At 40.9% G+C, this 72,089-nt stretch overlaps 3 protein-coding genes across 3 annotated transcripts; 1 reads left to right on the forward strand and 2 right to left on the reverse strand.

Annotated features, from left to right (window-relative positions):
• Window positions 1–33,858: 33,858 nt before the first annotated feature.
• Window positions 33,859–34,533, reverse strand: LOC138889900 (uncharacterized). Its single transcript, XM_070173244.1, has one exon. The coding sequence runs from the start codon at window positions 34,531–34,533 to the stop codon at window positions 33,859–33,861; it is 675 nt and encodes a 224-aa protein (XP_070029345.1).
• A 3,356-nt stretch (window positions 34,534–37,889) lies between these two features.
• On the forward strand, window positions 37,890–38,264 carry LOC138889901 (secreted RxLR effector protein 161-like). Its single transcript, XM_070173245.1, has one exon. The coding sequence runs from the start codon at window positions 37,890–37,892 to the stop codon at window positions 38,262–38,264; it is 375 nt and encodes a 124-aa protein (XP_070029346.1).
• A 31,662-nt stretch (window positions 38,265–69,926) lies between these two features.
• Window positions 69,927–71,872, reverse strand: LOC104247078 (uncharacterized). The gene is made up of 5 exons (XM_009803023.2): window positions 71,721–71,872; window positions 71,312–71,639; window positions 71,076–71,264; window positions 70,526–70,682; window positions 69,927–70,348 (listed from the first exon to the last, which is right to left on the reverse strand). The coding sequence occupies exons 1-5, from the start codon at window positions 71,870–71,872 to the stop codon at window positions 69,927–69,929; spliced, it is 1,248 nt and encodes a 415-aa protein (XP_009801325.2).
• Between the last annotated feature and the right edge of the window lie 217 nt (window positions 71,873–72,089).

The raw sequence follows: 72,089 nt of genomic DNA on the forward strand, positions 1-72,089 counted from the left end.
CCTAAGTGTAAACATTGTTGTCTTCCAACTTTCCAAAGAAAATGAAAAAAAATCATCATTGCTTTCCCATTCTTTCTTTTGTTCTGATTTTTGTTATTTTTCCTTTTATCTTTCCTTTCAGTTATAATAATGCGGCTTTAAATATGACATTCTTGCGGACTTCACGCCCAGATCACAACGAGCTATTTAACTGCGAATTAATGAACCCAGAACCAGAATATGATGAGGAAGAAGCTTTTAGGGAAATAAACCGAGAGTTGGAACATTTTGAGAATAAACCTAAGCCAAATCTGAATGACACCGAACCGGTTAATTTAGGAACTCCTGAAGAAATCCGGGAGACCAAAATAAGCATTCACACGGACAAGAAAACGCGAGAGGCGATAATTCAACTTCTTTTTGAATTTAAAGACGTGTTTGCTTGGTCATATGATGACATGCCGGGTCTAGGTGTTGATCTAGTGGTTCATAAATTGCCGATTCATCCTGATTGTCCTCCAGTTCAACAAAAGCAACGAAAGTTCAAAACTGAGGTCAGTGACAAGATTAAAGAGGAGATCACCAAACAATTGAAAACGGGAGTGATTCGGGTAGTCCAGTATACAACTTGGTTGGCAAATGTGGTTCCAGTACCGAAAAAGGACGGGAAAACTCGGGTATGTGTAGATTACCGAGATCTGAATAGAGCAAGTCCTAAAGATAATTTCCCGCTGCCCAACATCCACATCCTCGTTGATAATTGCGCCAAACACGAGATACAGTCTTTCGTAGATTGTTATGCTGGGTATCATCAGGTATTGATGGATGAAGAGGACGCCGAGAAAACTGCCTTCACCACGCCTTGGGGCACTTACTGTTACCGGGTCATGCCATTTAGTTTGAAGAATGCTGGGGCTACTTACATGAGGGCCATGACTGCCATTTTTCATGACATGATGCATCAGGAAATAGAGGTGTACGTGGATGACGTGATAGTCAAGTCCAGGACGCAGGATAATCACATCCAAGACTTGAGGAAATTCTTCGAGAGATTAAGGAAGTATGACTTGAAGCTGAACCCAGCCAAATGTGCTTTCGGAGTTCCGTCGGGCAAACTTTTGGGCTTCATCGTAAGCAGGAGAGGTATCGAGCTAGATCCAACTAAGATAAAATCCATCAGAGATCTGCCTCCCCCGAGAACAAAGAAAGACGTGATGAGTCTGTTGGGCAGGTTGAACTACATCAGTCGGTTTATTGCCCAGCTGACAAGCACGTGTGAGCCCATATTCAAGCTGTTAAGGAAAGATGCGGCGATTAAATGGACAACTGAGTGTCAAGAAGCCTTTGATAAAGTCAAAGAATACCTTTCGAATCCCCCAGTCTTGGTCCCTCCAGAACCAGGGAGGCCACTTTTCTTGTATCTAACAGTCTTGGAGAACTCTTTCGGTTGCGTCCTCGGGAAACACGACGTAACCGGAAAGAAGGAGCAAGCAATCTACTACTTGAGCAAGAAATTCACCGGCTACGAGGCCAAATACACTCTGCTGGAAAGGACATGCTGCGCTCTCACGTGGGTTGCTCAAAAGCTGAGACATTATCTCCAAGCCCACACTACGTTCCTCATAAGCAGGTTGGATCCTTTGAAGTATATATTTCAGAAACCAATGCCTACTGGGAGACTGGCTAAATGGCAAATCTTGCTTACGGAATTCGACATAGTCTATGTCACTCGCACGGCAATGAAAGCCCAGGCGCTAGCAGATCATTTGGCCGAAAATCCGGTCGATGAGGAATACCAGCCATTGAGTACCTACTTTCCAGATGAAGAAGTAAACACCGTAGAAGTGGTCTCGGAGGACGCTCATGTCTGGAAGATGTTCTTTGATGGAGCCGTGAACGCCAAGGGTGTAGGGATTGGGGCAATTTTGATCTCGCCTTCTGGTCAGCATTATCCCGCCACAGCTAGACTTCGTTTCTTTTGCACAAATAATACAGCTGAGTATGAAGCCTGCATCATGGGCATGCATATGGCAATCGATCAGGATGTCGAAGACTTACTGATTATGGGAGATTCTGACCTGATTATCCGGCAAGCTCAAGGCGAATGGGAAACTCGGGATGTCAAACTTATCCCTTACCGACAGCATGTGGAGGACCTCAGCAAGCGCTTTACATCAATAGAGTTCAGGTATATCCCGAGGTGTCACAATGAACTGGCAGATGCACTTGCTACTTTGGCTTCAATGCTACCCTACCCGGGCAACGCCCACGTCGATCCTTTGGAAATCCAAATCAAGGAAAGACACGGTTACTGCAATGTAATCGAGGCGGGATCAAATACGCAGCCTTGGTACCATGACATCAAGAGGTTCCTGAAGACACAAGAATACCCCGAGCACGCTACTGGAGATCAAAAGAGGACCATTAGGCGACATGCAAGTGGTTTCTTTCTGAGCGGTGAATTGTTATATAAGAGGACCCCGGACCTCAATCTCCTAAGATGTGTCGATATCGAGGAAGCGAGAAAGATCATGCACGAAGTACACGCAGGTGTGTGCGGACCTCACATGAACGGGTATGTCTTAGCGAAGAAAATCCTTCGAGCAGGTTATTACTGGATGACCATGGAAAAGGATTGCTTTAGCTTCGTTCGGAAGTGTCATCAGTGTCAGGTGCACGGTGATTTGATTCATGCACCTCCCACGGAGCTGCATCCCATGTCTGCACCTTGGCCATTTGTCGCCTGGGGCATGGACGTCATTGGACCAATCGAACCAAAGGCTTCGAATGGACACAGGTTTATACTGGTTGCCATCGATTACTTCACAAAATGGGTAGAGGCTGTCACTCTCAAGTCGGTCACTAAAAAAGCTGTAGTGGATTTTGTACACTCAAATCTTATCTGTCGTTTCGGTATTCCTGCGACTATCATTACAGATAACGCAGCAAACTTGAACAGTCACTTGATGGGAGATGTATGCGAGCAATTCAAGATAACGCATAGGAATTCTACTCCTTATCGGCCGAAAGCCAATGGTGCTGTGGAAGCGGCGAACAAAAACATCAAGAAGATTTTGAGGAAAACGATCCAAAGTTCCCGACAGTGGCATGAGCAGTTACCATTTGCATTGTTGGGGTATCGCACTACGGTACGCACATCAGTAGGAGCGACTCCTTATCTTTTGGTTTATGGGACCGAGGCTGTAATACCGGCAGAGGTAGAAATTCCTTCGCTTCGAACCATTGTCGAAGCAGAAATCGAAGACAGCGAGTGGGTCAAGACTCGGTTAGAGCAATTGACTTTGATTGATGAAAAGCGAATGGCCGCGGTTTGTCACGGACAGTTGTACTAACGAAGAAAGCCCGTGCTTACAACAAGAAAGTCCGACCCAGGAATTTCGAAGTAGGTCAGCTGGTACTAAGGCGTATTCTGCCGCATCATGAGGAAGCAAAAGGGAAGTTTGCTCCAAATTGGAAAGGCCCATACATCATAAGGAAGATATTGCCGAGAGGAGCATTGTATTTAGGTGATATCAAAGGAAATGACCCCGACACAGCAGTAAATGCGGATGCAGTCAAGAGATACTACGTCTGAATTATACTCCAGTAGTCTTGACGCATTTGAAATGATGAAGGTTTTATTCCCCACTACTCCCCAAACACTACCCAATTCTCTCTACAAACCTTTGAGCCGCTTACAAAAAAACAACAAAACAAAAGAAAACAAAACAAAACATTGATTGAGGCCTGAACTACGTTTGACTTGATTCCGAAAGGATACGTAGGCAGCCTCTCCCTGAGGTTCAGTCACACCAACAATAAAATCCCATTCACCCTGAAATTGAAACCGGGGCACGTCGAGCAGTTTAGAAGTTAGTATCATCTACCTCTCTTTACCAAGCACAAGCTTTCAAATCAATTACCAAAGATAGTGGGAAGCCAATAAGCGTCACAAATGGAGACCGGCACACTCTGAATTGAGAGAGATAAAATGAGAGAGTCTCGTCGGTGAAAACCTTCGGGCACCACGAGGCGACGGGAGTAGAGAAACCAAAATGAGAGAGCTTGTTTAGTAAAAACTCACAAAGAGTGCTATCAAGCGATGACAGGAAGAGAAATGAGAGAGGTCAGCCAGCGAAAACCCGCAAAGGGCGCTGTTGGCCGAAAAGAATGACTCCACCCCAAGGAGGTCTCGGCAAAGCTCCACCGGTTTGGAATCACAGATCCGTTCTGGTTCAGGGAAACGCAAGTTCATGGAAGGTCAGGCGTCCAGTCCAAAGAGCATGTCATGTCATTTAAAGCCAGCGTTATCTTCCTCAGATAAGTCTTTCTCGTCCCAAAAGGGACACTCCCTTCCTGAAATTTGTTTTCTCCTTTCTTTGTTTCTCTTCGAATCCCTTTTATGTTTTAACCCCAAGTTCAGGATACACTGGAAAGGGCAGGTGGCAGGTTTGTTTTCATGGAATTCCGTTTCATGAAGGAAAACACCCCGTTTCGTGTACGTCTGTCCAAACTTGATGAATCATGATGTTTGATGGCATTCGAAGTAAAGAGGAAAAAGAGAAATTCCCCACAGCAAGTCCGCCTTTGGACGAATCCCCACAGAGTCTCCCCTTGTACAATCCCCCACAGAGTCTCCCCAATATATATATAAAAAAATAAAAATAAATCCCCGTTGGAATTTCCCCAGCACATCCCCAGCGAGTTCCTTTGAAAAAATTCCCCAACCAGCTTACCCCAACAAATCCTAGAAAGCCCGCTTTGAAACAAATCCCCAGCATGCCCCGTTGTACAAAAATCCACACAAAGAATCCACTTTCTAAATATTCCCCCCACATAGCTTCCTTTTGTACAAATCCCCACATAGTATCCCCGATAAAATCCCCGTTGAGAATCTCCAAGCAAGATGGGACAAAAAAAGAGAAAAGAAAAAAGAGCCTTACGAGGCAAATCATCACAGAATCTGGAAATACAAGCCTGAGCAGTCTAAAGGGTTTCGACATATGAATCAAATCAATGGTGGGACTTCGCAACAGAAATGAAGACGCAACAAAGCAACTGGGAACGATCAAGGTCACCAAACCGACCGTCATTTCCGAACTAACAATTGTTCTTTGTCTGAAAAGTTGAAACAGGTGTAATCCAAGACAACCGTGCAAGAAGCAGGTGTCGCCCAAAGAAGAAGGTACATGGGTACAAGAAATATTTTGGCAATAAGGAATTCACTCGAAAGGTAAGTTTCCACGAAACTCCCTTTTATCTTCTACTAAAACAAGAAAATTCAAAAAAAAAAGGTCAGTTGTTGTTCTCGAATTTTGTCCCCATTCAATCAGCATTAGGGTTTTAAACCCTAAACTGAATTTTTCCTTTAGTCAGCATTAGGGTTTTAAACCCTAAACTGAACTTTTTCCATTCAGCCAGCATTAGGGTTTTAAACCCTAAACTGAGCTCTTTCATGCAGTCAGCATTAGGGTTTTAAACCCTAAACTGAATTTTTCCTTTAGTCAGCATTAGGGTTTTAAACCCTAAACTGAACTTTTTCCATTCAGCCAGCATTAGGGTTTTAAACCCTAAACTGAGCTTTTCCATGCAGTCAGCATTAGGGTTTTAAACCCTAAACTGAACTTTTCCTTTCAGCTAGCATTAGGGTTTTAAACCCTAAACTGAGCTTTTCCATGCAGTCAGCATTAGGGTTTTAAACCCTAAACTAAATATTTCCTTTCAGCCAGCATTAGGGTTTTAAACCCTAAACTGAGCTTTTCCATGCAGTCAGCATTAGGGTTTTAAACCCTAAACTGAATTTTTCCTTTAGTCAGCATTAGGGTTTTAAACCCTAAACTGAACTTTTTCCTTTAGTCAGCATTAGGGTTTTAAACCCTAAACTGAACTTTTTCCATTCAGCCAGCATTAGGGTTTTAAACCCTAAACTGAGCTTTTCCATGCAGTCAACATTAGGGTTTTAAACCCTAAACTGAATTTTTCCTTTAGCCGGCATTAGGGTTTTAAACCCTAAACTGAGCTCTTCCATGCAGTCAGCATTAGGGTTTTAAACCCTAAACTGAATTTTTCCTTTAGTCAGCAGTAGGGTTTTAAACCCTAAACTGAACTTTTTCCATTCAGCTAGCATTAGCGTTTTAAACCCTAAACTGAGTTTTTCCATGCAATCAACATTAGGGTTTTAAAACCCTAAACTGAATTTTTCCTTTGTTCAGCATTAGGGTTTTAAACCCTAAACTAAATTTTTCCATTCAGCCAGCATTAGGGTTCTAAACCCTAAACTGAGCTTTTCCATGCAATCAACATTAGGGTTTTAAACCCTAAGCTGAATTTTTCCTTTGGTCAGCATTAGGGTTTTAAACCCTAAACTGAGTTTTCCTTTAGTCAGCATTAGGGTTTTAAAACCTAAACTGAATTTTTCCTTTGGTCAGCATTAGGGTTTTAAAACCCTAAACTGAACTTTTCCCCAGTTGGTCAGTATTAGAGTTTCAACTCTAAAAACTGAACTTCTCCCCAGCTATTCGGTATTAGGGCTCCAACCCTGAACTGAGCATTTTTATCTCCCTTCCTCAATTTTATGAACTTCCTGGCGAATAATTAACGAAATTTTCCTAGTGAAACTGGGGCAGAAAATTTCGTTCGTTTGTTTGTTTTCTCCCGCAGGTCTAACCTCGAGCCACACGGATCGAAATGACCCACGAGATGAGTCTCAACTCAGAATCAAAAAAAGAAAAGACAAAAAGAAGATGTCCCGAGATACCGGAGAAAATGGAAGGCGGATCGTTCCAAGATTTGATTAAGGTCTAGAACTCTGCCAGTCACGTCTCACTGAGTATCCCAGAGATTAAACAAGCACCTACAACTCGCAAGCATCAAGATTCGGATCGAAGTCTCCAAGCAAAATCAGCTAAGACCCATGATCAAGTCGCAAAAGAATCATAGATAGGGATCTTGTAACTAGCAGTTGACATGCATATAAGTATTTAGTTCAGTTTCAATTTTTCTTTGGTTGTAATAAGGCGGTCAGTAAAGCAGGTGACAACAGCAACAGCAGTAACAGCAAGCATTGCGATCCTATGGTAGTCCCAGCTACCGAAGCTTCCCGAACTACATTGACCTGATTCCTGTTTAGCCCAGGATATGTAGGAAATCTTTGAAGCAAAGATTCGGTCAGATCTTTCAAAACATGCTTCACACGGAGTAGTCCATAGGCAAAAATTGCTCATACCCGCTCACTTTATCTTTGCACGAAAACTCTTCGGGTTTCCGAACAAAGAGGGGCAGCTGTGAGCACGTGATTTTTGTTTCGCGCGACGATCGCTCCAAAAGAAATAAAAAAAATGTGAGAAATGGTCCTGCTGTACAGGTTTTGGATTTTGTGTGGCATATTCGTTAGTTATCTGTAATCCCGTCCGTGTTTATTTTTAAAATAAATAAATAAAAAATGTGCATCTTTCATTTTTATTTCTGTCATTAAGTGATGTTAGTATAATTAATGTCAATTGTATGTAAAATGTTGTTTATGGTTTTATATGGTATTATTTGGTAAATTAATTCAAAAGAAAAAAAATAAATAATAAAAGAGAAGAAAGAATTCTCGGACTTGGGCCAGTCCAATTTTAAATAAATTGGCCCAAACAACTCAGCCCAAAACCCGTGCTTGCCCTGGTCCAGACCAGCCTACTTTAAGAACGTCCAAACGACGCCGTTTTAATCCAGTCTGATCTGGGCCGTTGATCTCAGATTGATCAACGGCCAAGATCACTTCCCCATAACCCACTGATGAACCCGACCCGTTTCCACCCGGACCGACCCAAACCCCTTTAGGATGAAACGACACCGTCCCCCATCAGCCAAGAGATCCTGACCCTTCATCGCACCCCATCCAACGGCTAGGAATCAACCCCTCACTAACTATATAAACCCATAACCTTTACCCTGCCCCCCTATCCGAACCCCCAGCCTTAGGTCACCTTCGTCCTCATCCCCTTTCCCTCCAAACCCTAGCCGCCCCTGTATTCTTCACCATGAAAGCCGGCGGCATGAACGCCGGTGGCCTTCACCTTAACACCATAGGACCATCTCACCCCCCTGAACATGGATCTGTGGACCGTTTAGTTCGAATCATCCTCTAGGTCCTCGAATCTTCATTTGAAGATTCGAGCAAAACTCGATCTACACCGATCTGCCCTAGATTCATACCAGACAATCACCGGACCCCCCTCGTGACCAAACCATGCTTGGTTTGGTCCGAATCTAACCAAGAAAGCCCAAAACCCAAATCTGCCCTCTAGAACCCTAGGTTTCCTCGTGCCTGTTCCGTGCCTGTTCGAACCAAGAGATTAGGGTCTAATGGACCTTAATCGAAGTGTTTCTCATTTGAGAAACATTTCGATTAAAGTCCGTTCAACCTTGAGAAAGGGTCTGTACAACACAAGCTGATTTTTTCTGTTTCTGCTTTCAAAGTTTAAGGTAAGTTTGTTTTCTCTTTGTTATTCAGTACGTGTGTGGTTTAAAGGTCTGTTCGTATTGGCCGAATGTCTTGTGTAATTTGTTGTCTTTGAATTTTTTACCAAATGTATCCTGTCCACCTTTCCTGAACCTATGTGTTTGATTAAAGGCCTTCTTCTATTCACTGATAACATGTATGTATGTATGTGCTGTGCAATTAGCTGAATTTCAAATTTGAACTGATTAACTGATTCCTCGAGTACAATTCTGCTGGGTCAGTATGACTCGAGTCATGTGTTCGATACTATTAAACATCTGATTTTTGGTTACGATTGTACATGTTATGATTAATATAGTCGAGTCGACATGTGTCGTCAATTAGTTTCAGCTGCCTGAACAATAACAAATCGATTTGCTTCTGCTAAGCATTGCCTGAATCAATTAGGAACTGAGTTTAGTACTTATAATTGTTAATTTGAATCAGAAATGTAAAATCAATGTTTTGTTCAGTTACAGTTCTGAAATTGGAGGGCATGTGCACTTGTGCACCACATGTGCATTTGTGCACAGCCTGTGTCCTGCATAAGGGCTTTTTGAATTAAATAGTTTGACAGCATATGCTGTCAGACTACATTCTGCTGCCCATACTCTACTTTAGTTTCAGAAATAATAAACATTACTCAAAAGTGAGTCTGCCAGGGAATATCATGGGGTTTTGTTTATACTTAATTAGCTAAGTGGAATCTGAAATAGGAGAGCACATGGGAGGGGTGTTCTAATTGTCTGAACAGGCTGTTAAAGGTTTTAGGTTTATAAAAGAGGGGACTTCCATCAGTTTGGGGGGACATCAGATAGATCAGATAAGAGGGAGGAGCTGAAGACATACACATATAGACATAGATACACACACACAGACAGGGACAAAGAGAATACATACAGAAAACTTAGTTTGGAGATTGAGAGTTGAAGTTCTGAAAAGCAGAAAACTGGAAAAGAACTCTGTTTGATAACACAGACAGACAAAACTAGAAATTGCATTCTTCTTTGCTGTCTTGATTTCACTGGTCTTGACTTGTTTGTCCGATACTGTTTTCTTCTAAATCCAACTGAGTCTGTTGGTTGTTTGTTTGGTTTACTCTGGGACTTGGTCTAGCTGGGATCTTGATTCTACTCCAATTATTTTGCTTGTTGCTGCTGCTGCTATTCTGTTTCTTGCTGCTGCTGATTTCCCCATCTTCTTCCTCTTCTCCTTTGCATTTTCAGTATTTCCAGGTACACATCTCGAGTCTCACATTGGTGTAGCTGATTGTAATATTGAAAAGCATGAATCGAAAGATCTGAAGAATTTTAATCATCTGTTGCCTTACTTATAGCTTTGCGAATATTGTTAAAGTTGTATAGATCCTTTAACTTGTAGCCTAATAGAGAATACATTAGTAAGCTTGTACTTAATTAATGTTTATGTTGATTTGAAACTGCGGTGTTTGATTCGTTTAGTAGCATACAAGATGTAAATATAACTCATGGAATGTGGAACTATTTAGTGCGATTGTTAAAATTAAATTCACTCTTTCAGCATGCTTTGAATAAGTAGGGGCAAATGGCTGTTAAATCTAGCCAAATATAATACAGTTTTTGAATCACCCAGTTTCGATTTCTTTAGGCAGTTTTTAGGACTAGTTTTGAATATCATCGGTAGTATTCTTTAATAAGGAATCCTATTAACCCTGTTTAAGCAAGTTAATCTAAATTCGACTTAAAGATGTTTGTTTGGGTTAAGTGTTGTATTTTTTTAGAATAAACAGATTTCTTTGTCAAATTAAAGCATTTTTCCATTGAAGTATAATGTCTTCTCAACTTTGTAAATGATTAACCATAAGAATCCGGATTGGGCCAAAGCATATAATTAAATTAGCATGTACCTTCTTTCTTCTAGTTTTAGGAACAAACGCATTAGAAATATAGCCACTTTAGGATATCCTTTCTAAAAATAGAGACGAGCCTCGCCAAATAAAACGCAAAATTGCGGGGCCCTCAATAAATAACCACAATAATTTTTTTATAATTCGGGATATGCCGTTTAGTGAATTTCATGGCCTTCTACAAAAAATAATAACGCGTTAGACTCTTTAGGCGCGGCTTAATAATTTAACCTTCTTAAACACGGGTGCACATTGATGTGACCCAAATCCGAATCTCAACGGAGTCAAAATGTGTCGACGACCACGGGTGCATTGATTGTGACGTGGTTCGAGATGCATTTTCACGACGTTGCAATTCTATAAAAATAAATGATAATAATAAAAGCGGTTTAAACTTAATAAAAGCACATAAGTCACAACATGTATTTAAATCAGATATTTAGCCATTATAACAATTTAAGCGACCGTGCTAGAACCACGGGATTCGAGGGTGCCTAACACCTTCCCTCGGGTCAACAGAATTCCTTACTTAGAATTTCTGGTTCGCAGACTTCATTTGGAAAAGTCGAAAATTTCCTCGATTTGGGATTCAAGATAAACCGGTGACTTGGGACACCAAAAGCCAAACCTTTCCCAAGTGGCGACTCTGAATTAAATAAATAATCCCATTTCGAATATTGTCACTTAAATTGGAAAAACTCCCTCGCGCATTTAACCCTTCGGGGCGGGCGCGCAAAAAGGAGGTGTGACATTTATTACACAGTAAATTTTCTCAAGAAGAGTGCCAAAAACTTTAAGTTTGTACCATATAATATGTTAGTGTCTATCGGTTTTACATGCAAAAATATTTTTTTTAAGTTGGAGATTTGAATCGTGAAAGTCGATAATATGATAGCGAATTCTAAATTTATCAAATTCTCACTACAGAAGGACACGAAAACCCGATTATAAAATAGCATGACGGCTAAATTTACTTACACTATTCTTAACATAAAGCTATACGATATTTTGGTAAACAAAAAAAAATAGATTTCTAAATAAATTCTACTTTCGAATTTAAAGAAATAAACTGATCAAATTTGAATAAATTTAATGCAGTTTAAATTTTAATTCAATTTATTCCCGCTTTCTCTAAATTTAATGAAGTACCTTCTCCTGTTGAATAATAAAATGCTTGCGGGCTATATTATAGAATATTTTGTGTCTTTCTTTTTTCTGTTGATAACGATTTGGATTATATCATTGGACAACTGATTTGGCCGGTGCTTATATCATTGATACAAATTAAATTGTGTGATATTTATGTGTTGCTTTGACTTCTTCCACCATCATATGAAAAATTTTCTGCGTCTATAAGGTAGAATATTTTTCAACATTTATAATTATAATTTTCTGCACCATGAGTGCTCTCGTGTTTTGGTTTAAATTACTTTCAGGTGTACATAGTTACTTGGTATAATTTTTATTAGCACATTTATACACACCCCAAGATTCAAGTAGGATAATAACATATAGATATACGGGAATTCATATTATTTTCTTTTTCTTTAAATATTGAACTATTTTTCTAAACATATTGGATAAAAATTATAATATTTATAACTTTTCAAACATTTAGGAATTTGAATTCAATTAGAATTTTATATTCATGGAAACTACTATCTTTTAGCTACTCAAACAAATTTCCATAAGGATTAAAAAAGCAAAGAACGTGACTTTAATTTGTTGGGGGAAAAAACTTTAATTTATTAATTTTAAGAGCCTTTTTTTTAATTGAAACTAGCGTCATGTACTAATACACAAAATAGAAAAATAAGTATTAAAAAACTTTTTAGTTCTATATATAGTTTATGAAAACATGATTTCCTTAACGCAAGCAAGTTCAAATTACAATTGTAATCAAGTTTAGAAAGATAAATAGCCTAAAAAAGGCAAAGTCATGGGACTTATTAATAGCCTTTGGCCAAAAATATTTTTTATCTAAAGTTAAAGATGTTAAAAAGTACTTTTGAGTTGAAGCAAAAATAGTTTTTAAGAAACACAAAAAGTAACTTCTCCCCAAAAATATTTTTTTGAAAAGTACTTTTGAGAAAAAAATACATTTGGAAGCACTTTTTAAATAACTGAGTCAAACATCAATTGCTGCTCAAAAGTGTTATTCAAATTAATTAGCCAAACACTAACTGTTTCTCACCAAAATTATTTTTCTTTTAGAAACTTTTTAGAATAAATTAATTTTAGAAGCTTGGTCAAACAGACTATTGTTAATGTTTTTTACCTTAAGGATTTTGAATAGGATTTAAGTCATATATATTGGTAGTGCGTTTTTTTAATCTATTCTGAATAACCAACTAATACCATATAAATTTTAAATTAAAAAGTAAAACAAAGTCGAGAGATTCCAAATGCTTAAAGTTGCTGGACTTATGGAACATCAAGTGCTATGATCATAAGAATAACATCTATATAATTTCTCAAAGTAAAATAAATTCTTAAGGTGAATTTATTAATCGAGACAAATCATTGAGCACCGATTTCATTGAGAACACAATATAGTAATATAACATGCCAAAATTCAAATCTTAAGTATCACATAAAGGAGAAAAAGTACCAAAAAAAAGAACGACGGTCAATTAATAAGAAGAATATTAAAAGTAACACGTGTAGATAATCCAAAAAAACTACTTTCTCCTTTGTGCAGTAAGAAGTCACAACATGAAGCAAGTATCAGAACAAATTTGAATAAAAATCGTCACATTTCAGGATCTTTCAGTAAGTTCTTATTATAGTTTGATACCAAGTCTTCTCATATACTTCTACAAATCTTATCCATTTTGTTATTACCTAAATATTTGTCTATAATAATTGACGAGTAATAAGGTGCGAGGCACGTTCATAGAGACGAGTTACTATAAAAGCATGAATGTAATATAGATGGACGGAATATCCTTAACATTTAAATATTAGTGTTATTTTAACGTTGATGTCCAAAAGCGTATAAGTGTTCAATTTGTAGGGTCCAAGTAAAAATTGCATACTGTTGTTGCTCATCTTCTGTAATCGGTGTAAGTTATTTTTTTCCTCGTGTATGTGGCCCAATAGGTTGAAGACCCATAATTAATGTAACGACTCGGCTGATCGTTTTGCTTTCTAGAACCTCGTTCCGCTAAATAAGACTTCTCATACTTGCCTTAAATGATTTACGACTTGCTGGGACGGTTGGTTCGAGATTTGGAAGAGTTTGGGTTGAAATCGGAACACCTTGGTTCCTTAAGGTTGGTTAAAAGGCCAAGTTTGACTTCGGTCAACATTTTGAGTAAACCACACCGGAATCGGGATTTGACGGTTCCAATAGGCCCGTATGATGATTTCGGACCTGGGCGTATGTCCAGATCGGGTTTTGGATGATCCGGAAGCGTTTTAGCGCACAATAGTGAAAGTCGATTCCTTAAGAATTTTGAAGTTCTTAAATATTTAGTTTGGAGCGGGTTTTTGTGATATCGAGGTCCGAACGGAATTCCGAGGCCGGGAATAGTTTTGTAAGGTAATTTAAGACTTACACGCAAAATTTGGTGTCAATTCGAGTAGTATAAGTGTGTTTCATCGCGTTGGAAGTAGATTGAAGAACTTGAAATTTATAAGTTTGATTCAATTAGTTTTAGGGTGATTCTTGGATTTAGCGTTGTTTCGGGCGTTCCGAAGGTTCGAGCGAATTCGTTTTATGATTTAAACGTGTCTGTATGTTCGGGCCGAGCATCAATGGGACGAGGCTCGAGTTGAGTTAGAAAATTTTAGAAGGAGTTCAGCTCTAGTTCTGTCATAACCGCACCTGCGTTTGTCCAGCCGCAGGTGCGAGACCACAAAAGCGGCCTAACCATCGCAGCTGCGGCCCAATGGGAGGAGCCCAGGAACCGCAGATATGGCCCCTCTTTCGAGCAGATCCAGGTAGAGAGCAGATATGGTTCTCTTTTGAGCAGGAACCGCGGAGGATTAAGGGCTACCGTCTGAGAGGTAGAGAGCAGATCCAGCAAGACAAGAGGGCTCGTTTCTCCGGAGAGTTTAGAGTTTCTTCGGGAGGGGTCAGCCCAGCAGGCCCCCATATTCAGCACTACCACCTCCTCGGGGTGCTCCAGCGTGCTCATATTTCAGCGCCATACTAGAGAGTTCTTACCGCCCGCCAGATATTCAGGTTCTTCCAATGGGTATTCAGGTCCCCAGGGTTCTTATGGCTCCTACTTCAGTGCTATACCGGAGAGTTCTTACCACCCACCGGCTATTCAGGCTTCTTCCAGTGGGTCTAGAGGCCATCAAAGTCATACATTAGGGCAGCAGGTCACCACACGGAGGGGTTGTTTCGAGTGCGGAGACCTTAGTCATATGAGGAGGTACTGCTCCAGACTTCGGGGCAAGGAGTGAAGCAGCATCAGCAGCCCATGATTATAGCACTGGCTACCCATCCGTCCAGAGGCGGAAGGCAGGTCGGTAGGGACCATCTTAGAGGTGGAGGCCAGGTAGGGAGAGGTCAGCTAGCTACTTCTCAGTCAGGTGGAGGCCAGCCGCTAGTGCTCCAACCGGTTCTATACTTTTCCGGCCAGACCAGATGCATTGGCCTCAGATGTCGTTATCACATGTATTATTTCCGTTTACGTTAGGGATGCTTCAGTGCTATTTGATCCAAGGTCTACCTATTCATATGTGTCATCTCTGTTTGCTCATTTTCTAGATATTCCTCGTGAGTCCTTGGGTACTCCTATTCATGTGTCCACTCCTGTGGGCGATTTTGTGGTTGTTGATCAGATCTACTGGTCCTGCGTGGTCACATTCTATGGTTTCGAGACTAGAGCAGACCTCTTGTTACTTGATATGACCGACTTTGAGGTCATCCTACGCATGGATTGGTTATCCCCATACCACGCCATCCTAGATTGCCATGCCAAGACTATTACTTTAGCAATGCTATAGTTGCCAAGGTTGGAGTGGAAGGGTTTCTCAGTTAGTACATCTAGTCGGGTTATCTCTTTTCTGAAGGCTCGACATATGGTCGAGAAGGGGTGTTTGGCTTATCTAGCTTATGTTCGGGACACCACCACAGAGTCTTCGACGATTGATTCAGTTCTGTAGTCCGGGAGTTCGCCGATGTGTTCCCTTATGACCTTCCTAGCATGCAACCGGATCGTGATATCGATTTCTGTATTGATTTGGCTCTAGGTACCCAGTCTATATTTATCCCACCGTACCTTATGGCTCCGAAAGAGTTGAAGGAGCAACTTGAGGAATTGTTAGCAAAGGGATTTGTGAGACCTAGTGTGGCACCTTGGGTGCACCAGTGTTGTTTGTGAAGAAGAAGGATGGGACTATGCGGATGTGCATTGATTACCGCCAGTTGAACAAAGCTACCATCAAGAACAAGTACCTGTTGCCGCCCATTGATGATTTGTTCGACTAGTTGCAGGGTGCTAGGGTGTTATCAAAGATCGACTTGAGATCAGGGTATCATCAGCTGAAAATTCGAGATTCAGATGTCCCGAAAACTGCTTTTCGCACTAGATATGGCCATTATGAGTTTCTGGTGATATCCTTTGGCTTGACTAATGCCCAAGCGGCATTTACGGACTTGATGAATAGGGTGTTTAGGCCTTATATTGATTCTTTTGCTATTGTCTTCATCGATGACATCTTGATATACTCACGTAGCCTGGAGGAGCACGAGCAGCATTTGAGAGTAGTGCTTCAGACATTACGAGAGCAGAAGCTATATGCCAAGTTCTCCAAGTGTGAGTTTTCGCTTGAGCACGAGCAATATTCTTGGGGCATGTTGTATCAGGAAAAGGGTATTAAGGTGGATCCCAAGAAGATTGAGGTGGTTTAGAGTCGGCCACGTCCTACTTCAGTGACTGAGATAAGGAGTTTCCTGGGGTTGGCAGGTTATTATCGCCGATTCGTGCAGGGCTTTTCATCCATTGCAACACCTTTGACTAGATTGACCCAGAAAGGTGCTCCTTTCCGTTTGTACGATGATTATGAGGCCAACTTTCCAAAGCTCAAGACGGCTTTAACCCCAACACTGGTTCTAGTGTCGCCTTCCGGATCGGGGATGTATACGGTATATTGCGATGCTTTACAGGTTGGCTTGGGTTGTGTATTGATGTATGAGGGGCGAGTTATTGTATATGCTTCACGTCAGTTGAAGATTCATGAGAAATATTACCTCGTGCATGATCTGGAGTTAACAACGATTGTTCATGCTCTTAAGATATGGAGGCATTATTTGTATGGGGTGTCATGTGAGGTTATACTGATCATCGCAACTTACAGCATTTGTTCTAGTAGAGGGATCTCAATTTGAGGCAGCGTAGATGGCTTGAGTTACTGAAGGATTATGACATCACCATTCTTTATCATCCGGGCAAGGCAAATGTGGTCACGGATGATTAAGTAGGAAAGCAGAGATAATGGGTAGTTTGGCATTCATTTTAGTAGAGGAGAGGCCAAGACATTTAGTCCTTGGCTAACAGGCTTGTGAGGTTGGATATTTTATAGCCCAGCTGAGTCCTTGCATGTGTTGTTGCTCCGTCTTCATTATTGGGTCAGATCAAGGCTCGGTAGTTCGATGATCCGCATTTGGCAGTTCGTAAAGAGACGTTGCTGCATGGTAGTGCCAAGGAGGTTTCTATTGGCGAGGATGGTGTTCTACGACTCCAGGGTTGCCTATGTGTTCCTAATGTCGATGGCTTAAGGGAGAGGATTCTAGAGGAGGCACATAGTTCACGGTATTCTATTCATCCAGGTGCTACAAAGATGTATCATGACCTGAGGCAGCATTGTTGGTGGCGGCGGATGAAGAAAGACATAGTGGAGTATGTGGCTAGGTGTTTGAATTTCCATAAGGTTAAGTATGAGCACCAGAGGCCAGGTGGCCTACTTCAGCAGATGCCTATACCAGAGTGGAAGTGGGAGCACATTACTATGAACTTCGTAGTTAGGTTTCCGCAGACATTGCGACAGTTTGGCAGTTTGGGTCATTGCCGACAAGTTGACCAAGTCGGCACAGAGAGGTTGGCTCAGATCTACATCCGAGAGATAGTTCGGTTGCATGGTGTGCCTATTTCTATCATATCAAATAGAGGCCCTCAGTTCACTTCCCACCGTACAGAGTAAGTTGGGGATCCGTGTAGAGCTCAGCATAGCATTTCACCCGCAGACCGACGGGCAGTCAGATCGGACAATTCAGATTCTAGAGGACATGCTTAGAGCATGTGTGATCGACTTTGGAGGGCAGTGGGATCAGTTCTTGCCTTTGACCGAGTTTTCTTACAACAATAGTTATCAGTCCATCATCGAGATGGCTCCATTTGAGGCTTTATATGGTCGGCGATGTCGTTCCCCTATTGGGTGATTTGAGCCTGGTGAGGATAAGTTGTATGGTACAGACTTGGTGAAAGATGCCTTGGAAAAGGTAAAGTTGATTCAGGAAAGACTTCGCACTTCATAGTCCAGACAGAAGAGTTACACGGATAAGAAGGAGCATGACATATCATTCATGGCCGGTGAGAAGGTTCTCTTGAAAGTTTCGCCAATGAAGGGTATTACGAGATTCGGGAAGAAGGGCAAGTTGAGCCCAAGGTTTATAGGCTCACTTGAGGTATTGAGGCGAGTTGGGGAGGTTGCTTATGAGCTTGCTTTACCTCCCAGCCTATCAGGGGTTCATCCAGTTTTTCACGTGTCTATGCTTTGGGGGTATCACGTCGACTTGTCTCATGTGTTAGACTTAGTACTGTTCAGCTAGAAGAGAGCTTGGGATATGAGGAGGAGCCAGTTGCCATTATTGATAGACAGGATAGCCAGTTGAGATCCAAGAGGATTTCTGTGGTAAGGGTCCAGTGGAGGGGCCAACCAGTCGAGGAGGCAACCTGGGAGTCCGAGGAGGACATGCGGAGCAAATACCCACACTTGCTTAGCACTTCAGGTATGAATCTAAACCCGTTTGAGGACGAACATTTGTTTAAGAGGTGGAGAATGTAATAACCCGACTGGTCGTTTTGCTTTCTAGAACCCCGTTCCCCTAAATAAGACTTCTCATACTTGCTTTAACTGATTTACAACTTGCGGGGATGGTTGGTTTGTGATTAGGAAGAGTTTGGGTTGAAATCGGAACACATGGTTCCTTAAGGTTGGCTTAAAAGGCCAAGTTTGACTATGGTCAATATTTTTAGTAAACAACCTCGGAATCGAGATTTAACGGTTCCAATAGGCCCGTATGATGATTTCAGACCTAGACGTATGTCCGGATCAGGTTTTGTATGACCCGGGAGCGTTTTGGCACACAATAGTGAAAGTTGTTTCCTTAAGGATTTTGAAGTTCTTAAATATTTGGTTTGGAACCGGTTTTTGTGATATCGAGATCCGAACGGAATTCCGAAACTGGGAATAGTTCCGTAATATCATTTAAGACTTGCACGCAAAATTTGGTATCAAACCAAGTAGCGTAAGTGTTTTTCGTCACGTTGGAAGTAGATTGAAGAACTTGAAGTTTATAAGTTTGATTCAATTGATTTTAGGGTGTGATTCTTGGATTCAGCATTGTTTATGGCGTTCTGAGGGTTCGAGCGAGTCCGTTTTGTAATTCAAACCTGTTGGTATGTTCGGGCGGGGCCTCGGGGGCCCCGAGCATCAATTGGATGAGGCTCGAGTTGAGTTAGAAAATTTTAAAAGGAACTGAAGCTCCAGTTCTATCATAACCGTACCTGCGTTGTCCAGCCACAGGTGTGAGACCGCAGAAGTGGCCTAACCAATGCAGGTGAGGCCCAAGGGGAGGAGCCCAAGAATCGCAGATGCGGCCCCTCTTTCAAAGAAGCAGAACTACAAAAGCGGTCCTCAGACCGCAGATGTGGACCCTGCTAGCCCGGCCCAGTTTCGCAGATGCGGACCTTTCCTCACAGAAGCGAGACCGCATATGCGGTCCACTAACCGCAAGTGCGGTAATCGCTAAATGCAGTGCCTTCATTTAATAGGGGAAATGTGTCAAAAGTTTCTTGGGCGATTTGGGAGCTTCCAAAGAGGGAATTTCAGCCTAGCATTGTGAGGTAAGTTATTTGTACTTAATGTGAGTTTAATACTTGATTTGTGGGTAGATTAACACATAAATATTGGTGAAAATTATAAGATTAGAGTAAAACCTAGGGTTTTGATAAAAACAAGATTTAATCACGAAATTCGTTATGGAATGAAGTAAAAATCATATATTTTTTATCCTTAGGGTATGGGTAACAACTTTATTCAACAATTTCCAAAATTCGGGCACGTGGGTCCGGGGGGGGGGGGGGGATTTTAGGAAGCTTGCGTTTAGGGATGGAAAATTAGTTTAATAGTTAGAATATGAACTCTTGAGCATGTATTGACTAGTTCTTACCCCGTTTGAATAGTTTTGGATCGTTCGACTCCGAATTTGAGGGTTTGAGCGCACTCTTGAATTTGAAGTAAGCTTTGGGACGAGGTAAGTCTCCTTTATAACCTTGTAAGAGAGAATTAACCCCATAGGTGAATTAAATAAATATGTGTGACTATTTGTGGGGGCTACATACATATGTGGTGCTGAGAGTTCGTACATAGCTACTATTATGATAATTGTCCGGGTAGTTTAGGACCGTATCATGATGTACTTGCAAATGCTTGCGTCCTTGCTTACTATTAAGATCACTTAGGTCATGCTAGATATTGGTAAACAAATATAGATGATTATAGTCAGTTACTTAAGAACTTGTATGAATTATTTGACTATAACTGAGCAATGTGTGCTTACTTGATAATAAATTTCTATTTGTGGATCGGGTCGATCGCTTCGGTAGTAAATAGATGCATCTATGGTTCGTTTCATTCGACCCTCTAGCATTGCACATTTTAATATTATGTTGGACCGGACCGTACGACCTCGGTATAATATGCGCATGTTACATAATTGGAATTCTTCCGTGATTTACACTGCCCAAATGCTTGAAATGTAAGTGTTACATGATATAACTGAACTTGACATGTTATTTATGAAAGAATATCGTACTTCTCCATGATTTTAAACTGTAATTATTATTCATACTATCCATGCTTAGTGTAACACTTAAATATTATTATTGTTGACCCTAGTAAGTGTCAAGTCAACCCCTCGTCACTACTTCTTTGAGGTTAGACGAGATACTTACTGGGTACATATTTTTTATGTACTCATACTATACTTTTGTACTTAACTGTACAGGATCTGAGGTAGGTGAATCTAGCTACCCGTCTGGTATGCATTCCTGATTCTTGATCGAGATCTCACGGTGGGCTGCCCCTTCTGAGCCGTTTAGCAGCATGCCAGAGTCTCTTCTTTTTTTTTATCGTTATTTACTGTCTATTCTATTTCAGGCAGTAGGATAGTGGTATTTTTGTACATTCTACTAGTTGCCCTAGTAATTGTGATACTAGTTCCTGGCACACACATTGTAGACTATTATTTTGGGGATGTATTTCCATTATTATAAACTTGTTAATTATCAGTTGTTTAAAAGTTTAAAATTTAAAAATATTGGGATTTGTTTTGTAAAATAAATAAGAACTCACGAGTTGATTAGAGTTAATTTGCCTAACAACGGTGTTGGGCGCCATCACGACCTTTAATAAAATTTGGGTTGTGATAATTAATATTTAATTAATAAGCAAATCTCATCCGTTCGGTCGATTACTTGATGGACGTACCAGATTAAATGAGAACCACTGTAAATTGGTCCTCTCCCTACCCATTAGGGTTAGCGTATTTTATTTTCTCTCTTCCATCACTAAAGTCGGTGGTGACGAAAGCTAGTGCAAGGGGTGAGAAACCAATTTGAATTAATGCTTCTGCTTCACGATGATGGCTTACGATTCAGGTATGTTTTTTGTAACGATTTTGTGTAAAATTATCATGTTAAAGATCCTGGTATGTAATTAAAGTTTATGTCTACATGTGGTATCATGAGCATGGAAATTTGAACTGATAATCTTCGATGAAAGAGATTAATTTCAAAACATACCGAGAGAAAGAATCTAGCCGAATATTCTCCGCTATTGCTACTCTTCTGATTTTTATCCCTGTAATTATTTCTTGGGTGTTTGTTCAATATATGCTTTGATATCCGTCCCATGAGTTCTTACCCGTTGGCAAACAAAATAGTGGAAGGGCTAGAATCATGTGGGTCAGTCATCCATTAGGAAGAAAGGAAATTTTGTCACTTCCCTTTGGGCTGAAGGCCGAACAGTTTGTGGTCCATTGCTCTAGTTTGTGATAACCTAAAATCTTGTGTTTTTTATTTTATTTATGTGATTGTGGCTGTTTCCTTTGGGAGAATGAGGAACCAGAAGTTGTAACATACATTTTTAATGTTTAATCTTATAGAAGATAATCCTGGTATAATGTCATTAGAAGGTATTATATTGGTTATCTTTTGGAGGGTTAGTCGTCATTAATTTTAACTCAGTTACCAAGCAAGTGCCAAAAGGAAAAGATGAACTTATATTGATTTAAAACTATTATTTATGGGTCGTATAGTAATCAATTTTGGGATATTAGGTTGGTGAAACTATTTATTATTTATTTTCTGTATGTGATTAATGTGTATATAGTTTGTTAGTCACCAAAGTGACCAAACTAGATTGTTTAAAGTATTCACATGCATAAAATCTTATGATCTCTATTTTATGTGTGCACTTATGTCATATAGTTTATTAGTCACCAAAGTGGCCAAACTAGTTTGTTTATGAAAATATGCATACATAAAATTATAGTTTGTCCATGAAATTAATGAAATGCCTATATTTAAAATTAGTGGATAAATTAATTTTCACTATTGCTAGAACTTAAGAATTTACCCAAAGGTGAATCAATTATTCTATGAATAGTGAATATGATGAGGTAAATTAATATTCTTAGTCACATAAATATTGTCTGTCCAAAGATGGCATATATATTTGGTTAAAAATATTTAATTACCTATTAAAGACTAAATAGCATTTAAATTATGATAGTGTGTCGTAGTATTTACTCAAAAGAGAATTGCGATATGCTTTAACTGTTTTGTTGAATCCACCATATTGATTTGTGAGCATGTATTATATATTTTGCAGCTATTCCTTTTCATTCGCTTGCTTCGTCTGTTACTGTGTTCAACAGATTGAACTTCTCTGGATAGAGTGAACAAGTCCAGTTCCACTTAAGTGTGATGGATCTTAACTTGGCTCTGTTGAAAAATAAGCTCGCTGCTATTACTGATTCGAGCAGTGCGGATGAGAAGTCTTTCCATAAAGCATGGGAACGCTCTAACAGGCTAAGCCCTATGTTTATGCGAATGAATATTACCAACAACATTAAGAATACTATTACACAAACAGAAAGTGCCAGGGAATACCTAAAGTTTGTGGAAGAACGTCTTTGTTTTGCAGATAAGTCTCCCGCTGGTACACTAATGACTGAACTCACGACCATGAAGTTTGATAGGTCGAGTAGTATGTAAAACCATTGTAACGATCTGGTCGATCATTTCATGAGTTATCATTCCGTTTCTCCCATTTTTGTTTCTTATTTTCTTGTTCAGCTGTATTATGTGATATCAGGTTAGTTGGTTCGGGTTCGGAGAGGTTTTGGAAAGGAATGAGATACTTAGTCTCTTTTGGGTAAGCTTAGGTTGGAAAAGTCAACCGGATGTTGACTTATGTAAAAAAGGGCTTGAATGTGAATTCTGATGGTTCAGGTAGCTTCGGGAGGTGATTTGGGACTTAGGAGCGTGATCGGAATGTGTTTTGGAGGCCCGGAGTAGATTTAGGCTTGAATTGGCAAAATTGGACTTTTGGCATTTTCCGGTTGATAGGTGAGATTTTGATATAAGGATAGGAATGGAATTCTAGAAGTTGGAGTAGATCTGTTTTGTTATTTGTGACGTGTGTGTAAAATTTTAGGTCATTCAGACGAGGTTTGATAGACTTTTTGATCGAAAGCGGAATTTGGAAGTTTTTGGAATTCTTAGGCTTGAATCCGATGTCAATTTGGTGTTTTGATGTTATTTTAAGCATTTCGAAGGTTGGAACAAGTTTGAATGAGGTTATGGGATATGATGGCATATTTGGTTGAGGTCTATAGGGCCTTGGGTGAGTTTCGGGTGGTTGAACGGATTAAATTCATGTTGGAAAAGTTGCAGAAAATCTGTTGTTGGTGTTGCAGACATTTGGCCTTCGCGTTCGCGAAGGGTTAGGGTGTGAGGCAGGAAGTTTGGCCTTCACGTTCGTGATGGGTGTCCCACATTCGAAAAGGGTTAGGTGCAGTGTTCATCACGAATGCGATGAGTTTCCCGCGTTCCCGTAGAGTAAATGGGAGCAGTTGGGTCCAGGTTCATTGTGCTTCGCGTTCGTGAGCTAGGTGTCGCGTTCGCGATGGGTTGAGGAGCTGAAGCTTCGCGTTTGTGTTCAGGATGTCACGTTTGTGATGAAGGATTTAAGTGGTCAACGGATTTCGTGCTTCGTGAACACGAGGCGTTGACCGCGTTCGCGAAGAATGAAAGGGTCACCTGGGCAGAATGTTTAAATAGCCATTGTCCGCGATTTTGGGTCCAACTTTCACCATTTTTGAGCGATTTTGGAGCTTTTGAGAAGAATTGAAGAGGAAATAAAAGGGAAACACTTGAAGGTAAGATTTATGGACTTAATACTCGATCCTATTGTGATTTGTACCAAATTAAACATGTAATTTGTGGAATCTAAAGCCTAAAATTGGAGAGTTAGGGCTTGGAATTGGAGACTTTGATTTAAGGATTTTAGGGGTCATTTGTGGTCGGATTTTGATGTATTTGATATGTATAAACTCGTTAGAGTTTAAGGATTCTAGTTTTGTGATTTTTGTCGGAATCCGAGACGTGGGCCCGGGGATCGGGTTTGGCCAATTTCGGGATTTGGATGTAAATTGGTTATTTTCGAGTGGGCTTTGTTGCCTTAGCATATTTTGATGGTATAAATCTGTTTTTGGTTAGATTTGGAGCATCCGGAGGCCGATTCGAGAGGCAAAGGCATCGCAGGATAGAGTTTGGACCGGATAGAGGTAAGTAATGATTGTAAATGTTGTCCTAAGGGTATGAAACCCCGGATTTCACATTGTTGTGCTACTTTGAGGTGACGCACACGCTAGATGACAAGTGTGGGGTTGTGCACCGTTGGGGATTGTGATTTAGTCCGTCCCGTATGACTGTTAAACCGCGTATTTGATTGAAAATTGTTTGCTATCATTGTGTTTTGGAAAGTATTATCATGTTTTGTGCTGAATGCCATATTTAGGCCTCATGCCAACTGTTTTGGACCCTTGGGGGATTTTAATACTATTCCTCACTATTTTGACTTCATATTTGTACTCAGTCATGTTGTATTCTACTGTTTTCATAACTCAGCCATATTTACTCAATTTTGACATTTTAAATGATATTTTGGGCTGAGTGTCATGTTTTACTATTGCCTGAGTGGCTTGAGAGAATTATGACTGAGTGAGGCCGAGGGCATGTGTTGTGAGGATATTATGGGATCGGGCTGCGCGCCGCAGTAGTGTTGTACTGATTCATGATTATGAGGCCGAGGGCATGATTTGTTACGCCACAAGGTGGCTTGTTATGAGGCTGAAGGCCAGTTTGATTATGCCATGAGATGGTTTGATATAGCGCTTGGGCTATAGGAGCCCCTCCGGAGTCTGTACACCCCCAGTGAGCGCGGGTACCCAGTGTGAGATGTGATATTGCCCGAGGGACTGATACGAGCGATTGTGAGGTAGCCCGAGGGGCTGGTTCTATTGGTATTTTGCCTAAAGGGCGGTTATGGTACTTGTTTTGCTCGAGGGGCTAATTTATGTTACTACCCTTTTTCCTCCCTATTTTTCATCACTCATTTGAACTACTAAAAGATGTTTTAAAAAGGTTTTTTTTACTGAGCTGAGATGTTTTCACGAGTTCTACTATTTTACTGCATTGTTCTGGATTTATACTATTTTGTTGTAGCATTATGTTGTGTTTTATGTGTTTTCTTAATGCTCAGTTACCTTTACTTTTATTACTTATAGAGTTGGCGTACTCACACTACTCCTTGTACCCTATGTGCAGATCTAGGAGTCTCGGTCACACTAGCGAGTGCTGATTTGCCTTCCAGCAGGCTTGTTCGGAGTTGACTAGATAGCTGCTCGGCGTTCGCAGCCTAGTGCTTCTCCTTCCTATCTTTATTTCGCTTTGTACTAGCTTTGTATCAGATGATATTGTCTTTTCACATACCTAAACGAATTGTAGATTCTCATGACTGGTGACACCCCAATGTCGGGCAATGTTTGTTTCCGCACTGTTCTATTCTACTCTATATTTTTGGGATTTTTAGATTATTAATGACTTTTCAATGGCTTATTACCCTTGTTTTGGTTGGTTTGGGGTTTGCGTCGGCTGGCCTAGTTTCACGATAAGTGCCATCACGACCGGGTCCATTTTAGGGTCGTGACAAGTTGGTATCAGAGCCTAGGTTACATAGGTCTCACGAGTCATGAGCAGGTTTAGTAGACTCTCGCAGATCAGTATGGAGACATCTGCATTTTTCCTCGGGAGGCTGCAGAGCCTTTAGGAAAAATTCATATTCTTGAATTCTTGTCGTGCGAGTCCGTTGATCCGAGTACTAAACTTCTATTATTTTATTCTCTCATAGATGGTGCGGACATGTGCTACCAGTCAGGATGGAAGACCACCAGTACCACCAGCTGAGGCCACTAGAGGCCGAGGATGCAGTCGAGGCCATGGTAGGGGCAGGGGTATAGCCCGCACAATAGCTAGGACAACACATGCCGATCTAACAGCCACCCCAATTCATGATCAAGTCTCAGTTGTGGACGCTCCAGCAGCACCAACTCAAGCACCAGCATTGCCCATTATGATTCCAAGCCTTCAGGAGGCCCTGACCCAGATTCTATCAGTATGCACTGGCCTAGCTCAGGCGGTCTCAGTTACTACAATCGCAGCTACTTCTCAGGCCGGGGGAGGCACTCAGACTCCCGCCGCTCGCATGACTGAGCAGGTCGTGCAGGGACTTCAGACACCGGGGGTTCCTCCAGCCTAGCCAGTTATAGCTGCTCAGGACTATGTAGCTCATGTTATGCTAGAGGATGAGAAGCGCAAGTTGGAGAGGTTTGTCAAACTTTAGCCTCCGACTTTCAGTGGTATAGAGGGCAAGGATGCCCAGGGTTTCTTGGACAAGTGTCAGAGGATTCTTCGTACAGCGGGTATTCTAGAGACTAGCGTGGTCGCATTTACTACTTTACAGTTTTCTGGAGCTGCCTTCACTTGGTGGGAGGCTTATGAGAGGCGTAGGCTTGTTGGTGTAGCACCCCTTACCTAGCACCACTTCTCCGTTCTCTTTTTGGAGAAGCATGTGCCATAGTTTCGCAGAGAGGAGCTGCGTAGGCAGTTCGAGCAGTTGCGTCAGGGAGATATGATTGTGACGCAGTATCAGATGAGGTTCATAGAGTTAGCTCGTCATGCTGTTTGGTTGGTTCCTACGGATAGAGAGAGGATCAGGAGGTTCGTTAATGGCCTCACATATCAGCTTCAGATTCTCATGACTAGGGAGAGGGTATCTAGTAGGGGTGTGCATAGGCCGGGTTGGTTCGGATTTTACAATTATAAAACCAAACCAATTGTGTTGGGTTATTAAATCTAAAGACCAAACCAAACCAATAAAACTCGGATTTTTCAATCTCGGATTTTCGGGTTATTCGGGGTTTTTTCCGGTAAAATCTTCGTAGAACAAAACATATAATGTATGCTCAAAATATTTCTTTAATCCTAGTAAGATACAACTATATAAAGTATTTTTCAAGAAAATAATACAAAATATGAGATGTGTCAAGGCATTACCCTAAAATATTCAACAATAAAGACAATAAAATTATGTAATATAAATATTGCTAATTAAAAAATCATAATAAAAATAAATATAATCTAAAAGTACTAAGTCATGCTAAAATAAATAGACTAAGAAGGGATATTAATTACATGAATAAATGCTAGCTAAAGAAAAATAAAAATAGGTTATGCATTTTTATCTAAATTATTGCAAACAAAAAATAAATATTCAATAAATTATCGTTCATAATATTGAATTGAATGTCTTTTGTTAGCATTAGTATTTTTGATTTTGGTTTGGACTTTTATTAGCATTATTTAATTTACTAATATTAATGGCTATAAAACTTATTGGAGCATTCAAAAGTTCTAAGTCCAACCTTGAAATAATACCTTAAAAGATAAAATTATGAAATTTTTTAAGAAATATTTATAAATTACATCACAATAAGTATATTTATATATTAAATATATCTAAAATTTCTATATATGTAATGTAGGGTTGGTTTGGTTTCGGTGTGACTTTCTTTAGTTAAAACCAAACTAAACCAACTATGGTCGGGTTTTTTTTCCCAACACCAAACCAAATCAAACTAAACTATAGTCGGGTTTTTTTTCTTGACTCGAATTATCGGGTTGGTGCGGTTTGTCGGTTTTCTTTGTACACCCCTAGTGTCTGATGATACTTTTGAGGAGGTTGTTGACATTGCTTGCGAGATTGAGTCAGTTCGTCACCAGGAGCGAGATGAGAGGGAGGCCAAGAGGCCTCAGGGATCTAGTAGTTTTGGTGGTGCTCCTTTGAGGGGTCAATTTCAGCACAACAGAGGCCGTCCATTCAGACATGCTCAGTCAGCTTGCCTAGGTTATCGTGGGGCATCATCGGGTCATGATTCTCACAGTTCTAATCAGGGCCATTCCTCACTCAGTGCCCTTCCAGCCGAGAGTTCATCCTGTGCTCCATCAGTCCAGGGCTCTTTTATGCCAGGTGCATCTGCTAGTCATTCCGGTGGTAGGGGTTCCCTTCAGTCCCCATTTCCAGCACCAGTGAGTTGCTATGAGTGTGGAGAGTTGGGTCACATATGGAGGCAATGTCCTAGTCGTATTGGGGGTTCGTCTCAGTAGAGGAGTCAGCCATCGGCTTCAGCGCCAGTTACTTCACCACCACCACCCACCCAGCTAGGGGTGGAGGTGAGTCAGCTAGGGGTCGCCCCAGAGGGGGAGGTCGATCAGGTGGTGGTCAGGCCCGTTTCTATGCACTCCTAGCTAGACCCGATGTTATTCCTTAAGATGCTATGATCACAGGTATTGTCTCAGTCTGACAAAGATGCCTCTGTGTTATTTGATCCCGGTTCCACTTTTTCATATGTGTCATTATATTTTGCTTGTTATTTGGATACGCCCCGTGAGTCTCTTGTTTCATCTATTCGTGTATCTACTCCGGTGGGCGATACTATTGTTGTAGACCATGTGTACCGGTCATGTGTGGTGACTATTGGGGGTCTGGAGACCCGAGTGGACCTGTTATTACTTTGTATGGTGGACTTTGATGTGATATTGGGCATGTATTGGCTATCTTCGTGTCGTGCTATTTTGGATTGTCATGCTAAGACAATAACGTTGGCTATGCCGGGTGTGCCACAGATTGAGTGGCGAGGTTTGACTGATTTTGTCCCTAGTAGGGTGATTTCTTTCTTGAAGGCCCAACAGATGGTTGGGAAGGGTTGTCTTTCATACTTATCCTTTATGAGGGATGTCGGTGCAGAGACTCCTAGTATTGATTCTGTTCCTATTGTGAGGGATTTTCCCGATGTGTTTCCTGCAAACCTTCCGGGCATGCCACCAGATATGGATATTGATTTTGGTATTGATCTGGTGCCGGACATTCAGCCCATTTCTATTCCACCATATCATATGGCACCCGTGGAGTTGAAGGAGCAGCTTCAGGAACTCCTTGATAAGGGGTTTATTCGGCCTAGTGCGTCGCCTTGGGGTGCGCCTATTCTATTTGTGAAGAAGAAGGATGGCACGATGAGGATGTTCACTGATTACAGGCAATTGAACAAAGTAACAATCAAGAACAAGTATCTTTTGCCTCGTATCGATGATTTGTTTGACCAGCTTCAGGGAGCGAGAGTGTTCTCCAAGATTGATCTTCGTTCAGGGTATCACCAACTAAAGATCAGGGACTTGGATATTCTTAAGACAATTTTCAGGACCCGATATGGTCATTATGAGTTCTTGGTAATGTCTTTTGGGCTGACCAATGCCCCAGCAACGTTCATGCATTTGATGAACAACGTGTTTCAGCCTTATCTCGACTCATTCATGATTTTATTCATTGATGATATTCTAGGTATACTAGCGTAGTCAGGAGGAGCACACAGAGCATTTGAGAGTTATATTGCATAGATTGAGGGAGGAGAAACTTTATGCAAAGTTCTCAAAGTGTGAGTTTTGGCTCAGTTTAGTGGCATTCTTTGGGCACGTAGTGTCCAGTGAGGGTATTTAGGTTGATCCGAAGAAGATAGAAGTTTCAGAGTTGGCCCAGACCTTCCTCAGCCACAGAGATTCACAGCTTTCTTGGTCTAGTGGGTTATTACCGTCGGTTTGTGCAGGGATTTTGATCTATAGTATCTCCCTTGACCAAGTTGACTCAAAAGGGTTCTACATTCAGGGTGGTCGGATGAGTGTGAGGAGAGCTTTCAAAAGCTCAAGACTGCCTTGACCACAGCTCCAGTGTTAGTTTTACCATCAGCTTCAGGTTCATATACAGTATATTGTGATGCTTCGAGAGTTGGTATTGGGTGTGTGTTGATGCATGAGGGTAGAGTTATTGCTTATGCTTCTCATGAAGCCACATGAGAAGAACTACCTTGTTCATGATTTGGAGTTGGTTGTCATTGTTCACGCGTTGAGTTGGTGGCTGTATTATCCAGGATCAAAACTGAAGCCGAGATGCTTATATCTTTGCATGGAGAGGATGCTATTGCGACAAGTGCTCAAGCCGAAGGGGCGCCCGAGGGGGCCGAGCCGAGATTGACTCGGGCAGTGGAGCGTTCTCGATTAGGATCTCGGGGGAAGACTTTTAGGGACATGCATGCAGTAGATATCATTTTGCCTACGGGGTTCTAGATGGTGGAGACCCTAGAGAAGAGATATGTTGCCTTGATTGCTTTCGGAGGTGCGCCCAGAAGTGGCTTAGGATGTGATAAAAATGAAGGCGAAGCCCCCGGAGGAAAAGAGGCCATCGAAGAGGGGCCACTGAAGGACCCGTAGTTGTCGGGGTGCAACCTTTGGTGGAGACATCAAAGATGTAGGTTCAATGGTAGATTAGGATTCTGTCCGGTTCCCTCTTTGTAAGGGTGTTTTCAAGACTTGTAAACATCCCCCTAAGGTTATAAGAAGGCTTTTTATTTCCTATTCCTTCCTTCCTTTTTGTTTTTCGGAAGTATTATGTGATGTACTTTGACTTTCGACCCAAGGTCCCGAACTTCGGGTTAGATCCTCGGGCTTCGCTATCATCGAGTGACTTGGCTTTTATGTATCCGGCCGACACGACCTTGGATCTTAGCACTGGTGATAGTGACTCATACGCATTGGGTCGGTTCCTCCTTTTAGAGTAAGCTGGCATTTGAGCTCTTATGCTTTTGCTTTCAAGCATTTTTATTAGATTGAGCTTAGTCTCCGAGTCAGATCTCCACTCGAGTTCATCTGACCCTCAAGTTTTTAGAATTTTGAGCTGTCCCTTAGGCTCTTACCCGTTGGGTTGGAGCGACCTTATATGTGGGCTGGCGACTATGTCTCTTACGCCTTGGGTCGAAGCGACCTTTTATGCGGGCTGGCGACAATGGCTCTTAAGCCTTGGGGCTGAGCGACCTTTTATATGGGTGGCCCTGGGGCTTATTAGGCTGGCGACAACGGCTCTTACACTATGCTCTTAGGCATATTTAGTTAACTATTTTGGATTCAGTCTCCGAGTCGGGTTTCGACTAGAGCTCAATCGACCCTCAAGTTCTGTGTGGGCTGGCGACAATGGCTCTTACGCCTTGGGTCAAAGCGACCTTTTATGTGTGTGGTCCTGAGGCTGGCGACAATGGCTCTTACGCTTTGGGTCGAAGCAACCTTTTATGTGGGCTTTATTTTTCCCTCGATAAGGATTTTTAAAATAGTGTTTGACTGTATCTTCGACGACTTAATAAAAATCCTCGATTGTGAGTTGTTATATGGCGATGATCGAGCACCTCAGAAGGTTTGGCTCGAAGGTTGAGTATCTCGAAGCCGATGTTTAGGAGCTGACATGGTCGAAGCTCTTTTGCCTGTATCGAGGATAGCCTGTTTAACCGGTTCTTTTCGAAGTAGATTCGAAGTAATTGAAGGCCTGTGATTTTGTAGCGACAGTCGGAAATCCTCGAGTCGCGTTAGTTTGGCTGATACAACCTTGTGACCAGAGTCATTTGTGTTTGGTCGGAGCCTTTAAGTCCCGGGTGAAGTAATTTCGACATCTATATCGAGGGTATGCCTTTTTAGGGGTCTTACAAGTTCGAAATATTGCCGAAATTTTGAGATTGGGTTGATGCCTTTAGTAAGGTCTTACAAGTTTCTCATGCCTTTGAGGTCTTATAGTTTTGGATACTTGGTACTAGTATGATTCATGCCTTGCTATAGGTCTTACAGATATTGTTATTGCCTTATATAGGTCTTACAAGACCGAGGCTACCTGCGTGTGGTCTTACGACCTCGGGTTTTGATAAGTCGATGGAGATGGCGCTTGACGGCTTCCCCGAGTTGTTGAGGGTTTCTTGACTCGGGAGCCATTACTTGCGAACTTGGTATTTGCCTCATTGAGGGCTTACGATTTTGGCGATTCCGACCCTGAGGTCATGCGATTTTTTTGAGATTTGGTGTCAGTCTCCAATTTTTCGGGACACCTTCAGTTTTGGAGACGTTTTATGATCTTGATGTTGCCTCGTTGAGGGATTATGAGTTTGGAGTTTCGACCCGGGGGTCGTTCAGGTGTCGAATTTTTGACGCTAGTCTCCGGGTGTTCGGGACATTTTTAATAGAGGAGTCCTCTTTGCTAAAATGTCGAGTTTCCTTTGAAGCGTGAAATGCTTTGATAAAACGTTTTCTTCGATTTCTTGGTACAAGTATACATATTTTCGCCGTTGAAAGCTTGGTTGCTCTATATGGGCACAGTTTATTCGACCATTTTGCCCGGTACATTACTTTTCTTATCGAGGTCCCATTTGGGGTGTCTTGGCTTTCTCGAGCAGGCAACTTTCCGGGAGGGATGCTCCCCAGTATTTGAGGTGGATTGCAAAAAGGAACCTCGAATACTTGTTGACTCTTCCTTAGGTAGCATGTGGATGTTGCCTCGTTAAAAACCTTGCCGGTAAAACCCTTCTAGGGACAAAATCTGGTCGAAGGAAAAGAGTGTAATGCGTGCTTGAGGATGTTCTCGGAATTTTCAATCGGATGCCCTAGCAATAATATTGTTTTAGCATTGATATGCTCTAGTTGCTTGGAAGTTGTTCGCCATCCATGGTACCGAGCTTGTAAGACCCTTTTCCGACTACTCCAAGGATGCAATACGGTCCTTCCCAATTTTTGCCTAGCTTTCCTTCATTAGGGTTTCGGGTGTTAAGGGTGACTTTCCTTAGAACCAAGTCCCCAACTCCGAAATGTCAGAGGTTTGTTCTCCTATTATAATATCTTGTGATCATTTTCTTTTGGGCGGCCATTTGGACCAGCAAGGCTTCTCGTTTTTCATCTAGTAGTTCGAGGGCCGTTGTCATGGCCTCATTGTTCGGGCTTTCAGTGGTGTGTTGGAATCTGGCGCTCAGCTCCCCGACCTCCACTTGTATCAAGGCCTCGGCACCGTACACTAGAGAGAAAGGTGTTTCCCCTGTGCTCGATCTTGAAGTTGTCCGGTATGCCCACAACACTTCGGGCAACATTTGTCTCCACTGTCCATTGGCGCTTTCTAGCTTCTTTTTCAAGTTTTGGATGATGGTTTTATTTGTGGACTCGGCCTGGCCGTTTGCACACGGGTGGTAGGGCATCGATAGGATTCTCTTGACTTTGTGATCTTCAAGGAATTGTGTTACCTTGCTCCCGATGAACTGCCTCCCGTTATCGCACGTTATCTCGGAAGGAATGTCGAATCGGCACATGATGTGGTCCCAAAATGAAGTTAATGACTTCCTTTTCTCTTACCTTCTCGAAGGCCTGCGCTTCCACCCATTTTGAGAAATAGTCAGTCATAAATAAAATGAATTTAGCTTTACCTGGTGCCGTCGGCAGGGGCCCGACGATGTCCATCCCCCATTTCATGAATGGCCATGGCGATAGGACCGAATGTAGTTTTCACCGGGTTGGTGAATCATAGGGACAAATCTCTGGAATTTGTCTCACTTTCGGACGAACTCCTTAGTATCTTTTTCCATGTTGTCCTAGTAGTAACCTGCCGTGATTATTTTTCGGACCAAGGAGTCGGCGTCGGAGTGATTTCCGCAAGTACCCTCGTGAATTTATCGGAGTACGTAATCCGTATCCCCCAACCCTAAACATACTGCTAGGGGGCCATCAAAATTTCTTCTTTACAGAGTCTTGTTTTCATCAAGCGAGAACTGGGCTGCTTTGGTTCGCAAGGCCCTCGATTCCTTTGGATCTGCAGGCAATTTTCCGTTTTTCAGATAATCAATATATATATTTCTCCAGTCCCATGTTAGGCTGGTGGAATTAATATCCACGTGACCTTCCTCGATCATTAATTTAGATACCTGGATAACATCCCCGGGGAGTAGGTCATCTTCTTCAACAAACGATCCCAGGTTTGCGAGGGCATCGGCCTCACTATTCTGCTCTTGAGGTACATGGACTAAATTCCATTCTTTGAAGCGATGTAATGCGACATGGATCTTGTACAAATACCTCTTCATCTTTTCTTCTCGGACCTCGTAGCTCCTATTCACCTGGTTAACTACCAGGAGTGAATCGCATTTTGTTTCGATGATCTCAGCTCCAAGGCTTTTGGCCAGTTCTAAACCTGCAATCATAGCCTTGTACTTGGCTTCATTGTTAGTCAATTTTGCAGTTTTAATAGATTGTCTGATCACGCCGCATGTAGGTAGCTTTAGGACTATACCAAGTCTGGAACCTCTCACGTTTGTGGCGCCATTAGTGAATAGGGTCCATACCCCAAAAGACGTGCCTGATTTCAGTAAAAGTTCCTTTTCTAACTTGGGCACGAGGGAGGGCGAGAAATCGGCCATGAAGTTAGCCAGAATTTGGGACTTGATGGCCATTCGGGGTTGATACTCGATATCATACCCCCCGAGTTTGATGGCCCATTTGCCAATTGACCCGATAGTTCGAGTTTGTGCAATATGCTCCGGAAGGGGTATGTTGTTAGAACGCAATATGGTGGCATTGAAAATAGGGTTCAATTTTTGCAATGCGCTTATTAACGTGAGAGCCAATTTTTCGAGGTGTGTGTACCTAGTTTCGGCATCCCCTAGGGTCTGGCGGGTCTGGCTTACATAATAAATAAGGAATTGCGTACCTTGCTCTTCTCGAACTAGCACGCCGCTTACCGCTATCTCGGATATGGCCAAGTATATGTATAATGTTTCATCCTCCTTTGGCGTGTGGAGTAGAGGTAGGCTAGTCAGATATCGCTTCAACTCTTCTAAGGCGTGCTGGCATTCTGGAGTCCATTCAAAGTTGTTCTTTCTTTTGAGTAAAGAGAAAAAATTATGGCTCCTGTCGGATGACCTGGATATGAATCTGTCTAGAGCAGTTATTCGACTTGTTAGCCGTTGCACGACTTTTACATTGTTTACCACTGTGATTTCTTCGATGGCCTTGATTTTATCGGGGTTAATCTCGATCCCCCTGTTTGATACCATGAAGCCTTAGAACTTGCCCAAACCCACTCCGAATGCACATTTCTCGGGGTTGAGCTTCATGTTGTAATTTCTGAGGATGTCGAATGTTTCCTGCAAATGAGTTAAATGGTCCTCTACGCGTAGGGAGTTAACTAGCATGTCATCAATATAAACTTCTATGGATTTGCCTATTTGACTCTTAAATATTTTATTAACTAGACGTTGGTATGTAGCCCCTGGTTTTTTAGTCCGAAAGGCATTACATTGTAACAGTAAGTACCATACTTTGTGATGAACGAGGTCTTCTCCCTGTCTTCGGGGTTCATCTGAATTTGATTGTACCCCAAATAGGCATCAAGAAAGGTGAGGGTCTCGTGGCCAGCCATAGCATCGATCAGACGATTGATGTTAGGCAATGGGAACGAATCCTTAGGGCATGCCTTATTTAAGTATTTATAGTCTACGCACATTCTCAGCTTATTTCCCTTTTTGGGTACCACTACTACATTGACTAGCCATTCGGGGTACTTTATCTCTCTAATGGACCCTAATTTAAGGAGTTTTGTTATCTCATCCTTGATGAATGCATGTTTTATCTCGGACTGGGGTCTTTTTTTCTACTTTACCGGCTTAAACCTAGGGTTGACACTCAGTCAGTGGGAAGTTATTTTCGGTGGGATACCTGTCATATCTAAGTGGGACCATGCGAAACAGTCGATATTATCGATAAGATATTGAATGAATTTTTTCCTGAGTTTGGGGGTTAATCCCGTTCCCAGGTATATCTTAAGATCAGGGAGGTGTTCGACTAAAACAGCTTGCTCCAGATCTTCGATCGTCGATTTTGTTGCATCCCACTCTTCGGGGGCAATGAAAGTTCGAGGAGCGAGGAAATATTTTTCGTCCTCCTCGGGGGTCTGTATGCTCCCAGACACATCCGAGGTCGGGAGTACGAGGGTCGCCTCCTCCTGGTAAACCGCGAACATTTCCTTTGTTGCATGTTGTTCTCCATATATGGTCGTTATGCCATCCTTTGTCGGAAATTTAATTATCTGGTGCAGGGTTGACGGTATGACCATCATGCTGTGTATCCACGGCCTGCCAAGCAATGCATTATACCTTATATCGCCATCGATGACCTAAAACTTTATGTTCTGAACTATGCCGGACGTGTCGACTGGGAGGGTGATTTCACCTTTTGTTACTTTGCCGGTCATGTTGAAGTCGTGGAGGACCCGGGAGGCGGGTATGATCTTGTCGAGCAACCCAAGTTGTTCTACTACCCCTGACCTGATTACGTTGGCCGAGCTGCCTAGATCCACAAGCACACGTTTAACTCGAACGTTGATTAAAAGAAATGAGATTACCAACGCATCATTGTGTGGTTCTGTAAAGGTCTCGATATCCTCTTCGCTGAATGCCAGGGTGTCTTCGGCCATGCGGTTTCAGATCGGCCCTTCTATTGTGGCGGATATTTTTGTCCGTTTGATCATGGGCCCTTGGGAAATGTCGATCCTCCAATAATCATATGAATGACATGCCGAGGGATCTCTTTTTGTGCCTAGGTTGGAACAACCGCACCATTCCCTCCTTGGTTCTCCAAGTAGTTGTTTTCATCTCTATTTACTGAGTTAGGCATTTCGACCTGAAATTTGAAGATCTTGGACAAGAACAGGTGTGAAAGATAACTTGTGTTACATGACGAAACCAGCAAGAAAATAATCACTATTATTTTTAGCCCCACGGTGGCCGCCAAACTATTTATAGTGAAAATGGTAATAACAATTAATTTGATTATGGGACTCTAAAAATACGTGATCTATTTTTATGTTGGTTGTTAAGCAGTTGATGCTGTGTATATGAGACTTAGAAACAAAATGATAATTAAGGATAAGGTGATAATCGAACCAATAGGCTAGTTATCGGGGCCTCGAGCTTGTCGATTCGGGGCCTCGAGGTCGATTTCGGAGCTCAACAGGAAGCTATCGAGGGTGGTCGAAGTATGGCTAACAGTTATGACAGAATCAATAAAGTCTCATTATGGCCAATGATAAGCAATAAATGAAGAATAATAATAAAGACAATAAATGAAAGCAATAATATCAAGAGAATATGTTAGAGAGCAAATAGAATGTTCTTGTATATTTCGTGTAGAGCAACTGAAGCAACAGAGATTTACAAAATGATAAGGGTCCCCTTTATATAGGAGGGGAATCCCAACATAGTACAAAATACATTTATTACAAAGAAAAGGGGATGGGACAGCTAGCTGATGTCATGATGCGGACTCAGACTAGCTTGACAGACTTTACTCACCTCTGGCGGCACCTCTGGGAACTCACCTCTTTTCCAATATAGCAGTTGATCTACATTTCCCCGAGGTCAAGCCTCGACAGCCCTCGAAGGCGAAACTCGACCCTAGTCTCGAGCCTTGGGAAGTATGTTCGTGGGGATCATAATGACGAGGAAATTGGTCCCTTTGATTTCACCGTGCAATATTCCAATTCAAAAAGGGGACAAATTTAGTCTCATGCAATGCCCTAAGAATGATGTAGAATGAAAGAAATGGAATCAATCCTTACTCTTCAATAGTTGGTAGTCTGATGTATGCTCAGACCTGCACAAGACCGGATATTAGTTTTGTGGTCGGAATGCTAGGAAGATATTAGAATAACCCAGGAATTGATCACTGGAAAGCTGCAAAGAAAGTTTTGAGGTACCTGAAAGGAACGAAGGATTACATGCTCATGTATAGGAGATCCAAGCATCTGGAAGTTGTTGGATACTCGGATTCAGATTTCGCTGGATGTATTGACACTAGAAAATCTACGTTTGGTTATTTGTTCCAATTAGCTGAAGGAGCAATATCGTGGAAGAGTGCCAAACCGTCTATCATTGCTACATCCACGATGGAAGGAGAATTTGTGGCATGTTTTGAAGCCACAGTTCATGCATTATGGCTGCGAAACTTTATTTCAGGACTTGGGGTTGTCGACACCATTACCAAGCCACTGAAAATTTACTGTGATAATTCTGCAACAGTATTCTTCTCCAAGAATGATAAGTACTCCAAAAGTGCCAAACATATGAAATTAAAGTACTTTACCGTCAAGTAGAAAGTTCAGGAACAAAGAGTGCCACTTTAGCATATTAGAACAGATCTCATGATTGCCGATCCGTTAACGAAAAGTTTACAACCAAAGATATTTAAAAAACATGTACATAGAATAGGTCTTGGCTGTATTTATGACTGATGTATTTATGATGTTTTGACACTCTGAGCTCATTTACGTGTTTCTGATATACATTAATGATTTCATGTTTCTCATAATGGTGTACACATTATTGTTTTGAGATATTATAGGATAAGTCTCAATGAGACATTGTGGACCATAATATTTTATAGTTTATGAACCTAATATGATAAATTACTAATGTTGTAGTATATGGAAGGAAGTATGTAGACAAATTATATATATAACCTCCATAACTCACATTAAATAGTTTATCGTACTAATGTTCCTATATTAAATATTAATAATATGTGATTATTGGTCCAAGTGGGAGAATGTAAGTTATTTTTTGGGAAATTTTCGTTCCTATACCATATAGAAAATTATATTACCAAATATGTTCATAGTTTGCATATTACCCTTCATGCTAATAATATTCCTACAAAATATAGACAATGCATTAAATAAGGAATCATTATAGCTGTAGGATTCCTTATTTAGGCGCGCTAAAATTGGGGAATTAAATATTCTCCAAGATCTTCCACAACGCAGATCACACACATTCCATAATTATCAAAGGCTTCACTCTGATCTTCCACGACGCAGATCAAGATTTTCCATACTCTGTTTTTGCGATACACTCTGTTTCCAAAATTCTCTCTACATCTCTCTCTATCTCTTAATCCCAAATTTCAGTAATACAAAGCAAAGGAAAAGAGAGCAGCAATTCCACCATTGACAGCCATTAAAAAGCTTGAAAGCTTTGAATTCAAATTTGGGTTTTCAAAAATCATTATTTGTTTGGATTGGATGTTGTTGAAAATAATTGGGAATATGGTTTGGAGTTATATCTCAATTTTGAGGGGTTTTAGTGAAGATTAGACTTGGTTTTGACTGAATTTCAGATTGAAACTCGAAGAAGAAGAAGAAGAAGAAGAAGAAGAAGAAGAAGAAGAAGAAGAAGAAGAAGAAGAAGAAGAAGAAGAAGAAGACATGACACACATTATATTGCAGAAATTGTAGAAAAATTGTAGACTATTATTTATTTATTTTTCTTTTATTCATTTACCTATTGTATAAAAGTTGAACAACATTATATAAATATTGTATTTAAGTGGATGATTTAGTACTGTTTTGGACAAAAATATGTATAAAAAATGTGAAATATACATTTCAGGAGAAGCATGTCGAGTACAAATATGTACTCAGTTTGTAGATATTTTGTAGATAAATTGCAGATTATTTGTATTCTGATTGTAGATACTTTATTTTCTGTTTTCACAAATAAAAAATGACTAAAACTTCTACAAATCTTCTGAAAAAACGCTATTATGTAAAAAATTCCAATTATGCTACAATTGAATGGGAATTGAGATATTAAAATTCAATGTACCCAGTTTGTAGATATTTTGTAGATAAATTATAGATTATTTGTATTCTGATTGTAGATACTTTGTTTTCTGTTTTCATAAATCAAAAACGACTAAAAAATCTACAAATCTTCTGCAAAAAACGCAATTATGTCAAAAATTCCAATTATGCTACAATTGAATGGGAATTGAGATATTAAAATTCAATGTACCCAGTTTGTAGATATTTTGTCGATAAATTGTAGATTATTTGTATTCTGATTGTAGATGCTTTGTTTTCTGTTTTCACAAATCAAAAACGATTAAAACTTCTACAAATCTTCTGCAAAAAACGCAATTATGTCGAAAATACCGATTATGCTACAATTCTGTGATTCTCCTATATGCTCTTATTACTCCTTACGAAACTGCTATGCTAAATATGAAATCCAAAAAAATATGATGAAGGGATAGATCTTCCTAAGAAATTTTGTAGATAATTTGTAGAAACATTGAAATTCTGTATTTTCATATTAATTTTTCAAATGATATGTAGTTTTGTTGTAGATTAAATGTAGAAAACAAGCCATTGTGAGTCTTATTTGACTCATTCCTCACATTCAACCTATTCTACAAATTCACGCCTCTTTAAATACAATACAACCATACTTTCTTGAATTTAAAGGTATAGCAATATATATAACTTAAAAAACATCTTCTCCTCTGCACAAGTTAGCTCCAAAACAGACGAAGTGGAATAACAAGCTCCCATCAAAACTTTTAACACAAAAACACAAAGCTCAAAAATAAATAAACAACAGTCTATAATTTTTCTACAATTTTTCTATAATTTTTCTATAATTTATCTACAATTTCTGCAATATAATGTATGTCATGTCGTCGTCGTCGTCTTCTTCTTCTTCTTCTTCTTCTTCTTCTTCTTCTTCTTCTTCTTCTTCTTCTTCTTCTTCGAGTTTCAATCTGAAATTCAGCCAAAACCAAGTCTAATCTTCACCAAAACCCCTCAAAATTGAGATATAAACTCCAAACCATATTCCCAATTATTTACAACAACACTCAACCCAAACAAATAATGATTTTTGAAAACCCAAATTAGAATTCAAAGCTTCAAAGCTTTTTAATGGCTGTCAATGGTGGAATTGCTGCTCTCTTTTCCTTTTCTCTTATATTACTGAAATTTGGGATTGCGAGATAGAGAGAGACGTAGAGAGAATTCTCAATTCTTTGCAACAACATCCAATCCAAACAAACAATGTCTTTTGAAAACCCAAATTCAAATTCAAAGCCTTGGCTATGGAAGAAATAATGGGATTTTGATATAGAAATCATGGGTGTGGGAGGAAAACGTGGGTAAAGGTGTGGGAATTGGAGAGAGAAACGAGGGGGGAGTGGTATTAGAAGGAATATATGGTACCATTAAATTAGGAGTGTAATTAATACCCTTAAAAACCACTAATGGTATATAATTGGTAATTAGGTATACTAAATGTAATTATATCAAACTTTAAACATTGAGGGTAATATAGTTTCCTATATGGCATAGGAATGTAAAAATTCCTTATTTTTTCCTACGGTATGTGGCTCAATAGGTTTAAGGCCCAGAATTAATATTTAATTAATGAGGAAATCTCATCCGTCCGATCGGTTAATTGATGGACGTACTGGATTAAATGAGAACCTCTATAAATTGGTCCTCTCCCCACCCATTAGGGTTACCGTATTTTATTTTCTCTCTTCTATCATTAAAGTCGGCGGTAACGAAAGCTAGGGCAAGGGGCGAGAAACAATTTTGAATTAACGCTTCCGCTTCACGATGATGGCTTACGATTCAGGTATGTTTTCTGCAATGATATTGTATAAGATTATCATGTTCAAGATCCTGGAATGCAATTAAAGTTTATGTCTACAATCGGAGCTTCCCTATTTAACTTAACCTATTTGCTTTTAATATTTTTCTATGTTTTATAGGAAATTGATAACGTACACTATTTGAAGAAGTTGAGCTTCGATTCAAGAATTTTAAGACCAAATTGATGGACGCTCAATTCCATGTTCAATCTTTTCTATGTTTTCATGGGAAATTGATAACATACACTGTGTCTACGCTCAATGTACATGTTTTTCTTTTTCTGGTGTTCGATGGTATTTTTACAAGAAAAACATAAACATATTTTTATTCCATCTATTTAATTGTCCTGGCATTCTTCTTATGCAATATCAATTTAATTTCATACTTTTGAAATGTGCTAACTTTATAGTTCATATAATTCCATGTTGGAAGTAATTGGCGATGTTGTCTCTACTTCGTTATAAAAGTTTTCTCAGTTCCTTATGATCACGTTCACAGGTTCTTAATAAGAGAATATTCAAGAAAAATTATATCTAAGCTGAGCTGACATGCCCAACTAAGAGTTTTACATACAATCCATAAATTGAGAGCCTTCTTATTTCAAACTATAAACTGAAATTACAAGAAATATTTTACAAAAAAAATATCTCTCTTGCAATTTACTGAAGCAACTTGTATTAAACAAACAAAGCTTTTTACCTAATAATATCAAATGAAATGAATTAAAATACTGAAATTAATCACAACTACAAATTTTAAAAGAATAAATAAAAGAAGGTGTAGAAATGGGAACATAATAAATGGAAAAAATTAATAACGGATTTGGAGAGATTAAAAAAAGGTTAGTCAAAATGATAACATTAAAAATATTTAGATTTGATGAAGAGAAACTGTTAATTCCTATGAGTCTAAAACATTACTGTTCAACACGAAATGTTGTTTAACTAAAATATATTTTAGATTTTTAAGTGATCTCTATACCTTTATTTACATTAGTTTTAACATAAACCAGCCAACTAATTCGATAAAAAGAACATTCTTTAGATAGAGGTGGAGTTTCAAATAAATATTGCCTCTAAATTTGGTCTTCTTTCGTTGTTGGAACTAAACTGTAAAAGTTGTCCTTCAAATGGATAAATAAATTAGTCAAAAGTCATTACAGTCACTTTATTCACAAACAAATACTTAAGTTAAGAAATTGCAAAAAAAAAAAAAAAAAAAAAAAAGGGCCCGTCAGATAACAACATTTCAAAATACTAGTTTCTCGCCACGTGCATTGCACGTGTATGTTAAGTTAAATATTATACGCTTTTGTAAAATAATTTAATATAAATATTTAAAATAAAGCTTTGTTTAAATAGTTATATGTGATAGAATAAATACAAGTTTCTGATAATAATTAATGTGAATTATTATCGTGTATGGCAAGTTATGTAATCCACACTTTTGTAAAATAATACAATATAAATATTATTAAAAGCTTTGAGTAAATAATTATACGTGAAAGAATAAGTATAAGTTTCTGATAACGATTAATGTGAATCATCGTATAATGACATATTGTCGAGGTTAAAATAATTGGATATCATCTAATCCTACGAAAATAAATAAATAAAGTTTAATTATTTCTTCTCATGATCTCAAATAATATCCAAATGAAAGTTTTATTCATTCTCATGATTTACATATATGATTTTCCAAATAAAATTGTTTAATATCATCCCACAAGTTAAAGTAAACTTTAACATATATAAAATTTATTCATGTTACCATAATATATTATGTTATTAGTGGTTCTCACTATAGCAATGAAATAATAAAGTTAACTATAGCTTTTACTAATGTCATTCCTAATCACAACAAATATGCATTTAACGTTTATTACAAGAGTTGTCATTATCCAAACATTTATGAAAATAAGTTTCTCAATATTAGAAAAGGTAAAGGAAGATAAGTAAGTAGAGAAGAAATAGAACTTGATTTTTGTAACATTTTTTTGTTCACTTTGAATTTTAATTTTTTCTTGGCTGCACCATTTGTCACGTTGATTTGGGGACAAAGAGATCAAAAGCTTATTTTTGGTTGTTTCTCACAGTCAATTGTTGTTTTGCTGCTTGTGTTGTGACAGATTTAGAATAAAATATCCACGACTTTTCTGCTAAAATATTTTGCCCAATCGATAGAAAGTGTCTACCACTTTAGGACATTCTATTCTTTGTCTTCTACATTTTTGAATTTTTTTCACGGTACAATTTGTGAAGTTTGCCCTTACAATTTTCTGGCTGAAACGCTTGATCTTCTCTATAAATGCATCCCTATAATTCATATCCTATAATCCATATTCATCATGCAAGTGATGTAGACCATTAGTTAAATAATGATAACACCAAAACTTGGCTAATCAGCCAAGAGCAGTAACAAGTAACAGTAGGAAACCAAATTATAAATAGGAAATATTTATTTGTAATGTAACTATTTTGAAGGGTTACACCCCTTCAGATAAATTTGATGCTCTTATTATTAAATAGGGTTAGATTTTTTTTTTTTTGGTAAATAAGAATTTTATTACCAAGTAGCAATATTTATAACTCATCTAAACTATTAAAAAATTTGCCTAGCATATCACCTACTGGACATGAAGCCCCCAGTAAGATGATATCTAGCATTCACTTCTTCTATAACTCCATCAACTTCTACTATTGTGTTCTATTCTAACTAATTTTCGGATACCAGTTCAAAGTAGTCATCACCTTATCTAGATAAGGGAACCTTGATGCCCTTTATGTGCACTTCCTGGATAATATGATTGATTAAAGAAGTGGTTGTTCTTCTCTTTTTCTGAAAAATCACAAAATTCCTCTCCTGCCAACAATGATACACTGTTGCTGCTAGTGTCATTCTGCATATAGTTGCTCTTGCACTGTTTCCTTTAGTCACCTTCACCATCCATGTAATCTCTTCGTGTCAGTTGTGGTATGATCTTTGAATCCCTTGCCATCTTAGCAGACCATTCCATATCTTCCCTGTAATCTCACACTTGAAGAATATATGCTACATTGTCTCATTTTCCTTATTACACAGAGAGAATGTTTGATCTATATCTACCCCCATCTTGCTAGCCTATCTTTGGTAGCTAGCCGTTGTTGTATTGCTAGTCTCAATATGAATATCCACTTTGGCTGTCACTGGTTATTGCACACTAGTTTTCTCCATGTTACTTTTTGAAATACACCTTGTAATGATTTGTATAGTCCCCTGATTGAGCATTTCTCCATTCGCTGGACATCATCTTCATTCATTCCAGCCTTTGTAAAATACTCCTTAGTCTGAAATATCTTCTGCATTGCCCAGGAAGCATTCTTTGGTTCTATACTCCACACTGCATGGCATTTGACATAGTAAGTGTGTACACAATGCACCCATAGCTTCTCCTTCCTAGTACATATATTCCATAGCAATTTGCAAATAGTAGCTTCATTCCATAGTGCCACATCTATTAAGTTTAATCCCCCTGCAACCTTAGGTGAGCAATGTCTTTTCCAAGCTATCAAGGCCTTCTTAGTTGGTTCAGCATCTCCTGTCCACAACCTTCTACAGATGGTCTCTATGAACTGTATAACTTTCTTAGGAAGTATAAAGATCTATGCCCAAAATGTTTGTATAGCAAACAGTACACTCTTCACTAGGACTGCTCTACCTGCATATGAAAAATATTTTGTTGTCCAGTTCTGAATTCTGTGCAATATTTTCTCAATTAGTGGCTCGCATTATATAGCAGATAGTCTCTTAATACTCAATGAAACCCCTAGATATCTGAAAGGCAATTCTCCCTTTTTATAACCAAGAATCTCCATAATTTGTTGCTGAGTCGTCTGATTCACCCCTCCAAAATAGATGCAACTCTTATTTGGATTAGCAACCAGTCCTGAGGCTGCAGAGAATTTCTGGAAATGCTGATGCAGTATTGTAAGCACGTGATTTTTGCTTCACGAAAGTTACTCCAAAAAGAAAAAGAAAATCAAAAAATATATGTCTTGTCATTGAGTAATTTTTATTTAATTTAAAATTGTGTGTTAATTGTTATAGGTGTTAACCAATATTTGTGTAATTTTATTTAGGAGTTTTAGTTTAATTTTGTTAATTAAAAAAGGGAAAAGGTTGAAGGAAAATCACATTGGGCCCCGAAGTGAGGCCCAAAACCAGCACACGGATCCAGTCCAAATCAGGCCTGCCCAAGAACGGACCCAAACGATGCCGTATCAGCGTCCCTATTGGAGCCGTTGATCTGATTCAAACGAACGGTCCTGATCAGGCTGCTCATTTACCCTCAACGATGCCGTTTCAAGCAAGTTGATCTGAGCCGTCCAATCCCATTGATCCAACGGATCCAGTCCCTCCCCTAGACCCGTTAATCTTATCCGACCCATTTCCCTACCCGGTCTCACCCACCACACGCCTAAACGACGTCGTCCTTCCTAAGTGAATAGATCCTGGCCATAGATCTCCCTTGATCCAACGGCCAGGATCTAAACCCTCAATGCATATATAAACCTAACCCTTTTACCCCGCCCCCCTATCCAAGCCCCCACCCCGTTCCTTCGTCTCTCTATGAAAGGACCCCAAACCCCCGAAACCCTAGCAGCCGCCCTGGTGCCCTTTCAGCATAAATCCGGCGGCCAGGATGCCGGTGGCTACCATAGTTACACCACTGGACCTACGAGCCACCCTGAACACAAATCCCTAACCACTTAACTTCGAATCACCTCCAAGGTGCTCGAATCTTTGATCAAAGATTCGAGCCAAAACCTTAAGTCACCGAATGAGTCCCAAAGTCACCCCAGTCACTCCCCTAACATCCCTCAGGCCCTAATCAGCTTTGGTTCCGGTCAAATACAAGCAGAACTTTTCGAATCCCAAATCTGAGTTCAAGAACCCTAAAAACCAGACCTGTTTCGTTTTGAGGTAAGTTTCCGATGCAATTGTCTTTTCTGTCCTTTTGTTTAGGTGTTATGCATATGTTCGTGGATTTGTTCTAGATTTTTGACTATTTTTCTGTCCATCTTCAAGACCCTTTTGTTTGGTCGATTTCTTTTCTTAAGTGTTAATTGTGTGTTATAAGACGTCTATTCGCTTCGATTGATGTTGTTGACTAGTTAAGTTTTGTGAATGCCATGTTAAATGACCCGAGTTTTGAAATAAATTGGTGCACTGTTTATTCAATGTTGTTAGTCGATTAATAGTTACGTATAATAGTTCGTATAGTCTACCTGAGTAACGTCGCCACATAATTAAGTGTCGTAAAGTTCCATGATTATCCGAAAAATGCCTGAATCACTCAGTTTGTTCTGTTTTGAGTTTAGTTGATTAGCGACTAATTAGTATACGTTATAACTCGCAAAGTCGACTCGACACATGTTGTCATTTGTTTCACAGTATTAAAATGGCGAACGACCTAACTCTTACTGGCTGATTCAGTTGAAGGGTTGTGTTGGACTGATTATAGGTCTGTTGGTTAGCTGTGGGAGGGGTTCGAACTAGTTCTCAAATGGATAATAATTGGCAGATACAATAGAATGAAAGGGTATGTTAATGATCAAAGGGTCTGTGGGTTAATTTTGGTTGGGCAAAAAACTGATTAAGTGTTCAGGATTAACCTAAGAATATGTCAAGTGGTAATTAAAATACTATTAACCTAATGACAATGGGGAACAAAACATAAGAGCATGGGGATTAAATGAATACTTTAAACTCATAACTCTTGATTAGAGCAATAGGACAAAGCATGGGGGCTGATTAAGTTTACCAAGAAAAATGCCTTTAGGCATGGGAAGCTAAGGGGTATGGGCAGGCTGCAATTTGCAGGATCCAGGCAGCTTGACTGTACTAGGTTATTAGCTTATAAATAAGATGTCTCAAAACATAAAAGGGGCTGGACATTTTTTAGTCTAGAGAGAGGTTTTTTTTTGGGAAAAACTAAAAGAAAGAAACATAAAGAAAATTCCAGAATATTGTAACCAAACACTGGCTAAAAACTGCATAAGAGTTTAAGTTGGTCGAGCTGTCTTTGCCAATTGTTACTGGTTATTTGCCAAGCTGTTTGTGATCATTGGATTGCTGTTGCTATTGCATTGAACATTCTGGTTGTTCTCGGCTGTTTTACTACTCTGTTTCTGGGATTGTTTGCCTGGTGCTTGACTACTTGTGGACTTCGTAATTGTTGTGGAACTGTTGTTGTTGTCTGTTACTGCTGTGACTGCTGTTTGGTTGCTTGCTACTAACAACCTTCCTTTTCTTTTGTTTGGTTATCTGAATCCAGGTACACATACTTAGTCGATGTAATTCCATGTTTGAAGTTGACATTTGAAGCATGAGTATACACTTGAAGAAGCTGAAGCTATAAACTGAAACTCTTTTTATTGATTGTACTTGAGCCATTTTATGTATCGCTAGTACGTAATATGCTACCATTGTCCTGCTGTTTGTAGCGTAGAATATTTGTGTGCTCAACATGAAAAGTTTGGTTTTTCGAATTATGTAATGCAATAGTTTTCAGTCCATAAGGAGTTGGTATGGTAATCTATCGTGGTATGTTAGTCAGAAAGAGGCCAGCTAGTTAGTAATGATACTAGTCCAACAATGGTTTTATATAGGGTCTATTGAAATAAATGCAGTAATCACATTTGCTTCACCTTAACTCATCAGTAGATAACGTATATTTCGAAGGCATGCTAGGCAATCTGGGTATAGCAAAAAGGAAAAATCGTGTAGTCATACATAGAGCAATATCACACTAAGTTAGATAGGTTCGGTTTCAATTGTTTCGTTCTTTTTTTAGTGTCAAGTACGTAAAGAATCACTAACTGAACCTCATGTGCATGCCCGTCAATAAACAAGGTTGCATATGTCTAGTTTCTTCATCTAAAAATAATCTGCTTCGATATTATTGTGCGTCAACCCCGTGTTTCAGTTTTGTTGAATAATAGAATATAGAATGCAAACCGTTTTCTTTGTACAAACTCGATCGCAATTTTCCATTCGTATTAGCCATAAACTAATAACTAATAAGTTACGTTTTTCAGCATGTAATTAATTAAGAGTTTTTCTTTTATTTTAGAGACGAACTTAATAGGAAATGTAGTTGTTGTAGGTTTATCCTTAAAAAATAAAAATGAGATGAGCCTCGCCGAAAAATACAAAAATCGAGGGGCCCTCAGTAAATATTTGTTTAAAATCGCTTATACTTCGGGATGGACCGTCTAGCAAAATTCCACGGCCTTCCCAAAATAATGATACGCTAGTCATTTCAGGACGCACCTTAATAAACCTTAACTTCTTAAACTCGGGTGCATATTTATGCGACCCAAATCCAAATCCCAACGGAGTCGAAATGTGTCTCTAATCACGGGTACATTGATTGTGGCGTGGTCTGAGATGCATTTCCATGACGTTGCAAATTCCTTTTAAAAAATAATGAATGAGATGAGCCTCGACAAACAAAAATGCACAAGCTGCGGGGCCCTCTAAATGTATATATTAAAATACTTAGAATTCGAGACAGGCCGTTTAACGAATTTCACGGCCTTTCCCAAAATAACAATACGCTAGTTGCTTTAGGCGCGTATTTAATAATGTTATCTTCCTAAACTCGGGTTCACATTTATGTGACCCAAATCCCAATCTCAATAGAGTTGAAACATAGCTCTAACCACGGGTACATTGATTGTAACGTGGTTCGAGGTGTGTTTTCCATGATGTTGCAATTCTTGATAAAAATAACATTAAATGATAAAAGCGTTTAAAAGATAAAATTGGCACATAAGTTCATATTGGTATAAAATCAGATAATCAAGCCGAATATAACAGTTGAGCGACCGTGCTAGAACCACGGAACTCGGGAATGCCTAACACCTTCTCCTGGGTTAACAGAATTCCTTATCCGGATTTCTGGTACGCAGACTGTAATATGGAGCCATTCTTTTCCTCGATTCGGGATTAAAATTGGTGACTTGGGACACCCTAAATCTCCCAAGTGTCGACTCTGAAATAAACAAACCAATCCTGTTTCGATTATCCTTTAATTGGAAAAAACTCCCTTGTACCCTCGCGGGTGCGGAAAAAGGAGGTGTGACAGCTCTGGCGACTCTGCTGAGGATAACTAGGCCCAGAACCACTGGTTCAGGGTTAGAAATTCGAGCTTAGATAAATTGTTATGTTTGGTTTTATCTGATTTTGTTACATGTTTGGGCTCAATGTGCTAAATGATGTGTTTTACCGCTTTGATATTATTTGGCTGTATATATAAACTATGCCAAAACCCCTCCCTTCTCTCTCTCGAGGAGTGCACGATGGCCGTGACTTCTTTCTGTTAGTGTCATATACCCAAATAGAACGAGGATTCAGAGGAGTTGCAAAACTGGATGGCCTTTTGGTTACCGGTACACAGCTCCCATCCTCGGCTCGAGTTGTCCGCTCGGGTAAGCCAAGTCTAAAACAAACACCTAGGTTTTACAGCTTAGTATAACATGACTTCATGCCGGATCCCTAGTAGGAACGCTTATTTGCATCACGTTGCATTTAACTTAGGGGACTCAACACAGGGGTTGGGTCCGTCTAGGACTAGCAACCTAAAATGAAAGACCATCCTGCTACATCCTGTTTGCTTTATGCATTTACTTGTTTCAGACTTGCATGCTGACCGGCTTTTGAATATCGGGAATGTTGTGAAAAAGAAGAGAAAAAAAAGAGAGGAAGTAACGGTTAGGGAATTAATTATTTTCGGAAAAACCAATACGCAAAAACGGTTGAAACTCTGCCGGAATTTTGAGAAAATAAACAAAATGTGCCTTATTAATTTGTTTTATTAAAAGCCAAAGAAAATAGAAAAGAAAAAAGAAAAAAAAAGTCTTTGTTTTATTTTTGAACAGAAAAGGAAAAATAGTTTGTCATGAGAAATATGGTTTCCAAAATTTGGTTTATGTTCTCCGCCCGAACTACGTCAGTTTGATTCTCGCAGGGTGTGAGATACGTAGGCAATCCCCATCGGTCCCAACTTACTTTTTCAAAAATATAGGTACATTCCAAAAGAACAAAAGTTTTGAAATAGTCAAGGTGACATCATGCTTTTTAGAAACAACCAAATTTCGTTTTTCTAGGAAAGAAAGGTGTGTCAATTTGGTATTTGAGCCCAATGAGTCTGGATCTTTGCTTAATCACCCCCAATAAACATGCAGAATGAGCATAAGTCCAAGTTTGCCAGTAACAGTTAGGAGTAAAATCCCTCTGGAGGTGCGATTATAGTGGGAGGATTTGGAAAAGTCAGAGCAAGACAAGATCAAACTGCACCTGGGAAGTCTGGCTAATTTGTTGAATGTCAGGCCCCAATGCGACATCATAAAGGCTTTGGTTACATTTTGGGACCCGGCCCACAACGTATTCCGCTTCTCGGATTTTGAACTCACCCCAACCTTAGAAGAAGTGGCAGGTTACATGGACGTCACTGAAGGTTTGAGACACAAATACCTGATCGCTCCAAGAGCTGTGAATTCACAAAAATTCATGGATCTGTTGAAGATAAGCAAGGGAGTCACGTACGCTGAATTGGATAGAGGTTTTTCTACCTTGCAATTCATATACCAGAGGTACGGGCACATAGGAGGATTCAATGATCCAGAAAGTGGTGTCTGCAGCAGAGGAAATCTGGCAAAGTGGAATGAGCATAGGCGGTTCGCTTTCATGGTGGCATTCTTGGGCATTGTGGTGTCTCCTCGAAAAGATAGAAATATCGATCTGAAGGTGGCTGGAATCGTCAAAGTCCCGATTACCAACGATAAAAGCATCCTTGCTCCTATGGTAGTGTCGAAAATATACCGAGCCCTCACGGCTTGTAAGGCCGGGGCAGATTTCTTCGAATGGTGCAACTTGTTATTACAGATGTGGATGATCGAACACTTGTGTCGCCATCCTCAGTGTATGCGCTACATGTCTACAAACGAGGACTGCATCGAAGGTTATAACCTGAGGGTTTTAGGTTTCCGATTACCAAAAGGGTTTGAAGAATGGATATCCTATCTCCGTGCCATCACTGCAGAACAAATAAATTGGACTTTTGGGTTGGCTTCCTGTGGAAGAAATTGTATACATGCCCGCCACTGGTCCTCACTTCCTCTTAATGGGACTCAGAGGTATTCAGCCTTATGCCCCTTACAGGGTGATGAGGCAATTAGGAAGGTGTCATGGGGTACACCCGGACGAAGATCTCAGGACTTATGCAGTCGAGGTCAGCAGTGACGGCCAATTTCCTGAAAAGACAGTTCGTTGCATATGGAGTGAATGCCAGTACCTGACGGCAAATACTCGGGTAGGTGATGTGTCTAGAGGTGAAGTCTCACTGGCCTATGTCGCTTGGCATAATAAGAAGAACATTGCAGAGCGGCCAACCAAACGGCCTCACCTCCAAGATTTTGTTGAGTCATCACAAGAACAATGGGGTTGGCTTGCAAAAGAAGAAGGTTACCGGGTTGAAATCGGGAAGTTAAAGCAACAAGTTGAAAGGCTTGTATTTGAGAACAACGTGCAAGTCACTTCCGAGTGGGGCGAAAAGAACAAGCTAGCCCAAGAGAATCAGACACTAAAAGCCCGCATTCGCCAGGCTAGCAAGAGTAACATTGACCGACAGAAACGTCGCTCCGACGAAAGGTTGATAGTCGATTTAAGGAGTCAGGTCAGCCAAAGCCAAGAAGAATTAGAACAATCAGAGGCTTGCATGGCAAGAATGAGGGTCAGATGGGAAAAAGGCACAATGGCCCGGAGGCAGCGTCTGCAACAGGTCATAAGGGATTATGAAATGAGCATCGGGATATTAAGGAAAACGAACTCCACTCTTTATGATCGGATCATCAAACAAGCGCGAGATTCCCAGGCCGACAGAAGACGTTGTTACGATGCAATGGCCTGCATGGAGAGACAAATGGAGATGTTCCAGGATCGACTTGCCGACAATGTTCAAGAACTGGGATTAAAGAACCGGCAAAAAAAGCAATTGTTCGCTGAAAGGGACAACATTCGAGGAAGGATCGACGAGATTGGGCACTACATCTACATGAGATGCTTAGCATGCGAGCAAATGCCTCGGAAAACCCTCCTTGTTTCCATCATGGGCTGCGTCCATCGGATCAGGAACGAATTGAGAAGCTTACAGAGAGACCTTAGACCTAGGGCCACGAAAGGGCCGAAGGATGCCTCGTGGGCCCTTAAGTTGGAAAATTAATCTTTGGTCGAGTCCTGTTTATGTGGCTTTGTTACTTTCCCATATGTTGTTTTCCTTTCTTTTAATCTAATAGGGTTAAAAACTGTGGAGTCTGTACTGTTGCTATTCTTCGTTTGAAGTAATTTGTAATAGCAAATTTTGGTGATGAATTCAATGATTCCAAAAAGAATTTTGTGTGTCTTTACTTTATGGCAGAACTACGCCTGGTCTGATTTGCGCGGGGACGTGATACGTAGGCAATCCCCATAAGATTCGACTGCTTTTAATAAAGAAAGAAAGAAAAAAAAAGAGAGAAAAAGAAAATACAAAAATAAAATAAAATACAGGGTTTCCCAAAGTACTTTAAAAAGGGACAAATGAGCAAGCCGGGATGACGCATGTTGTTTGAAGCAAAGAATGTAGAAACGGTTAACTGCCTAGGAGCATTGCATCCTCTATGTGTTGTGATCAAATCTGTTAAACTCTAACGCTAACAAAGTTTGTTGTTGTCTGAATCCAGACAAGTTAGTTGTTAAAGAATTCTGGCAACACACTCTTACCAAACCAGATCCAAAGGACCAGTAGCAACAAGCATGACTACTTCAGAGAATAGTAACGAGGAAGAAAGGCCGATGAGCCAGTTGTTAAAAGAAGCGATGGAAAAGATTGAAAGGATGGGGTTAGAGATGAATGCAATGCAGCTAGCTCTAGCCAAAGCACAAAAGAGCCCTGAGCCACTGGGGCACATGCCGGAATACCCTCACTCTGGCCCTTCAACAAGCCTCCCGAATCCCCATTATCATCAGGAAAGAAGCCCCCATGATTCCCAAGCTCCACCACCCCATCAACCTCTCCCAACACCAAATATTCCCACTTTTGTGGGACCCACATCAGCCACCCTGCAAAGAATGACCAGTGAGCCATTGTTTCAAGCTCACGATACGCAATACTATCCCCCTGAGCCTACATTCCATGCCCCCAAACCACAGGCCTACAATCCGCACTTGGAGGTACCGACAGAGATTGAAAAACCGGTTAAAGCCCCTGAACAGGATGAGGTATTGAGGAAGTTAAAAATCCTGGAGCAGTCCTTCAGGAACCTGCACGGATTGGGCAACCAAGTCAGCGTGGCTTACAAAGATCTATGCCCTTTCCCGGACGTCCAACTCCCGGCTGGGTTCAAGATGCCTAAGTTTGATTTATATGAAGGGCACGGTGATCCCATGGCATATTTGTGGGGATTCTGTAGAAAAATGAGAGGGGCAGGCGGCAAAGATGAGCTGCTGATAGCTTATTTCGGCCAAAGTCTGAGCGGATCTGCACTAGAATGGTATACCAGGCAAGATTCCAGTAGATGGTACACTTGGGATGATCTGGCGCAGGATTTCGCGAGTCATTTCCAATACAATCTCGAGATAGTCGTTGACCGTCTCACGTTGTTGAGGACCGGGAAGAAGCCCGGGGAAAGTTTTCGCGAGTACGGGTTCCGCTGGAGAGAGCAAGCGGCCAGAGTCGATCCTCCCATAAGAGAGGGAGAGATGGTGGACTACTTCTTGCAAACATTGGATCCAACCTACTTTGGTCACTTGGTGACGACAGTTGGAAAATCCTTCAACGAGGAAGTGAAGATAGGGGTCATGATAGAAGAAGGTCTGAGGTCTGACAAAATCCTGAATTATTCGGCACTCAAGGCCACGACCCAGGCTATTCAGAGAAGCACGGGAGGTGCACTGGGAAGAAGAAAGAAAGAAGAAATTGTCACGATCGAGGCAGGCAGTTGGTCCAGGGCTGGCAAGCCACACTACAACCAACCCATACCTCACAGGCCAAACTACCCATACAACCCACCACAACATTGCTATCTGCCTCGAGAACCACATTGCTCCGTACACCAGGCCCAGACATACACTCAGCCTCTGGTTCGCCCGTAATGGCGCGCGCCGGCTCCCCAGAACACATATGCACCACCACAAAACACCTATCCTCCACCGAGGGCATATAGAAACCCTCCAGGGGCAGGCTTTCGGGGAAATCCAGATGCTAGGAATGACAGGCTGTGGAAACACAGAACTTTCACGGAGTTGGGAGAAACCTACACCGCTTTGTTCCACAAATTGAGGAAATTGGGTTTGGTTAGTCCTGTCCAGACTCGAGAACCAAATCCCCCACCCCAGAATTTAGATGGATCAATAAGTTGTGAATACTGCTCAGGGATGCTGGGGCATGATACCGAAAAGTGTTGGAAATTGAGGCATGCCATACAGGATCTTATTGACACCAATAAGATCGAGGTCCAGACACCGGAGGCTCCCAACATCAACCAGAACCCACTGCCAGCACACCACGAGACTCACATGATTGAGTTGGTGTGTGAGGGAAGAGAGTTGAGAAAACCCTCACAAACAGTGATGATGATCCAGGCCGCTCTAAAAGAAGGACCGACCAGTGGAGGAATGGGGGTACAGTCCCAGGGAGAAGGCGTCAAGCCGATAGTGATAATGGGAAAGAGCCCGTCCGCCATAACAAGCAAACCCGAGCCAAACAAGTTGGTAATATCAGGGACTCCGCCCACACCTGCAGTTGTGTTGAAGGGGGTATACAGAGAACTGGTCACCATAAAGCCTGTAGTCCAGCTGCCGATGATTGATAGCAAGGCTTTGCCTTGGAAATATGAAAAGGCGGTGGTGATGTACAAAGGAAAACAAGTGGAGGAAGTTAGTTGTGAAGCGCAAGGGCTGACTCGATCAGGACGGTGTTTCGCTCCGGTGGAGCTAAGAAGAACCAACCCAGCTGCAACCAAGAAACCTGTGTTTGAAGAAGAGGCTGAGGAGTTCCTGAGGAAGATGAAAGTGCAGGACTACTCCGTGGTCGAACAGCTGAGGAAAACACCGGCCCAGATCTCGCTGCTGTCATTACTAATCCATTCTGAGGAGCATCGTCAGGCCTTGATGAAGATATTAAACGAAGCTCACGTGCCCAACGAGATTTCTGTAAACCACCTGGAAACCATTACCAACAAGATTTTCGAGGTGAACAGGGTAACGTTCTCAGATGATGACCTGCCGATGGAAGGTACGGAGCATAATAAAGCTCTCTACCTAACTGTCAAATGTGAAAACTCGGTAGTTACTCGGGTATTGGTGGATAACGGTTCAAGTGCCAATATTTGTCCATTATCCACTCTGAACCAGTTAAAGATCGACCACGGAAGAATCCGCAAGAATAGCATCTGTGTCCGAGGATTTGACGGAAATGGAATAGCCACTGTAGGGGATGTTGTACTTGAATTGACCATCGGTCCAGTCCTGTTCACCATGGAGTTCCAGGTGTTAGATGCCACAGTATCTTATAACCTTCTGTTAGGACGACCGTGGATTCATGCAGCCAAAGCAGTGCCCTCCACCCTACATCAGATAGTGAAGTTCGAGTGGGATAGGCAGGAGGTCGTACTACACGGCGAGGACACGGCGAGGACACGGCGTGCACCATGGGTGGCGCCATTGTACCCTTCATAGAGACCGATGATGACAAAGGTCCTTGGGTCTACCAGATTTTCGATACAGTGTCGGCAAACAAAATTTCTGAAGGAGAAATCATCCCGTACCCTAGGATAGCTGCCGCGACAGTCATGATGGTCTCGGAAATGCTGGGTAATGGATTTGTGCCGGGAAAGGGCCAGGGAGTCGAGCTTCAGGGGATTGTCCAACCTGTCTCCCTGCCTAAAAATTTGGAAACTTTCGGGTTGGGGTTCAAACCAACCGCAGCAGATGTAAAGCAAGCGCGGAAAATGAAGAAGAAAGTCTGGTATCTTCCCAAACCCGTGCCACGTCTTTCAAGATCTTTTGTTAGAGCAAGCGCCAAAAGGGCACCAGTCCCAAAGATTCTAGGACCATTGATTGATATGGATGGGGACCTGAATCGGAGTTTCGAGAGGCTATTCGCTGATGTCAGTATGGTAGAAGCTGGAGAAGGTTCCAGCAGAGCAGAGATACAGTTTGTGGGGCCTGAGGCCAAAACCAACAATTGGACAGTTACTCCTCTTCCTGTCCGAGGGGAGTCTTGGTAGTAGGCTTTGATTTATGTTTTTGTTTGTTTTGTTTTGTTCGGATTATTACAGGGTGTAATCCAAATTTTACTTTTGAAAAAGTGTGAACCCTTTTATCCCGCAAGTTTAATAAAGTTCTCTTCTTTTGTCTCATTTTAATTTTGTTTTGTTGTTTCTCTTTCTGAACAATAACATGGCATGCACAGCGGATCTTCGACCTAGTCTAATAAATCAATCTGAATCCGACTTAATGATACAAGAGGTCGTTTGTGACGATGAATCTGAATATGACGAAGATAAAGCCTTCGAAGAGATAAACCGAGAACTGTGCCAATTTGAAGAAAAACCCAAACCTAACCTAAATGACACTGAGGCTGTGAATCTAGGAGACGCTGATAATGTCCGAGAAACCAAAATCAGCATCCATATTGAGCCGAATGTCAGGGAAGAATTGATCAAAACCCTCGTGGAATTCAAAGATGTTTTTGCATGGTCATATGATGATATGCCGGGATTAAGCACCAATTTAGTGGTTCACAAATTGCCCACTGACCCGGCATACCCTCCGGTCAAGCAAAAGCTAAGGAAATTCAAAACGGAAATGAGTGTAAAGATCAAAGAAGAAGTGATTAAGCAGCTGCAGGCGAAGGTCATTCGGGTCACTCGATATCCCGAGTGGTTGGCCAATGTGGTACCAGTTCCAAAGAAGGATGGGAAAATCAGGGTGTGCGTCGACTACCGCAACCTCAACAAAGCAAGTCCCAAGGACAATTTTCCATTGCCCAACATCCATATCTTGATCGATAATTGCGCTGGGCGCGAGATCGGATCCTTTGTGGATTGCTATGCGGGCTATCATCAGATCCTAATGGACGAGGAAGATGCGGAAAAGACAGCATTTATCATGCCATGGGGAACTTACTGCTATCGGGTAATGCCGTTCGGACTGAAGAATGTCGGGGCAACGTACATGCGAGCGATGACTGCTGTGTTTCACGACATGATACACAAAGAAATTGAGGTGTACGTAGATGATGTGATCATAAAGTCTTGGCGTCAGGAAGACCATGTAGCAGACCTAAGGAGATTCTTCCAAAGACTCCGAAGGTATGATATCAAGCTTAACCCGGCCAAATGCGCATTCGGGGTTCCATCAGGAAAGCTGTTAGGATTCATCGTCAGTCGACGGGGTATTGAGTTAGACCCATCCAAAATCGAATCCATCCGAGATTTGCCACCGCCAAAGAACAAAACAGAGGTAATGAGTTTGCTGGGTAGACTCAATTACATCAGCAGGTTCATCGCTCAACTCACAGCAACTTGTGAGCCCATATTTCGGCTGCTGAAAAAGGATGCTGCGGTAAGTTGGACGGCAGAGTGTCAAGAGGCTTTCGACCAAATCAAAGGGTATCTGTCTAATCCACCCGTGTTGGTCCCGCCTAAGCCAGGGAAGCCCTTAATTCTTTATCTGACGGTCCTGGAAAATTCGTTTGGTTGTGTACTGGGGCAACATGATGACACAGGAAGGAAGGAGCAGGCCATTTATTATCTTAGCAAGAAATTCACAGTATATGAGGTCAAGTACACTCAACTCGAGAAAACATGATGCGCCCTAACTTGGGTAGCTCAGAAGTTGAAGCACTACCTATCCTCGTATACTACTTATCTCATATCCCGTTTGGACCCACTGAAGTATATCTTTCAGGAACCTATGCCCACAGGAAGGTTGGCAAAATGGCAAATTCTGCTCACAAAGTTTGATATCGTCTATGTGACAAGGACAGCCATGAAAGCCCAGGCGCTGGCCGACCATTTGGCAGAGAATCCCATTGATGAAAAATACGAGCCTTTAAGAACGTATTTTCCCGACGAAGAGGTAATGCATACAAATGAGCTGGATTTACCCGAAGAACCGGGTTGGAAGCTTTTCTTCGATGGAGCTGCGAACGCGAAAGGGGTTGGAATAGGAGCAGTACTCGTTTCTGAAACAGGACGCCATTATCCGGTTACGGCTCAACTACGCTTCTATTGCACCAATAATACGGCCGAGTACGAAGCTTGCATTTTGGGTCTGCGATTGGCTGCGGACATGGATGTCCAAGACATTTTGGTCTTGGGAGACTCGGACCTCTTGGTACATCAGATTCAGGATGAATGGGAACACGGGATTTGAAACTCATACCATATCGACAATGCTTGCACGATCTGAGCAAGCAATTTCGATCGGTGAAGTTCAAACATATCCCGAGAGTTCATAACGAGGTTGCGGATGCATTGGCCATCTTAGCATCAATGTTGCACCACCCTGACAAAATGTATGTTGACCCTCTGCACATCCAGGTTCGCGATCAGCACGCATATTGCAACACAGTGGAAGAGGAAGCGGATGGCGAGCCCTGGTTTCATGATATCAAGGAGTACCTCAAAATGGGGATATATCCGGAACAGGCCACTAGAGACCAAAAAAGAGCCCTTCGGCGTCTGTCAAATGGTTTCTTCCTCAGCGGAGGAGTGTTGTACAAAAGAACCCCGGATTTGGGACTGTTAAGGTGTATAGACGCCGGTCAAGCCACGACGATTATGGCAGAGGTACATGCTGGAGTTTGTGGGCCACATATGAGCGGATATGTATTGGCAAGGAAGATCCTTCGAGCAGGGTATTATTGGCTTACCATGGAGCATGACTGTATCACTTTCGTGAGGAAATGCCATCAGTGTCAGATACATGGAGATCTGATTCATTCTCCGCCAACAGAGTTACATACGATGTCAGCACCCTGGCCGTTTGTTGCATGGGGCATGGATGTCATTGGACCTATCGAGCCGGCAGCATCCAACGGTCATAAGTTCATTCTGGTAACCATTGACTACTTCACCTAATGGGTTGAGGCTAAAACCTTCAAGTCGGTAACTAAAAAGGCAGTGATGGATTTTGTTCACTCCTATATCATCTGCAGATTTGGGATCCCAAAAGTGATCATTACGGACAACGGTGCAAATCTTAACAGCAGTTTGATGAGAGAGGCATGCCAGCAATTCAAGATTACACACCGCAATTCCACCCCATATCGCCCCAAGGCGAATGGAGCGGTCGAAGCAGCCAATAAAAACATCAAGAAGATACTGCGAAAGATGGTGGAAGGATCTAGGCAATGGCACGAGAGATTACCCTTTGCTCTGTTGGGTTATCGCACTATCGTCCGGACTTCCATAGGTGCAACTCCTTATTTGTTGGTGTACGGAACTGAGGCCGTAATACCGGCGGAGGTCGAAATTCCGTCCCTCCGGATTGTCGCTGAAGCCGAGATTGATGATAATGAATTGGTCAAAGCTCGATTGGAACAGTTGAGCTTGATAGACGAGAAAAGATTGGCAGCAGTGTGCCATGGTCAGCTGTATCAGAAGAGAATGGCAAGAACATATAATAAGAAGGTACGCCCCAGGAAGTTTGAAGTAGGGCAACAGGTATTAAAGAGGATCCTCCCGCATCAGGTCGAAGCAAAAGGCAAGTTCGCCCCAAATTGGCAAGGGCCTTATATCGTGACCAGAGTGTTGTCCAACGGTGCTTTGTGTTTGAAGGATATCGAGGGAAGATGCGTTGACATAGCTATCAATTCAGATGCAGTCAAGAGATATTATGCGTAATTTCTTTGATTATGGCAATTATTGGTTCGTTTGTTTGTACTTGGTACTTATTGGATAATGAAATGACGGAGGCAATTCTTTCTTCTATCCAAACACTTTTACCCTTGCTTCCCCCTTTTGAGCCTTAAGTTATTCTTTCATATCCCTCTTTTGGAATCACTAATGGAAAAAATATATGAAAAAAAAGAGAAGGAAAAAGAAAAATTGTAAAATAAAAATGAAAAAGAGGAACATAAAAATCACAAGGAAAACAAAATTGTTGGGAACTACGTTTGACCTGATTCCTCAAAGAGGATACGTAGGCGCCTCACGGCTCGGTCATAGTGTGCATAATGTCCATAAGTATGCATAATAGGCACAGTGTGCGTAACGCACATAGCTCAACATAGTGCAAAAAATAAAATCCCTCAAGCAAGAAAGCTGGGGCAGAGGTTATGTTTTAAAGTTCCAACAAAGGTTTGATTCCAAAAGTTGTAGCGGATCACCCATCAAGTTATTTCATTTTTTGATAGCCTTTCTTTTAGCCCCACACCAAAACCAACTTCGACGTCCAAAAGACCTCCCGATCAATATCCAAGAGGTGCCAAGTCAGGCAAATAAAGCCGAGAATAATACACTAATCCCCGGCGAAAAAGAGGATCATAAAACTGGAAATGAATTGATAGTCCAAAGGAATCTCCAAAAGAGAGGGTCATATCGACAGCACTCCAATTCTCCGTTGAAGAAATAAAATGAGAGAGTCTTGGCGGTAAAAACCTTCGCAGGAACCACAAGGCGACGAAAGATGAGAGATATAAAAAGAGAGAGTCTTATCGGTGAAAACCTTCACAGGCACCCTAAGGCGCCGGGAGCTGAGAGAAAAGAGAGAGTCTCATTAGTGAAAACCCCTCGAAGGGCACTATGAGGCGACAAGACAGATCAATAAAAGGGTCCGCGTTCGCAAAGAAATGGACACCCTTTTATCCCCACCAAGTAAGGTCATCAGGCAATTTGATTAATACAAATAGACTGGGTCGGAAATCTATGGTGCATGTCATGATCACAAGGACCAGTCATGTCATCCAGATAAGTTCTTCTCTTTTCCTTTTTTCACCAACTATTGGTTCAGAAAGATTTTCCTCCTTTTCTATCTTTTTCATTTTTCTTTCTAAGAATTCCTTTTGAAAAAGATTTTTCAAAGTTTACTACCAGAGGCCGAAGGGGTACAAAAGCAAAATACGAAAAGGATAGACCAAGAGCCGAGGCAATAAGACAAAAGGCATCGGCTGCAAAACCAAAGGACGAATTGTGTAGAAAGAAGGGTGACGTAAAGAGAGCAGAAAGCGACGGGTGAAGGACTTGTGGACCAAGTTCTGAGAAGGTTTCCCCGCAGAATGTGGATAAATCCCGGACCCAAATCTGAAGTGGTCAAACGCCACGAGAAAAGGAAATCAATCCGGTGCAAGATATCCCCAGGCAATGCAATTCTATGCCGTGCAATTCCGGGAGGAAATAAAACTCCTAAAGGAGTGGTTTCGGGAGGGAAACGGACTCACACAGCTTGATTCTATAAAGAGGAAAGCAGAAAAGGGGATAAATGGAAAACCATCCCCATCAGACAGGTCACCCCCAGCAAGCAACTTTGTCCCCCAACCAGTGGTGGGGGCACAGAGCAAGGAAAAGAAAGGGAAAAATCATCCCCAGCGGGAGGGACACCGCTGCCCACCCTTTTGTCTGCTGCAGGAAAATAGAGGTTGATAATGGCAGCAGGATGCGATGCCAGGGAAATCACCAAAACCGGGGCAGAAAATTTTCTGCCATTGTCAAAAATTTTCTCGGAAGAACGAGGAAACAAATTCAAATACTTTCTGTTCTAGGTCGCCCACCAGTAAAATGCGGGAATATTTTCTGTTCTAGGTCGCCCACCAGTAAAATGCGGGAATACTTTCTGTTCTAGGTCGCCCACCAGTAAAATGCGGGAATACTTTCTGTTCTAGGTCGCCCACCAGTAAAATGCGGGAATACTTTCTGTTCTAGGTCGCCCACCAGTAAAATGCGGGAATACTTTCTGTTCTAGGTCGCCCACCAGTAAAATGCGGGAATACTTTCTGTTCTAGGTCGCCCACCAGTAAAATGCGGGAATACTTTCTGTTCTAGGTCGCCCACCAGTAAAATGCGGGAATACTTTCTGTTCTAGGTCGCCCACCAGTAAAATGCGGGAATACTTTCTGTTCTAGGTCGCCCACCAGTAAAATGCGGGAATACTTTCTGTTCTAGGTCGCCCACCAGTAAAATGCGGGAATATTTTCTGTTCTAGGTCGCCCACCAGTAAAATGCGGGAATACTTTCTGTTCTAGGTCGCCCACCAGTAAAATGCGGGAATACTTTCTGTTCTAGGTCGCCCACCAGTAAAATGCGGGAATATTTTCTGTTCTAGGTCGCCCACCAGTAAAATGCGGGAATACTTTCTGTTCTAGGTCGCCCACCAGTAAAATGCGGGAATACACTTATGTTCTAGGTCGCCCACCAGTATAATGCGGGAATACATTTATGTTCTAGGTCGCCCACCAGTATAATGCGGGAATACATTTCATGTTCTAGGTTGCCCACCAGTATAATGCGGGAATACATTCATGTTCTAGGTCGCCCACCAGTATAATGCGGGAATACACTTATGTTCTAGGTCGCCCACCAGTAAAATGCAGGAATACTTTCTGTTCTAGGTCGCCCACCAGTAAAATGCGGGAATATTTTCTGTTCTAGGTCGCCCACCAGTAAAATGCGGGAATACTTTCTGTTCTAGGTCGCCCACCAGTAAAATGCGGGAATACTTTCTGTTCTAGGTCGCCCACCAGTAAAATGCGGGAATACTTTCTGTTCTAAGTCGCCCACCAGTAAAATGTGGGAATATTTTCTGTTCTAGGTCGCCCACCAGTATAATGCGGGAATACATGTTCTAGGTCACCCACCAGTATAATGCGGGAATACATTCATGTTCTAGGTCGCCCACCAGTATAATGCGGGAATACATTTTATGTTCTAGGTCGCCCACCAGTATAATGCGGGAATACATTCATGTTCTAGGTCGCCCACCAGTATAATGCGGGAATACACTTATGTTCTAGGCCGCCCACCAGTATAATGCGGGAATACATGTTCTAGGTCACCCACCAGTATAATGCGGGAATACATTCATGTTCTAGGTCGCCCACCAGTATAATGCGGGAATACATTTTATGTTCTAGGTCGCCCACAGTATAATGTGGGCATACCTTCATGTTTTTACATTCAGGCGCCCACCTGTATAACAAGAGGAATACCTTTTAGTCTTATAATGCAGATTTTGAAATCAGTAGCCCACCGGAAGGTAGAAGGTTACAACAGGAATCCCCAAGCAGGAAACAATAAAAATCCCCAGCACCGGGAAGCAGAAGATTGCAAACTCAAGTGCATGTGTCAAAAGGAAGAAAGGACGCGTCTTGAAAGAAGCGGCTTGGGAACATTAAATCACGCCCAGCATAACAAATCTGATGAAGAGAACCGTACCACCAGAGGAACCACTGAAAAGCTTAATGAAGAAGGCCATGTCCCCAGCGGACCAAGCAAAATGATGAAAACTGGCATTCAGAAAAAGAAAAGGACCAGTGTCGTCCCCCAAGTTCACAAAATAAAAGCATCAGAGGAAAACGCAAGCCGACAAGAAAGCAAGGCGACAAGAACAAGTTGAAGATAGATAAGATCTTATGATCCATAGGCTAGCCTAGCTTCTTGTTTTCTTTTCAGCACAATGTAACAAAGGGATCGGTAAGCAATAACGGCATATAACAGCGCACAACAGCAGCGAACACTACAGTCCCACGGTAGTCCCAACTACCAAAACTTTCCGAACTACATTGACCTAATTCCTGTTCAGCCCAGGACATGTAGGAAACCTCTAAAGCAAAGGTTCGGTCAAATATTTTCCAAAAAAATATGCTTCACATGGAGTACTCGGACGAGCAAAAATCGCCCGCTTTATCTTTGCGCGAAAACCCTTCGTGTCTTCGGGCAAAGAGGGGCAGTTGTAAGCACGTGATTTTTGCTTCACGAAAGTTACTCCAAAAAGAAAAAGAAAATCAAAAAATATATGTCTTGTCATTGAGTAATTTTTATTTAATTTAAAATTGTGTGTTAATTGTTATAGGTGTTAACCAATATTTGTGTAATTTTATTTAGGAGTTTTAGTTTAATTTTGTTAATTAAAAAAGGGAAAAGGTTGAAGGAAAATCACATTGGGCCCCGAAGTGAGGCCCAAAACCAGCACACAGATCCAGTCCAAATCAGGCCTGCCCAAGAACGGACCCAAACGACGCTGTATCAGCGTCCCTATTGGAGTCGTTGATCTGATTCAAACGAACGGTCCTGATCAGGCTGCTCATTTACCCTCAACGACGCCGTTTCAAGCAAGTTGATCTTAGCCGTCCAACCCCATTGATCCAACGGATCCAGGCCCTCCCCTAGACCCGTTAATCTGATCCGACCCATTTCCCTACCCGGTCTCACCCACCACACGCCTAAACGACGTCGTCCTTCCTAAATGAATAGATCCTGGCCATAGATCTCACTTGATCCAACGGCCAGGATCTAAACCCTCAATGCATATATAAACCTAACCCTTTTACCCCGCCCCCTATCCAAGCCCCCACCCCGTTCCTTCGTCTCTCTCAGAAAGGACCCCAAACCCCCGAAACCCTAGCAGCCGCCCTAGTGCCCTTTCAGCATAAATCCGGTGGCCAGGATGCCGGTGGCTACCATAGTTACACCACTGGACCTACGAGCCACCCTGAACACAAATCCCTAACCACTTAACTTCGAATCACCTCCAGGGTGCTCGAATCTTCGATCAAAGATTCGAGCCAAAACCTTAAGTCACCGAATGAGTCCCAAAGTCACCCCAGTCACTCCCCTAACATCCCTCAGGCCCTAATCAGCTTTGGTTCCGGTCAAATACAAGCAGAACTTTTCGAATCCCAAATCTGAGTTCAAGAACACTAAAAACCAGACCTGTTTTGTTTGAGGTAAGTTTCCGATGCAATCGTCTTTTCTTTCCTTTTGCCTAGGTGTTATGCATATGTTCGTGGATTTGTTCTAGATTTTTGACTATTTTTCTGTCCATCTTCAAGACCCTTTTGTTTGGTCGATTTCTTTTCTTAAGTGTTAATTGTGTGTTATAAGACGTCTATTCGCTTCGATTGATGTTGTTGACTAGTTAATTTTTGTGAATGCCATGTTAAATGACCCGAGTTTTGAAATAAATTGGTGCCCTATTTATTCAATGTTGTTAGTCGATTAATGGTTACGTATAATAGTTCGTATAGTCTACCTGAGTAACGTCGCCACATAATTAAGTGTCGTAAAGTTCCATGATTATCCGAAAAATGCCTGAATCACTCAGTTTGTTCTGTTTTGAGTTTAGTTGATTAGCGACTAATTAGTATACGTTATAACTCGCAAAGTCGACTCGATACATGTTGTCGTTTGTTTCACAGTATTAAAATGGCGAACGACCTAACTCTTACTGGCTGATTCAGTTGAAGGGTTGTGTTGGACTGATTATAGGTTTGTTGGTTAGCTGTGGGAGGGGTTCGAACTAGTTCTCAAATGGATAATAATTGGCAGATACAATAGAATGAAAGGGTGGGTTAATGATCAAAGGGTCTGTGGGTTAATTTTGGTTGGGCAAAAAATTGATTAAGTGATCAGGATTAACCTAAGAATATGTCAAGTGGTAATTAAAATACTATTAACCTAATGACAATGGGGAACAAAATATAAGAGCATGGGGATTAAATGAATACTTTAAACCCATAACTCTTGATTAGAGTAATAGGACAAAGCATGGGGGCTAATTAAGTTTACCAAGAAAAATGCCTTTAGGCATGGGAAGCTAAGGGGTATGGGCAGGCTGCAATTTGCAGGATCCAGGCAGCTTGACTGTTCTGGGTTATTAGCTTATAAATAAGCTGTCTCAAAACATAAAAGGGGCTGGACATTTTTTAGTCTAGAGAGAGGTTTTTTTTTGGGAAAAACTGAAAGAAAGAAACAAAAAGAAAATTCCAGAATATTGTAACCAAACACTGGCTGAAAACTGCATAAGAGTTTATGTTGGTCGAGCTGTCTTTGCCAATTGTTGCTGGTTATTTGCCGAGCAATTTGTGATCATTGGATTGTTGTTGCTATTGCATTGAACATTCTGGTTGTTCTCGGCTGTTTTACTACTCTGTTTCTGGGATTGTCTGCCTGGTGCTTGACTACTTGTGGACTTCGTAATTGTTGTGGAACTGTTGTTGCTGTCTGTTACTGCTGTGACTGCTGTTTGGTTGCTTGCTGCTGACAACCTTCCTTTTCTTTTGTTTGGTTATCTGAATCCAGGTACACATACTTAATCGATGTAATTCCATGTTTGAAGTTGACATTTGAAGCATCAGTATACACTTGAAGAAGCTGAAGCTATAAACTGAAATTCTTTTTATTGATTGTACTTGAGCCATTTTATGTATCGCTAGTACGTAATATGCTACCATTGTCCTGCTGTTTGTAGCGTAGAATATTTGTGTGCTCAACATGAAAAGTTTGGTTTTTCGAATTATGTAATGCAATAGTTTTCAGTCCATAAGGAGTTGGTATGGTAATCTATCGTGGTATGTTAGTCAGAAAAAGGCCAGCTAGTTAGTAATGATACTCGTCCAACAATGGTTTTATATAGGGTCTGTTGAAATGAATGCAGTAATCACATTTGCTTCACCTTAACTCATCAGTAGATAACGTATATTTCGAAGGCATGCTAGGCAATCTAGGTATAGCAAAAAGGAAAAATCGTGTAGTCATACATAGAGCAATATCACACTAAGTTAGATAGGTTCGGTTTCAATTGTTTCGTTCTTTTTTTAGTGTCAAGTACGTAAAGAATCACTAACTGAACCTCATGTGCATGCCCGTCAATAAACAAGGTTGCATATGTCTAGTTTCTTCATCTAAAATAATCTGCTTTGATATTATTGTGCGTCAACCCCGTGTTTCAGTTTTGTTGAATAATAGAATATAGAATGCAAACCGTTTTCTTTGTACAAACTCGATCGCAATTTTCCATTTGTATTAGCCATAAACTAATAACTAATAAGTTATGTTTTTCAGCATGTAATTAATTAAGAGTTTTTCTTTTATTTTAGAGACGAACTTAATAGGAAATGTAGTTGTTGTAGGTTTATCCTTAAAAAATAAAAATGAGATGAGCCTCGCCGAAAAATACAAAAATCAGGGGGCCCTCAGTAAATATTTGTTTAAAATCGCTTATACTTCGGGATGGACCGTCTAGCAAAATTCCACGGCCTTCCCAAAATAATGATACGCTAGTCATTTCAGGACGCGCCTTAATAAACCTTACCTTCTTAAACTCGGGTGCATATTTATGCGATCCAAATCCAAATCCCAACGGAGTCAAAATGTGTCTCTAATCACGGGTACATTGATTGTGGCGTGGTCTGAGATGCATTTCCATGACGTTGCAAATTCCTTTTAAAAAATAATGAATTAGATGAGCCTCGACAAACAAAAATGCACAAGCTGCGGGACCCTCTAAATGTATATATTAAAATACTTAGAATTCGAGACAGGCCGTTTCACGAATTTCACGGCCTTTCCCAAAATAACAATACGCTAGTTGCTTTAGGCGCGTATTTAATAATGTTATCTTCCTAAACTCGGGTGCACATTTATGTGACCCAAATCCCAATCTCAATAGAGTTGAAACATAGCTCTAACCACGGGTACATTGATTGTAACGTGGTTCGAGGTGTGTTTTCCATGATGTTGCAATTCTTGATAAAAATAACATTAAATGATAAAAGCGTTTAAAAGATAAAATTGGCACATAAGTTCATATTGGTATAAAATCAGATAATCAAGCCGAATATAACAGTTGAGCGACCATGCTAGAACCACGGAACTCGGGAATGCCTAACACCTTCTCCCGAGTTAACAGAATTCCTTATCCGGATTTCTGGTACGCAGACTGTAATATGGAGTCATTCTTTTCCTCGATTCAGGATTAAAATTGGTGACTTGGGACACCCTAAATCTCCCAAGTGGCGACTCTGAAATAAACAAACCAATCCCGTTTCGATTGTCCTTTAATTGGAAAAAACTCCCTTGTACCCTCGCGGGTGCGGAAAAAGGAGGTGTGACAAGTATCTGCACAGATTGAACATCACCTCTACAAAATAATAATAAATCATCTGCAAACCCCAGTTGCACTAAGTTAAACCTGGCACACCTGGGATGATATTTAAACTTGTTGTCTTCCTTCAGAGTCTTCAATGACATGCTCATGTATTCCATAGCCAAAACAAATAATAAATGTGAAAGTGGATCACCCTGCCTGAGCCCCTTCTTTGCCTCAAAAGGAACTGTTGGTCTACCATTTATTAGAACTGAATAAGTCATTATACTGATGCAAGTCATTATCCATCTCACAAAAATTTCTGCAAAATTCAGTGACCTTAACACTTGTTCTATGTACATCCACTCCCCAGAGTCATATGCTTTTTGCATGTCAATTTTAAGCATACATCTAGTGGAGATACTCTTCCTTGCATAACCTTTCACTAGTTTATGACTCATCCAAATATTATCTGTGATCAGCCTTCCAGGTACAAAAGCAGCTTGACAATTATCCACCAGTCTATCCATCACCCCTTGCATTCTTGTAGTTATCACTTTAGAGATGAGCTTATATAGAACTGTACAGCAAGAAATAGGTCTAAAGTCTCTTATGTTTGTTGGATTCTAGATTTTTGGAATCAGTGTGAGTGATGTACAATTAATGGCTTTACACATATCTGCACTCTCAAAAAAATCTTGAACTACTGCAGTTATTTCCTCTCCCACAATATGCCATGTCTTCTTAAAGAAGTAGGAGCTATACCCATCACACCCTGGTGCCTTGTTATCATCAATGCCCCATAAAACTTGCTTCACTTCTTCCCTGCTGACTGGTCTGATTAACTGCAGTTGTTGACTCCTGTTCAACACATTGCCATTCTTCATTATGTCATAGTTGATCATTGATAGCCGTGTAGCTGAACTACCAAGTAACCCCCTTATAAACATTTAGAATTTTTGCCTTCATTTCTTTAGGATTTTGCACAATATTCCCATTACTATCGATTAACCTGACAATGTTGTTCCTTGCTTATTTATTTTTCATACAAGCATGATAAAAAGCTGTATTAGAATCTCCCAAATTAAGCTATTGTACTCTAGACTTCTGTTTTATAATACTCTCCTCCACCATTAGCCATTTCTCCAGCTCCAATTTAGTAGTTCTTTCCAATTCAACTTGCATTTCTCCTTGGTCAGGACAACTCATTTGATTCTATATACTTTCTAATCTTTCTCTAGCATCATGTATCTTACTATCAATGCCACGGAACTCCTCTTTATTTATCTGCTTTAGTAACACTTTTAACTTCTTAAGTTTGTTCCACACTGTCAACATTGTTTGTTTTCTCTTTCCAAGCTCCCAACCAATCTGCATTGTATCTTCAAAAGACTTCAACTTTAGCAGATAATTCAAAAACTTGAAAGGTTTACCTTCAACTTGGCTACTTGTATCAAACTTCACACTTAGAGGGCAATGATCAGAGAAACCAGGGTTCATAGACACCCCCTCCATATTAGGCCACATTTGTATCCATTCAGCATTTACCAAGATTCTATCAATCCTACTGTACACATGGTTATTTGTCCATTTGTATTGTCTTCCCACTGTCTTCAATCCATCTACTTTAGCATCCACTAAAAATTATTTAAATTCTTTTGTCTCCATCTCCTGCACAGGACTACCATTCAATCTATCTTTACTGGTTAGAATTGTATTGAAGTCCCCCATTATAAGGCAAGGACTCCTTATATTGATCACTGATATCAACATCTTCTCCCATAGATTCTCCCTGTCTTGCATTGTATGCTTACCATAGACAGCACATAGGTGAAACTGAACATTCGGCTGCGATATTGTTACTTTTCCCAAAATAAATTGTTCATGATGTCTAGTCATTGTATAGTCCACAAATGTAGAATCACATGCAACCCGTATTCTACCCCTATGAGCCTCATCATAGTTATCCACCTATTTCCAGTTTTTCAAAGCCTTACTTAACACAGAGCCAGCATTACTTTGCTTCACTCTATGCTCAATTATGGCTATCAATACTACATTATCAATTCTGTAAAAATATTTTAGTTCTTTTTGTTTGTACACCTTATTCAGACCCCTTACATTCCATGCAATAAAGTTCATCATGATATAATAGATAAAATTGGAGGTCCACCCCGATCTTCCTTATTATGCATTTCTTTTGCACCTTGAGCTTCAGACAGTTGAATAATTTTTTGTGCAGTATCAACTAGAGTTTGAAAGCATTGCCAGTATCCACTTCCTTCTCCCTTATCACATCTGTGTGCTTCTTAGTTGCAGATCTTCCTCGAGCTATTTGCCATTGTGTTTCAAACCCTGAGTTACTATTTTGTATAGTTGCTTCTTCCTCCAATTGTTCATTAAATCTCCCTTGTGCATCAGTTTTGTCAACCTTAAGATCAAGTGCTCTAACTTTTCTCCATTACTACTTTTGCTTCCCTTCCACATTTTCCTCACTTCATCCTGTCTCAGCTTCCTTTGATCCTTATATGTATGGCCAAGTAGATAACATTTCTGGCAGTATAATGGTTTCCAGTCATAGTGTACTAATTGTCCAACACATTTCCTTTTGGATCACATAGCTTAATCTTCTCTGGTAATGGCCTAGTAACTTCCATCTCTATTAAAATTCTTGCATATGAAATTCTCTCAGCAATCGTTGTACAAGCATTAGCATATATTAGCTTCCCCAAACCACTTCCTATCTTACGTAATGCTTGATTACTCCAAAGGTTAAGTGGTAGATTTGGAAGCTTGATCCACAGGGGGATAGTCCTCAGAACTTCTTCATTAAAATAAAAATTCTCCGACCATTGTCTCATGATAACTGGCCTATTGTTAATTGTATAAGGACCATTCATTAGCACCCTCTCATTCTCTTCATTAGTACTAAGCAGGACTATGAAATATCCATCATTATGAAATAACACCTTAGGTTTCTACACACTTTCCCATTGATTAGTGATGAACCTTTCAATGGCTCCGATTGAAGGTGTATTCCCCACCACGTACAATATTACAGCTCTAGTCCATTTTACATTTTCCTCTTCAATGTCTTCCTCCATCAGCTGCACAACAACTTCACCATCCTTCATTGCCGGAGGTATATAGGTGAGATTCATACTTTTGCAGCTAACTTGTTCTCCTAGAGTAATCCTGTCACGACCCGAATTTCCCACTCTCAAGAGTCGTGATGGCGCCTACTGGTGAAAGTTAAGCAAGCCGACCATTTTCACAAATTACCTATTTCCCATTTTAATTCTTTAACAAGTGTGAATCAACAGTTATAAATAGCAGAAATTTAAAGCAAGCAGAAGAAAATGATAAACCATTTGAATA

This window comes from Nicotiana sylvestris, chromosome 4, assembly GCF_000393655.2.
Source record: "Nicotiana sylvestris chromosome 4, ASM39365v2, whole genome shotgun sequence".
Taxonomy (NCBI): Eukaryota; Viridiplantae; Streptophyta; class Magnoliopsida; order Solanales; family Solanaceae; genus Nicotiana; species Nicotiana sylvestris.

What these genes read in the sequence shown, in the direction of transcription:
- LOC138889900 (XM_070173244.1), bottom strand. Translation starts at nt 34,533, where the DNA reads ATGGCCGATTTCTCGCCCTCCCTCGTGCCCAAGTTAGAAAAGGAACTT.
- LOC138889901 (XM_070173245.1), top strand. Translation starts at nt 37,890, where the DNA reads ATGCTCATGTATAGGAGATCCAAGCATCTGGAAGTTGTTGGATACTCG.
- LOC104247078 (XM_009803023.2), bottom strand. Translation starts at nt 71,872, where the DNA reads ATGAATCTCACCTATATACCTCCGGCAATGAAGGATGGTGAAGTTGTT. An exon ending in TCAATCGGAGCCATTGAAAG is followed by an intron (nt 71,640 to 71,720) that starts GTTCATCACTAA and finishes AGTCCTGCTTAG; the next exon opens with TACTAATGAAGAGAATGAGA. An exon ending in AGAAGCAACTATACAAAATA is followed by an intron (nt 70,683 to 71,075) that starts GTAACTCAGGGT and finishes AACTGGAAATAG; the next exon opens with GTGGATAACTATGATGAGGC.